We start from the raw sequence: 72,089 nt of genomic DNA on the forward strand, positions 1-72,089 counted from the left end.
TGATGTAGTCGTACGTCTTCACGATCCGACCGATCCAAGTAGCGAAAGCACGGCACCTCCGAGTTCTGCACACGTTCGGCTCGGTGACGTCCTCGCCTTCTCGATCCAGCAAGAGGGGTGAAGTAGTAGATGAGTTCCGGCAGCACGACGGCGTGGTGACGGTGTTGGTGAAGAACAATCTCCGCAGGGCTTCGCCTAAGCACAATCAAAACTATGACCAAGGATAAACTAGAGGGGACGGGGTAGCCGGCACACAACTAGGTGTTTCCTGATGTGTCTTGGATGCTAGCCCTACCCCTCTATTTATATGTTGAGCCTTGGGGTCGAAACTTGGAGTAAAAGCCTCCACAAAGTCGGTTTCACCTGAAAGGCAAGAGTCCTTCTCGGACTCCAGGGCCAGACGCCAGGGTTGCCGGTGTCTGGACCCAGACGCCAGGGACCCTGGCGTCTGGCCCCTGGACTCCGCAAAAATTCCTTTTGCGCTTTCCATAAACCTTGTGGGCTTTCCCCTTTGGCCCAAATAAAGTGTTCTCGTACCCAAACATTTCGAGAAACATCCGGAACCCCTTCCGGTGAATTCTGGAACCCTTCTGGTGACCAATCACTATTATCCCATATATCAAACTTTATCTCCGGACCATTCTGGAGTTCCTCATCATGTCCGTGATCTCATCCCGGACTCCGAACAACATTCGGTCACCAACATACATAACTCATATAGTACTATATCGTCAACGAACATTAAGCGTGCGGACCCTACAGGTTCGAGAACTATGTAGACATGACCGAGACACCTCTCTGGTCAATAACCAATAGCGGGACCTGGATGCCCATATTGGCTCCTACATATTCTACGAAGATCTTTATCGGTCAGACCGCATAACAACATAGGTTGTTCCCTTTGTCATCGGTATGTTACTTGCCCGAGATTCGATCGTCGGTATCTTAATACCTAGTTTAATCTCGTTACCGGCAAGTCTCTTTACTCGTTCTGTAATACATCATCCCACAACTAACTCATTAGTTACAATGCTTGCAAGGCTTATAGTGATGTGCATTACCGAGTGGGCCCAGAGATACCTCTCCGACAATCGGAGTGACAAATCCTAATCTCGAAATACGCCAACCCAACAAGTACCTTCGGAGACACCTGTAGAGCACCTTTATAATCACCCAGTTACGTTGTGACGTTTGGTAGCTCACAAAGTGTTCCTCCGGTAAATGGGAGTTGCATAATATCATAGTCATAGGAACATGTATAAGTCATGAAGAAAGCAATAGCAGAATACTAAACGATTGTGTGCTAAGCTAACAGAATGGGCCAAGTCAATCACATCATTATCCTAATGATGTGATCCTGTTAATCAAATGACAACTCATGTCTATGGCTAGGAAACATAACCATCTTTGATTAACAAGCTAGTCTAGTAGAGGCATACTAGTGACACTCTGTTTGTCTATGTATTCACACATGTATTATGTTTCCGGTTAAGACAATTCTAGCATGAATAATAAACATTTATCATGAAATAAGGAAATAAATAATAACTTTATTATTGCCTCTAGGGCATATTTCCTTCAGTCTCCCACTTGCACTAGACTCAATAATCTAGTTCACATCGCCATGTGATTTAACATCAATAGTTCACATCATCATGTGATTAACACCCATAGTTCACATCATCATGTGACCAACACCCAAAGGGTTTACTAGAGTCAATAAGGAAATAAATAATAACTTTATTATTGCCTCTAGGGCATATTTCCTTCACTCAACACATCGTCCGCTATCCAGGATGCATCTAGAGTATTAAGTTCGTAAGAACAGAGTAATGCTTTAAGTAAGATGACATGATGTATAGGGATAAACTCATGTAATATGATATAAACCCCATCTTTTTATCCTCGATGGCAACAATACAATACGTGTCGTTTCCCTTTCTGTCACTGGGATCGAGCACCGCAAGATTGAACCCAAAGCTAAGCACTTCTCCCATTGCAAGAAAGATCAATCTAGTAGGCCAAACCAAACTGATAATTCGAAGAGACTTGCAAAGATAAACCAATCATACATAAAAGAATTCAGAGAAGAATCAAATATTATTCATAGATAAACTTGATCATAAACCCACAATTCATCGAATCTCGACAAACACACCGCAAAAGAAGATTACATCGAATAGATCTCCAAGAAGATCGAGGAGAACTTTGTATTGAGATCCAAAGAGATAAGAAGCCAACTAGCTAATAACTATGGACCCGAAGGTCTGAAATAAACTACTCACACATCACCGGAGAGGCCATGGAGTTGATGTAGAGGCCCTCCGTGATCAATGCCCCCTCCGACGGAGCTCCGGAAAAGGCCCCAAGATGAGATCTCTCGGGTACAGAAGGTTGCGGCGGTGGAATTATGTTTTCGTGGTGCTCCTTGATGTTTGGGGGGTACGTGGATACATATAGGAGGAAGAAGTACGTCGGTGGAGCAACGAGGGGCCCACGAGGGTGGAGGGCGCGCCCAGGGGGTAGGCGCGCCCCCTGCCTCGTGGCCTCCTCGATTGTTTCTTGACGCCCACTCCAAGTCTCCTGGATCACGTTTGTTGAGAAAATCACGTTCCCGAAGGTTTCATTCCGTTTGGACTTTGTTTGATATTCCTTTTCTGCGAAACACTGAAATAGGCAAAAAACAACAATTTGGGCTGGGCCTCCGGTTAATAGGTTAGTCCCAAAAATAATATAAAAGTGTAAAATAAAGCCCATTAACATCCAAAACAGATAATATAATAGCATGGAACAATCAAAAATTATAGATACGTTGGAGACGTATCATAGAACAAACAACAACACCGAAAAAATTGGTAAGATGTCCTTAGTTCAAACTTCGGTGGGCGGGTTGTATAGGCTTTCATTTGTTGATTACTTCACCGAGGCTTAGAAGAACATGAACATGCGAAATAAATACAATGATGTTAACATAGTAGTATCTATTGACATAGACAAACTTTGATGTAACTTTGATTTTAACAAGAGGTTTTTGCTTTCATTGTTTTGTTAGTTTTTTTATTTTTAATTGGGGAACTGCAATAGGGATGCCCCTATAGAGATATTGCTTTTTGAAATCGGATTGCTAAATGTTAGTCGATCGAGACTCAAGTCCCAGTCAATTCTATATTTGTGTGATCTTACATGTGGATCCCATGCAAACAATTTATTTTAGTTTCTTCTTTTTTATATATATTTTGTCACTTGATTGAGACTTGATTAAGTCTGAGATCTAGCCACCCTTTTCAAATAAAATGAATAGGACTATGATATTTGGCACATGTGTGCTATATAAGCAAAACTGGCACACCACTACTTCTTTCACTTTAAAGTACCACATGATCCCCTTCCTTCGACCCCACTTTCTCCCGAACGACCCTGCAGGCTCGCCCGAGAAACCTGCTTCTCCCGCACATCTCGCACGCCCACCCCCGAGAAAATTGCCACTTCTTCACGTCTACCACATGATAAAAGAAATATTGCGCATGTGGGATTCAAACCCACACCTTCTTGGCGCCAAAGTGCGCCACCACAACAACCTCACCCTTAGTACTTGTTTCTCAAACTAAAGAAACTAATCATTTTGATCCCCTTTTTACAATTGTGTTACTATAAAAGAAAGTACAGAAAATTACCATGATTTTCCCTCAGGACAAAGTTATGATGGTATTCGCATGCAAGTTATCAGGCCTGTGTTGCGTAAGTTACCGTGCCATTTACATAGAACTTACCAGGTAATATGTTTCAACAATTACACCCCTTTCAAAGTTACCACTGTGTTATAAGGTCTTCGATGTGTAAAATACTGTGGTACTTACACATAAGTTATCAGGGTATGTGTACATCAACCTCGTCCCTGGTCAAAGTTACCATGGGGGATTGTACATGAGTTACCGGGTCTACAGTTCGTATATTATCATGGTACTTACACCTAAAAACCTGGGTGTGTTTCGGTAACTTTTTCCATAGGTCAAAAATTACCATGATGTTTTTGCGTAACTTATCACGCCTATAGCGGGTCAAAGTGGGCCATTTTTCTGGGCCAACCCACGAGCACGTGTGCCTCCTCATGACGCTAAACATTATGTGGCTTTTCTGTGACACATCATGTGTTGTGTTCATCTAAGAGGCCCCGCGAGGCAAGTGCATGTTTTTAACAACTTGTTTTCCTTTGGTAAAAAGTTACCATCCTGTTTATATTGTAAGTTATTAGTTATGCGGTGCTTATATTATCATGTTATTCACACAAAAATTATCGGAAATGTTTTGAACAACTTTTCCCCGGGACAAAAGGTTATCATGGTGATTCTAGGTAACCTATCAAGCCCGCAGTGCTTAAAATATCATGCTATTTGCACAAAATTTATCAGGGGTATGTTTCAATAAAATCCCTCCCCCAGGTCAAAAACTTATCATGGTGTTTAGTTATCGCGGCGCATATGTTTTCATCCTATTTACACATGAAAATACCAGAGGAGGGAGGTATAGTACCATGCTATTTACACAGAAGATACCGGAGTATCTTAAAATAAATCTTCCCTATGGTCAAAGTTACCATGGTGTTTCTATCTCAGTTGTCAGATGTGTGTTGCGTATATTACCATCTATTTACACATAAATTATCTGGTATATTTTCACATTTTTCTTCCCCAATTGTTAAAGTTACCACGATGTTTGTATCTAAATTATCAGGTCTATGTCGTGAATGTTATCGTGCTATTTACAGAAATTACCGGGGGCCGGGGTTCAACAAATTTCTTCCCAATGATCAAAGTTACCACGATGCTTTCACCAAAGTTATCACGCCTTCAATGCTTATGACAATACTACTTACACATAATGTACCGCGTGGTATACAAAAGTTATCATGTTGGTGGTGCGTCATTTATCGTGATGGTGATGGAGAATTTACCACGGGAAAAGTTTATGTGCCAGGTTTGGTAGGTGAAACAAAAGCTTTTCAGTGCTAAAACATTGAAGGCAAAACATGTCAAAATAATTTTTTTCTTAGCTTGTTTAACAATGAGTGTCATAGGCGAGATGGTTAGCTCCCTTTGTTGCTTACTTGCAGACTAGAGATCAAATCTCAATTCAAGCATTATTTTTGCCCCTAAATCTGGAAGGCGCGGGAGGTGTGCGGGAAAGGAAGGACGAGATCACGAGGACATGCGAGAAAGGAAGAAACTGCCACAAAATAGTTATTTTTGAATTGATTAAATTGCTTACCATATATGTTACGTGGTCACTCGAAATAATTCTTTGCTTGTCCAAGGAGCAAATCCTGAAGGCCGTATCCCACCCAGGATTAGCAAAAGAGAACGCGCGTGCCGATTCCGCCTGACTTTTATGCTTATGGAAGGTTTGTAATTGCTTGAGACCGTGAAGATCTCAATCTGGAAACCTCGATATTACTAGTTTCATAAAAAAGATCTGAGCTTGTCGTCTCGAAAGAAAATAAAAGGACCTTACTAAAAAATAAAAAAAAATAAAAGGACCTGGCTGTTAACTGTACTAAAAGGGCAGGTCGCACTTGATGCCTTGCTTGCTGTAGCAGAAGATGCAAAGCGCCATGCAAGCACAGGCCATGGTGCTACTAGACGCCTCCATCGAGCTGAGCGATCTAACAAGCGCATGGAGTCCTCGCTCTGCACAGCATCGCGCGCCAGCGCCACGGTGACCGGAGCGGGTGCCGGCATGCGGCGCCGCCGCGCCCCGGCCCGTGCCGGCACGTCGGGACGATGGTGGCCTCACGCTCTGCGCGCCCAGGCGAGCGCGACAGAGCCGTTGCACCTGGCACCGGCGAAGGGACGACAGCCGGCGCTGCCCTGGACCGCGCTGAGGGTGGGCGCCGGCGTCGCGCTCGCGCTGGCCCTGGGCGGCGCCTCGTGGTCAGCGCGCGGCGGCGGCGGCGGCGCCGTCCTCGTGCAGCCTGCCATGGTGTACACGCTCAACGCCGTCACGGACGGAACGGAGCGGGGCGGCACCCCGGCGGCGGCGGTGAGGACGAGCGTGGGCGCGCTCTCGGACTCGCTGTTCCGGCGCGAGGACGCGCCCAGGGAGCACGCCACGCTCATGGACCTCGTCTTCGAGCAAGTCACCAAGGAGGTTCCCTCTCTCTCTCTGCTTCTGCAATACCATTGCTCTGTTCTTTAGAATGCATGATGACATGCCAATGAGTTGGAGCTTGTGTTGATGTCATGCGCAGCACATCGGCGACAGGGGGAAGCTGACGAGCCTGCTGCAGAAGGAGTGGGCGGCGTCGCGCGACTCGGAGAGAAAGCTCGACCTCGGCTTGCTGCTCGCCGATGTGCTCATCAATCAGGTGAGTTCGTCTCTTCCGTTCGTGTGCTCTGCTGCGTGCTGACACACTGTTTAATCGTCACGTAGAGAGAATGGCAGAGGGCCAAGGAAGTCTGCCAGCAGCTGACTGGCCGCTACCAACGCGACCCGAGGCCATATTTACATCTGGTAAATGCTTTCTTGCCACTGCTAGTGGGACTGTCTATTGTTCATCCGGATGAAAATCAATTGGCCTTCATCCATATTTTTCATCCAACTACAGGATGACAATTGTCCACCGTCCCTTGTCCTTTGTTTGTCCTTTAAAGTAGACTAACGGTTCCACACATGCATTTTTCCAACCTGAAGCGAATAGATAGATAGTCCCTTGTCCTCTGTTTGTCCTTTTAAGTAGACTAACGGGTCCACACATGCACTTTTCCAACCTACAAAAAATACATTGACAAGAAGAGGTAAAATTACAATGATATTATCATCAAGAAAACTGAGTGTAAAACCCACTAAAATACACACTAATTTCTACCATGCCCCACTAAGACTTACAGTGTAAGATTGCAATTGAAAAGACACTGTAAAATCCACTAAAATGACATTGTAAATCCACTAAAAAGACTGGCAATGAAAACAAATTGGCTTTCACTCATATTTTTCCGCCAGTTAGAGGATGACAAGTGTCCTTGTCCCGCTTCCCCTTATGTTCCTTTTTGTCTAGCTTTTAAATGGACCCGCATCAAGATGTTAATGGGTCCACACCCCAACTCTTTTCAACCCACACAGGCAAAGTAGCGAGAAAGGAGAAAAAGAATCCAACGTTATAAGGCAAAACTTTCCCATCTCTAATCTAAAACTAACCACACAGAATTAAAATGAAAATGACAAAAAACACTAAAATTACACTATAAATCAACTAAAATTACACTAAGATTCACACTATAAAATACCACTGTAAATCTACTAAAAACACCGTAAATCCAACTTGAATCCATTGTAAAATCTACTAAACTAAGCATTTCAGTTTAAATCCACTAAGAAAAACACTGAAAATCCGTATGAATTACAGTGTAAATCCAGTAGGAATTACACTGTAAATCCACCTAAAATTTCACTGTAATTCTACCTAGATTTACACTGTAAAATCGACCTAGAATTACAGTGTAAATATAGTAGGAATTACAGTGTAAATCCACATAGAATTACACTGTAATTCTACCTAGATTTACACTATAAATCGACCTAGAATTACAGTGTAAATATAGTAGGAATTACAGTGTAAATCCACCTAGAATTTCACTGTAAATGTACCTAGGATTACACTATAAGAATTACAGTTTTGAACAAGCCAACAACAATGAACACTAACCAACAGTAAGAAGTGCTAAAATTACTGTGTAAACTACTTTGTAAATTACTATGTAAACCCGCTACAAATTACTATGTAAGACCAATTAACATACAGTGGAGATATTTGGGACTAGGAGAAAGGCTTGAATTTGGACACAAGAAAGTGGACAAGGCAATACACATGAAGCAGATGAAAATGTCTTCATCAGGCAATTCTTCAGATTTGAGTTTATTGTGGAAGAAAGAAACTGGTGGGATGCTAGTCTCATTGAAATGGGACAAGATAAACTCACGCCCAGCATCAGCATCGGACACAATAGGCTCACCATCAATAGGAAGATATAAGATGTCATGGATGACATAATATTTGGAAATCGGATAAACTTCCTCCTAATCTGAATCTCTGAAGCAAGAACATCAAATTTGGATGCTAACCATTTGACAAACCTAAGAGGCACCTCTGTCTTCACAAATTTGAGAAGGCAATCTGCCCTGTAACTCTGTAGAACACTTACTTGGCTAGGAGACAAGCCACCAATAATAATGGAGGGCAACTTGCCAGAGTATCTAGTGAATGTATTTGCTACAGGAAAATCAGAAGACCTCTTGCACTTCTACAACACAACAAAGAAACACAAAAAAAGAAAGAATCAAGATAAATTACACTAAAATAAACAAAAGAAAAATACATCTAGCAACAACAACTAGAACTAGACGGAACTAGGTTCTTGTGCATCAATAGCCATTCCACAAAAAAATAGATATGATGAAGATTACAAAAGGAGTTATCTGAAACTTATATCCATATCTATCATAGAGAAGTTGCATGCAAAAAAAAGGAAATATCAACAACAAAAAATAAAATATCACATTGCGAGCTCCAGCATTTGTAATCTTCCGTTTTAAGCAATTCACTTTCTGCAAAAACATAAAAAGAGGAATTATCCATTAACTAAAAACATGCATTAACTGATACAAAAAAGCATTAACAGAAGAAACTGGTACAAAAGCATTAACTACAGCACCACACTTACATGAGACACGTAGAACTCATACAAAGCTTTCTCCAAATCAGGATCATCCATTTGACCTTTGTGCAGTTAACAAATGAAACAAATGAATGAACTAAAAACCCGGAACAAATAAGTTACCAAGCAAGAAATAAAATAAATAAAAATTAAATTAGAAATATAACCTCCAAAGCTTGAAAAGGATCATCCTCGGCAAAATCATTGGGGACAAAAGGATCCCCATCTGAATCATCGCAATCTTCAACACAAGCAGCAGAAGTACCCTTACCAAAAGCCTTCATGAGTCTCCCCATACTTTAATCTATAACCTAAATATGTACAAACACAAAGAAAATGACAAAAAGTCTGGGATGAAATGGCAGAAGGGATAAAACATAACTAAAATATAAAGAAGAAATGCATTGATAGCATTTACAGTCTACATCTCTTTTATTTCACTACATAACCCACTGAGAATTGCAGTGAAGAAATCCCCTGCGAATTACAGTGGAAACCAACTAAGAAAAATACACTGTATTCACCAACTAAGAAAAATACACTGGAATTCCGATGAAGATTACAGGTGTAAATCCAAATATAATTACAGTCTAATTCCTCTAAGAAAATACACTGGAATCAGATGCATCACAAGAACTTACAAACTAGCGATGCATCACAAGAACAATCACAATTCCTCTGCTATCAATAACAGTGTAAATTACACTAAATTTTTACACTATAAAATCAGCTATCAATTACACTGTAAATTCACTGACAAATACACTGTAAATCCAAAAAGCAATTCCACTATAAAAATTAAAGTGAATTACACTGTAATTCCACTAGCGTATACAGTGCAAATCCATGGCAATTACACTGTAAATCAGCTATCAAATTACACTGTACATCACTCACAAATACACTGTAATTCCACTAACAAATACAGTGCAACCCCACTGACAAAAAATACACTACAATTAGGACATATACACTGTTATTCCACTAGCAAATACAGTGCAGATCCACTGACAAAATACACTGAAATTACATTGTAAAATAACCGGGGATTACACTACAAATTGCTTTAGATTTACACTACAAATATTCTATCTATGCACTAGAAAATTACACTGGAAATCCACTACGGATTACAATGAAAATCAAGTATAAATTACACTGAAAATCACTCTAAAAAACAATGGGGATTGCACCGTAAATCACTGTAAATCCAAAATAGGAACTACAGAGTAAACCACATACTCACTAAACGATACCAGTGAAGAGAAATAGTCTTGGGATTAAAGGCCCGGGAACAGAATACATCCGTTAGAATTGACTGAATACATCAGACTACTACGTACAACTAAGCAAGCCAGCCTCACATGAACAACTCGAATGCCAACAACCAATCAATTACAGATCAGCAGATCAAACTGACGCACATCCCAGCTACCGCAGCTACCGTGCTTAGCAGATCAATCAAACACATCCCAGAAACGGCGCAACCTAAACAAATCTACACGGAAAAAAGCTGCAGGGGATGGATACAATCATCAGATCTGACAGACAAAACCAACTCCCAACCTAACAGATCACACGAACAACAAAAAGGGAGGGGGGGAGGCGAATCCGACAAACAAAATCGCCAGCAGCGGAAATGGGGACGGGTCAGTGAGGGGCCGAGAGATGCTGCAGATCCCGATGGCAGGAACAGAAGGGAGGCGAAGGAAGCGAGGCAACACGACGGAGAGCACGGACGAGCCACCACCAAGACACTGGATCGAGCGGCGAGGCGGAGCTCCAAATCGCCATGGCTATCTCTTTTTTTTAGAGAAAAGGCAAGAGCCCGACTTTATAAATAAAGCCACCAGGCAGAGTTACACCAGCAGAACCAACACCCAGAACAAGTTTAACGGCCAGGGAACATAAGTAGCATTACAAGGCCTCCAGCCTAACATGGCATGCAGGCCAGCAAATCACCAAAAACATCGGCAGTGAAATTAGAAAGCTGCCCTTGAAGTACGCCGAAGAAGGGAAGACGCCGTAGATTTCATTTTGGATGACATGTCGTCAAAAGCCTGAAGGTCCCCTTCCTTAGTCAATAATCTCCACTGCTGTAAAAAGACATTGGCTTTAAATAAGCAGCTGACAGGGTTAGCCGGAAAAATGCATTCAATCGTGAACTTGTGCCTAATAATCCACAGCGACCACCCGATCGCAGCCCAGCCCACTAGGAAGACCCTCTTGGACTGCCCTGATAAGGAGTTAGTATATTGCCTCAGGTCCTCAAAGGAGTAGGGAGTCCAGTTAACATGAAGCCAAAGTCTGATGCAACACCACATGAATTTGGCTAAAGAGCAGTGGAAGAAAATATGATCAGTGTTCTCAAGTGCCCCACAAAGCACGCACCTATCAGTGCCCGGCCCGTTCCTCTTCTTAATTTGATTGGCCGCCGGCAGCTTACGGCGAACAACTTGCCAGAGAAAGATTTTAATCTTAGGGGGGATTTGGGCAGACCAAATATCCTTAAACTTCAATGAGCGGCCACCAGAGATAAGCTTAGAATAAGCCGATTTAACAGAGAAGCGCCCCGAAGATGAGAGGGGCCAAACCACATAATCCTCTTCCTCCGAGAGCAGGGGGAAGCCAGCAGTAAGGCGCTACCAGTCTTCCAACTCTTCAGGGGAAAGAGATCGCCGGAAATCTAAAACCCAACCCTGAACCGAGAGCTCAAAGATAGAGATCTCAGGATCAGCATAATAAGAAAACAAGGCCGGGAAGGCAGCCGCAAGCGTGGTGTCCCCGACCCACCAGTCTAACCAAAAACGAGTGGACTTACCATTCCTAACAACAAATTTGACAAGGGACCGAAAAATCGGCCGAACTTTAACCAGTTGACGCCAAAATTGAGACCCGCCAGAAGCAGAGGCGAACATAGGGCTCGAGGAAGGGAAATATTTAGCTTTAAGAATCGAGAGCCAGAATGGGCGCTCCTCAAGTGTCATTATCTTCCACCACTATTTAATCAAAAGACAATTGTTCATGACTCTCGTATTAATAATGCCAAGAGCCCCCTTGTCCTTAGGATGGCAAATGATTTTCCATCTGACCAATCTATATTTGCGTTTATTGTCCGCGGAGTTCCAGTAAAATGCACCCCTATGCTTGTCAAAACCAGAGTGAATCCCGTTGGACAGAAGGTAGAAACCCATCAGGTACATCGGGAGGGATGAGAGGCATGAGTTGGTAAGGGCAACCTTGCCCACCTGCGTGTTATATCGTCCTCTCCAAGGGAGGACTCTATTGCCAACTTTAGCAACCACCGGTGCAAAATCTTTTGCCAAGAGCTTAAACGGGGAAATAGGAATTCCTAAATATTTGAGAGGATAAGACCCAAGGGAACAGTTCAGAAGGTGAGCCACCCGTTGCGCTTCCAAATCCGAAACCCCAGTCACAATGACCTCGCTCTTGGAAAAGTTAATTTTAAGACCCGAAAGAGCTTCGAAGCAAAGCAGAAGGAATTTCAAATTGATGAGACTGGTCTCATTGAGCTCTACCATAATGATGGTGTCATCCGCATACTGAAGATGAGTAATGCCATGAGGGATAAGGTGAGAGCTCACCGAGAGAATATGCCCAGCCAACGTGGCCCGAGAGAGGATACGAGATAAAGCATCAGCAACAAAATTGAAAAGCAGAGGGGACACCGGGTCCCCTTGTCTAAGTCCCCTACCATTAGCAAAAAAATCACTAGTTTGGCCATTCAAACGGTGCATCACCGGACCCTCAAAGCCCTTAGCCAATAGGACTTGCCGAAGAAAATTCCAACTCACCGAGTCGTAAGCCTTCTCAAAGTCAAGCTTAAGGACCACAGCCTTGGTCCCCTTAATCCGCAGATCATGGATTATCTCATGTAGGCACAGCACCCCATCCAAGATGAATCTCCCTTTAATGAAAGCAGATTGGATAGGGCTAATGACCCGATGAGCTATCGGGGACACCCTAGTGGCCATGCCCTTAGCTCGCATCTTAGCAAAGTTGTTAATTAAAGCAATGGGCCGAAATTGCGAAATCAAGTCAACACCTTTGATTTTAGGGATAAGGGTGAGAACCGCGTAACTGAGCCTCGAAATGTCAACGGTGCCCAGCCAAAATCCTTGGATGATTGCTTTAATAAGGCATTTTAACTGAGGCCAGAAATGCCGAAAGAAAGGAATGGAGAAGCCGTTATGGCCTGAAGCCGCATTAGAATTGGCGGTCCGAATAGTTTCGAATATTTCCTCTTTAGAGGGGGGAATAAGCAGGAGATCATTATCAACGCTCGACAACTGCTCAAGGGGAGGCCAGAAGCCCGGAGCAAGCGAAAAACCCATCTCAGGTTTAGCCGCTAACAAATTAGAGAAGAATTGGACCACATGACGAAGAATGACCGAAGGGTCCGAAACCCTAACACCATCAATCAGAAGGCTGTCAATTAGGCATCTACGACGTCTACCATTCGCAATGGCGAAGAAATAAGTTGTGGGCGCATCACCCTTAAGAGTCCAGTTAATCCTTCCTCTTTGTTTCCAATAAACTTCCTCCTGGCGGTGAATATCCAAGAGCGCCTTTTCTAGGCCATAGTGGAGCAGCCATTCGGCCTCAGAGAGACCAGAACTGTCCGCACGAATATCAAGATCGCCAATTTGGGCACCCAGCCTCGTTTTGTCACGCCTTAACTCAGCAAAATGATTCTTAGACCAACCTTTGAGGAATTTGCGCAGGCAGTAGGAAACATGATGCCAATCATCCATTGGGCCAAAAGAGCGACGAGGAGATGAAAGACATGCTGAGATCTTCCGGGTCAACATGGTGGGGAACCCCTCCACTAAGAGCCAAGACGCATCGAATTGAAACCTTTGGCAACCAATTGGACCGGACCCATCGTCAAGGATTAGGGGAGCATGATCAGATCCCACAATGGGCAGGGCACGTAGACAAACCCGAGGGAAAAGGGCATCCTAGCCAGGGCAGAGAAAAACCCTGTCAAGAACAGAGCGGATGGGGGAAGCTTGACGGTTAGTCCAAGTGAAGCGGGCCCCAACCCTAGGGACTTCACGAATGGTCGTATCCCTGATGAAAGCATTGAAGGCCTCAGCCAGAGCCCAAGAGAAATTAGCGGAGCTCTTATCAGAAGGGTATCTCAACAGGTTAAAATCACCCCCAATCAAGAGGGGGAGCTGGCAGGAGTCAATTTTATTATAAATCTCGTCCAAGAAATCGTACGAAAAGGAATGATCTACCGGGCCGTAAACCACCATGAACTCGAGAAGAGAATTGAGGGAACGATGGGAAACTACCGTACTAGCCCAGTACCTACCATGGTCAAAAGCTACAAAATCAAATATATCATTATTGGTGCCCAGAAGAAAGCCACCCGACTGACCAACAGAGGCCACAAAATTCCACCTGAATCTGTCTATCCCAGCAATAGACGAAAGTTCACTCGAGGAGAAGGAGGGTTTGAGGGTCTCAACAGGGCCAATAAAATCAACATTTTCAGACCGCACCAAATCGTTGGTCCCTGCGCCCCCTAGCGCAGAAACCTCTGATGTTCCAAAATAAGGCCTTCATCTGAAGGAAAGATTTTTGATTCTAAGACTCGACCTACACGGAGCCTTGCAGGGTTTAGCGCGTTTCCCAGCCCCACGTTTCTGAACCGGGGAGACCTGACACCTGTCAGCCTCCCCCACTACCCCCCCCCCGGCCACAACCAGAGGGGCGGACACACCAGCCCCAGCCTCCTTGGCTTTCGCAAAGTCAGCCTGAGCTAGCTCGTTAGCTCTAATCACATCAAGTAAGGAAGAAGGGGAACCCAAACTGGAGTCTAAACAAATCCCAACATCATATAATATCTTAAACAACTGCTCATCAGACTGAGAAGGTAAAACTAATCTAACAGGAGACGTAACCAAAGGAGGGGAAGGAGACGGAGTAGGGCCCGAACCTGGAGGAGGGAGATCCCGCGCCGCCGCACGCCGAGCCGCCCGGTCAGCCACACGCTCGCCGCTGTTGGAGACCCGACCACTCTTGCGAGTAGTAGAAGCAGGGGAACGAACAGGCACAGGGGGAGCCCGGCCAGGGGAAGCAGCCGCCGAGGACGGGCCCAAAGACGCACCCAAATCCACCTCCAGCCTGCGGCAAAGCCTAGCCTCGGACTGCCTGGAATCCCCAGACGCCCTGCTCATCGCAGAGAACTTCTTCACCGACGATTTCTTCCTCTTCTTGGACACCGACGGGCCAGCCGGGGGTAGATCTTCAATGCCAGATAGCGAAGGGGAGGTGGGGCGAGTGGGAAGATTAGAACACGCCGCCGAACGCGGGGTGCCCTTCGTCCCACCATAAGCCGCAGCCCCACCACCCAATCCTGGCAAGGAACCCTGGATCCCACCGCCCGCCGGAGCACAATCTTTCATCAGATCTTGTTCTTCAGGGGACATCCCATCCCACTCGGACTGGGTAAAGCGAGGATCTGTGCCATGCATCGAGTCATCATGGCCCCCAACACCATCCTTACTCTTGTCATCGTTGCCGGAGGCCGGGGGGGAGGGGAGGAGGAGGAGAAGCAGGGCCAGGAACACCCTCCACCCGGACCCGAAGCCGAAATCCACCCGCCGCCGGGAAAACGTCAACATAGCCACAAATGCAGATAGGGTCAACACACCAGACCCGAAGACGGACTGGTCCAAGAACAGACAGCGAGTCTTGATCAACCTCAATGGGTTTCCCTAGGAGCACTGCAAAGCCATCAGGAAGGCCGAAGTGCGCATGTTAGAAGGCACGTCATCCACAAGCATCCAAACATCAGAAAGAGAAGCAATGGCCTTTGATACATTGGAGGCGGCCTTGACCGATACCACAAGTTGATTCAGAGGGAGCGTGAAACTGGTACAGGAGGATATCATGAGGAGGCTCTCTTTAGAGGGAAATGTAGCAGCAAACTCAAAATCAGATAACTGGCGGATCTGCCAATCCCACCCGCCCTCGTCCCACAGTCGAAGTTCATCAAGAAGGGCCTGGGGGGAGATGCGCTTGTCCTGAACAGATATGACACCAACACTGGAAAGCGAGGGGTTGGGAGCAACTACAGGAACCTCCTTATCAAGGGCAAAGAAAGAACAGCCAGGGAGGCCGATCCCATAGTGAACGAAGGAAGGAGGTTTGACACGGCTATGACAGTCCACCGTGAGGTGTCCGTCCTCCCTACAGATGAGGCAAAACGGGGGATTTTCACAGCGGGACTGGAAATGGCCAGGACGATGACACGCAAAGCAAGTGAGGATAGGGTTGGAGACCTGGGAATGAGGGGGATTGCGGCCAGGGCCTCGAGGGGGAGGAGGAGGGAGAATACCATCACTAGGGAAACCAGCACCAGCACCGGCGCCATGCCCCGCAGCAGCGCCGAAAGGGCGGCGGGCCGGGGCCCCCGACGCACCACGGGGAATGAAGCGAGATGGTCCGCCACCAGGCGGCGCCCGCGGCGGCCCGCCACCCTGGGGGACAAGCGAGGGGGGAGACGAGGAAGGCCCCGAGGAGCCCGCCCGACTCCCCAGCGCCGCCTGCTCCCAAGGATCGACCGCAGCCACTGGAGCACCAGACACGGGAGGCGGAGGGAACGCCGGCCCAGATCCAGAAGCACGAGGGGACGCACCGGCCGCCTCCACCGAAGCCCCCGCACCCGGAGCGAGCGAGGCATGGAGCTTGGCACGGAGCGAAGCCTCATACTCCAGATCCGCGGCGGCGTCGCCAGAGCCGTCACGCCCCCGCTTGTGGCCGGAGACCGCCTCACTGGAGGACCCGCGGGAGCGGTCCATCGCGGCCACCGTCGCGAAGGGAAGGAGGAGGGGGCGTGGAGGAGTAGATCTGACGAAACAGCGGATAGGGAGACGGCGCCGGCGCAAGTCAGAGGAGGAGGCAGGAAACCCTAGAAAAGGGGGAACCGCATCCTTCCGAACCCAAATATAGCTAAAGCTAGCCAGGCCGAGCTCGCCAAGGGGGGCCGGGGGAGGAATGGGCTGAATCTGGGCCAACCTCGGCCCAGGAGCCAACGACAGGAGGGGGAAAATCAACAGAAGAAGCCAACGAGGGGACCGAAACAGGCCCACCCGGCCCAACAGCACCCAAAGGAGCCCGCGACCCAACCCGGGGCACCAGCGCCAGCCCCGACCCCAGATCTAGGGTTGGCACGGGCGGCGCCGCCGCCGAGGGAGCGGGGACCACAGCCTAAGACGAGCCGGGGAGGGCAGCCGCCGGAGGGGAAGACGCCGGCGACACCACCACTGCCACCCCAGGGCCCACTAGGGAATCATCCAAGGACCAGGAGGCAGCGCGCCGGCGACCACGTGCGATGCGGCACCAACCATCCACATCCACACCCAACCCGACTGACCGCCCCTACCACCCGGAGCAAATTTACGCCGGCGACCCACCGCCAGAGCAGCCGACGACCCACCCACCAGAGCCGGACGTGAAGGAGGGGGAAGAACCTCAGAATCCGAGCCGGAGTCATTCGAGTCGAGCGCCCAAAACCTGTTGGCCCGGGGCGCAGCCAGGACCGCAGCACTGGGGGGGAGCCGAGGAGAGGGAGGGGGTTGGACTCGCCGCCGGCGAGGAGCCCGGAGGAGACCTCGGGGAGGGAGAGGGAGAGGGGAACCGCACGAGACAGGGACGCCGACGAGGGAGGGCCGCGGGGCGGCGACGCCCCAGGAAAGGGGAGAGCGAGAGGAGAAGAGAACGCCATCCTCAATCCCACAGCAGTCGCCATGGCTATCTCTCTCTCGCTCGACTCTGTTCGGGGTTGCGTGTTTGAATTGAAATGACAAAGGGTCTGGGAGGAAGAGGGTGGCACAGACACGCGGGTGTTGCGATGGGAAAAATAACGGATCAACCACACGGGCCCGATAAGAGAAACGAGACAAATAACAGGTCAAACACACGAATCTCAGCGCACAAATCGCACGGCACAGAAAACGGATGAAAGCGAATTGTTTTCATCCAGATGTAAATTAGCAGATCCGCTGCTAATACATCCTGCCTAGCCTACATGTGATCAATTTCTCGTGTGCTCAACTCTGTGTTTGTGCAGGCTGTGGTGAACATGATGATGGCGGTGGAGACCATGCTATCCCCGGAGACGGCCACCGCCGACGACATTGAGAAGATGTCCAAGAATGCCATGGACGCCTGGAAAGAATTCAAGAACAAGTACGAGCTGGCCAAGGGAACAACGGAGTCCAGCACCTGACCACCTGATGCGTGCACTACTGACATTTCTTCTGAAGAATCTTTGTGTCTTGCTTGCCTGAAGCCTGAAGGCAAATGTTTGTGTTGAGTGCTGACCACTCTTGTGATGCATCTTTGTGCCTTGCCAGCGTAGTTGCGCGTGTAGTTGATTCAGTGTCCGTGAGTTCATGTAATCATGAAGTCTTATCTCTTTGTGTGCTTGTGTTTACCAAGTTTCCCCTCTGTCATATTGACCAACAGTGCAATCTTCAGACCCTACAGGAAGTATGAAATGCTACATATGCATATATTCTACACACTAGTCTGTGTGGTACTTTGTGTTACCAAAAGTTTCCCTGCTGTATATCTGCCCTTAATGGAAGCCCATCTTCAGAGCAAATGAATGGATGAAATGCTACATTTTCATAGACCTTGTTTTTATTCAGAAGGCTCCCCCCACATCTTCATGAGGTACCCCTCGCAGCTGCTCCCGGCGATGTCCCGCGATGACGCCATCCTGGAGACCCCTCCTCCGCCGCCGCCATTGTCGCGCTTCAGGTTGTGCCGGTACTCGACGCTGATGTGCTCCAGCACCTCCACCTCGAACATGTTGATGCTCACCCTGGGGCTCATCTGGTCCCGCACGTAGGCGAAGGCCAGCTGGTCCCGCGGGTTGAACGCCTCAAGCTCGTTGAAGAGCAGGCAGGAGAAGAGGTCGCTCGCCGAGCCGTGCCTCCTCATGATGATCGCCGTGTCCGGCACATCTGCGCGGCGTCAAACGAATCAGAATCGAATCAGAATGCGGGCACGCGAGCAATTCTTCTTGAGTGGATACCTGAAGGATATGGGAGCTTGCTCGGGGACCATGGCTGCAGGCCGTTGCCGCAGTAGGCCTCCATCTGCGCCCTGACGGCGTCCACGTCGCGCCACTTGCGCCACCGCGCCGTGGCGATCGCCTCCTCCATGGCGTGGAGGTTGAACGGGTGCCTGGAGACCGCCATGTCCACGCCCTTGCCGAGGAGGAGCGAGTGCACCAGCAGCAGCGGGTCCACCGTGAGCTGCATCTTGGCGTCCACCCACACGCTGAACCTGGCGTTCGGGAACAGCCGGTGCAGCAGGTGCTTCACCACGACGCCGTTCATGGCGGGGTCCTCGTAGGGGAGCTGCTCCTGCTGCAGCGTCACCACGCGCCATGCGCCGACGACCGCGCTGGCCGACGCGGCGTGCTCGTCTTTGAGGATGCCGTGGCTCGCCAGGACCCGGTGGGTACGGCCGTCGATGAACATGAAGAAGCACGCCGCCTTGACCGTATGGGAGCCGAGCCCCTTCGGCTGCCGGATCTTGTCGTGGTCGTTCAGGATCGCCGAGGCGACCACGACCCCTCGGCAGCCCTCCATGGCCAATCTGTCTGAAACCATCGACGTCAAAGAAGAGCATGGTAACAAGCAATTCTAAGCCCTTAAACCTTGTAACGCTTAACCAAGTTTAAAAAAATTATAGATGTTGAGGTTTCTATAAGCATTGTCAAAATCTACAATTTTTTGACTTGCCACAAAATCTCTATACACTGTACATTTTATCATAATATGGACCAAGTATGTTTTCAAGCAGTACAATCTGCCAAAGACTTTGTACAGTAGTGGAGTACTAACTTATAATATGCATTAAATATGTACTTTAGGTGTACAATTTTCCATTCACTAGCATCTTTACTGGGGTATCTTATGATTTAACAACATTTTATGAGAGAAGAGCCACATTTTGGTTATTGCTCTTTCCTCATTAATTAATATTTTGTCTAGTTGCATCTTTTTAGGTAAAAGTTGACGTGATTACACTAGAGCGAATTTCTTTTACATGCAAAATACGAAATGAGGACAAAAAACCCTCACCGGCTTGTGCGAGGGGGAATTCCTTGAAGAATCCACATGGGATTTCCACCGCGCTGTCCGTGTTATTGAAGAACGATCTTCGTTCCTCCATGGACAAATTCCCCGCAAACGAGTCCCTCCTGCCGTTCTGGTACCGCAACGCAGGGGATGCACGACGATGAGCCGCCGAGAGGTTGCGGCCGAGGCCATTGATCTCTTGCAGAACAGTGTTATAATCTGCTCGAAGAACGAAATTTGCGGGTCAGAAAGGCAGCGAACGATCGGGTCCTCTGAAAAGCGGCAATGATCTCCGCGGGCGACGGAGGCCGGGACCTGAGAAGACGGCCGGGTCGGAGCAGAGCGCGCGCGGGACGGGGAGGGCGTGCTTGTGCGCGCCGTAGCCGCGCGGGTACTCGAAGAGCGGCGTCGGCGGCGGAGGGGAGCGGCGGGCGGGGCGGAGGAGGAGGAGGCGGTGGAGGGACAGGCAGCGCGAGGGGTCGGAGAAGGAGACGTAGAGCGCGAGCGGGAGCGTGGTGAGGAGGTAGAGCAGCGAGAGGCAGAGCAGCTTGGACTGCAGCAGCGCGGGCCTCCGCACGCGCACCCACGCCATGCCGCCCGGGCGGATCGGCGGAGTGGCTGGCGTACGTACGTGCCCCCCGGTTTGTTTCCACTTTTGGAGCTGAGTGATCGGGTCACACGGGAAGAGGCGATCCGGCGTCCTCGTGCATGCCGCACGTCCGTTACGGAGTAAAAAACCACCTGCCGTGCCGTGGTCCTGCATGCCGCACGTCAGCAGCAAATAGGAAGGATCCGGCTTGCCCTGCTCCTTCCCCATGCTCAGCGCCAGTGTGATAGCCGGGGACATTCATAGGAAGCGTATCATCGGAACAATCTTCTCAAATGCGAACGAAAGCAACGGGCCGGCCGCCAAAATGGCAAACAGTTTGTTGCACCAAGAAAAGGCACTTTATTGCTCGCAAGTTTATACGCTACCATTATTCGTCGGCTTACATAGAAGCTTAAAAGACAAGACACTCTTATATATACGAGCTCACTGGTTTAGTCTAACAAGCGGCTAGCTTGCACAGTTACATGTCGGACGCGGCCATGGTGTCGAAGAGCATCCATATCTCGTTCACCCTGCCGCTGAACTCGAACGGCGAGTTGTACTGCGCCACGGTGTACTCGGACGCCGGGTCGGCCTTGCGGCCGTCGGACACGGGCGCGGCCCACCTGGTCCCCTGCAGGCTGGCCTCGAGCAGCGCGGCCTGCTTGCCGACGTCGGCGTCGGCTACGAAGCCGCCGAACCGGCGCACGGCCGCGTACCTCGCCCCGGCCCACCTCTGCACGCGCAGGCCCTCGGCCGGCGGCGGGTCCGCCTGGTTCTTGGCCGGCACGTAGAAGCTGACCACGAAGGAGGAGACGCAGAAGGGCCCGTCGCTGGGCGCCACCCGCGTCAGCACCGGCGCCGTCATCTCGATCGTCTCGTTGTACGCGTTCTTCCCCTGGATGTACTTGAAAAGCCTGGCCCATACAAACAAGCGAAGCCCGTTATTGCTCTCTCAGGCCCATTTGTTTAGGCCCACGTCAAGCCCAGGAAGATAGCTTCAGTCAGTGGCACTACTGCTTGGCAATGGCGAAGGGAGCGGCGTGCTTACTGGAGGAAGCCGGAGCGGGTGGCGTCGACGAGCGAGATGTCCTCGATGGGCGCGGTGGAGACCCACATCGCGTCCTTGTACCGCCGGATCTCGAACCCGTTGGCGCTGTCCACCACGTCGTACGCCGGGCACTCGATGCGCTCGCACGACGGCGGCACGGCGGCGCCCGCGCCGGCGGCGAGCAGGGCGGCCGCGGCGAGCAGGAGGAGCATGCCGCTCCGCCGCGCCATGGTTCTCGGTGGGGAGTGGAGTGGGGGATTGGGTTTGTGGGGCTCGGGTGCGTGCGTGCGTGCCTCTGGCGATTGATTGGGTGGTGGTGGGATAAATACGGCTCGGCTGCGGCTCAGGGTGGCCGCGGGCCGCGGCGGCCGTGCTTCCACGTCGACGGATTCGAGCACTTGGCCGTCATCGTTCGAGTCTTGAGGATCGAGACTGGCAAGCGGGGGAGAGGGGACACACGTAGACAGTAGAAGCATCGGTTGGTGGTTTCTGAGATGATTTTCGCTGTGATTTCTGAAGGTGTGATAATACTATCTTGGAATTTCTGTGAGATTTTAGAACGCTCGAGACCCTGTACTGAATTATATTATGAACGTACATGCTCTTTCCCTTAAGCCAACTACTCTTACTGAATTGTTTTACTGCTAGTGCGACGAACATACATACTAAGAGCTTCTGCAATATCATAGGCTCTTACTTCACATACGGAAAAAGACTCTCGTCACGCTTTATATATAAAGCAACACGATAGAACCGATACAAGATGAGGAAAATCTTTACAAAGCGGATTAAAGATAAAACAAGAATACAAGAGCATCTACACCCCACCAAGAAACACCGAGGCTACTACCTAGAAGAGACACCACGCCTCCATGAGAAACCATCGGATATCGATGCAACACACACACCAAGAAGTCGCCGGATATGGCCCCCTCCCATCTCGCTCCGATCCGTGGAGCGCCGAACCTGCCTGCAAACAACGAGGATCGAGCGCAATGGCAACGACGCCACGTGTAAAAGATAGGACACCGTCGGGGCCACCCCTAGTTAGAGCCCAAGGAGCGTTGAGTTAGGATCCGAGCTCGCCGGCTGATGACGATGATACGTGACCAAAGGGTACTTGAGCTCCACGACGACGCCCCGAGAGGGTGTCAGCGTTCTGGGAATGGGGGTACCCAGACTTGCCTGCCTGCGTCCCACTGCGTGGCTTCATCAACGGCCTTGTACGACCCAGCTTAAACGTCAACAACTCAAGACCTCCGCGTGGGGCGGCCTCCCCAGGCTGGCTCACGAGGAGCGGAGATATCTATGCAAGCCACACCTCGCGAGGTTCAGATGACGTGAGCCATGATGACCAAGGCCAGGCGGGCGCCAGCGGGCGTAGCGTATCAGTTTCCTCTTTGGTGCTAAGGAGGCAAGCATGGGCACGGAGCCCCGAGGAATCAAGCAAAGGTTTTCATTCCGGTGCAACAAGACCAAGACCGCCAGGACGGCAGGACGGAGGTCATCACCGAGCCCACCGTGGCGTCATCACTAGTGACTTTTGTAGGCGAAGACCACTTTTGTCAAGATAGCATGTACTAGTTGTCTCCCTTTAAATTTGGCCGTTTTGGGATCCCTTCTCGCCTTCATTTGGGAAGAGGACAAATGCCACTATTGTAAGTGCATCTAGTGCCACCCCTAGTTGGTTTTGGAGTATTGACGACAAATCTGGTTGAGGGACTAATGTGTTTGTGAGAATTGCAGGATAACATAGGTAGTAGTCCCTCATTGATTCGGTTTACGTACCGGAGATGACCCCTAAAAATGTGTGAAGACATTGAAGATAATGGTGCTATGTGAAGATATTCACATTGAAGACTATGACATGAGAAGACATCGCATGAAGTCTTTGGAGCGCGAAGACATAGTTGTTTCATAGTTTCATTTTCTTCCTTGTTGAGTCATAGGAACCACCGTACTGTTAAGTGGGGTCCAAGTGAACAAAGTCAGAATGACTAAAGTGATGCTCAACCAAATCCTAAGTCTTCGAGCGAAGACAGTGAGAGCAAATCTTATCCAGAGCTGGATGAGTCTGCTTTACTTGTAGCCCAAGTCAAGCTGCCGCGTGTGTTTGAAATCTGACTGTTGGAACACGTGTCAGTTCCTTAGTGACTCAGGATCATTTCGGACAAATCAGGTCGGGTTGCCTAGTGGCTATAAATAGCCCACCCCTACACCATAAATTGGTGACTGCTCAGAGTTAGTGCACGGCTTTTGTCGTTTGAGAGCAACCCACCTCGAAGCCTTTGAGAGAGAAATCCTTGAAAGGACAAAGCCCTAAACACATAGAGCCAAAGAGTGTTAGGCATCATCAAAGTCTTTCTGTTTGTGTGATCTGAAGACTTGTTACACTTGAGGACTGTGAATCCTCCAGCCGGTTAGGCGTCGCGTTCTGAGCATCCAAGAGTCATTGTGGATCGCTGGTGAACGAAGTCTGTGAAGGTTTGGAAGTCTACCTTGAAGACTTACCTGAGTGATTGGGCGAGGACTGGGTGTCCTTAGCTCAAAGGGAATAAGGTGAAGACACGGTCTTTTGAGTTGAATCTCAGCCTCCCTAACCAGACGTACAGTTGTCACAACAACTGGAACTGGTCCAACAAATCCTTTGTCTTCACCAAGCAACTGGTTATATCTCTTCCTTCTCTTTGCTTACAGTTTGTCTTCATGAAGTCATTGGCTGCTTGCATCATCTATTTGATTTCACCGTGTAACTACTTGTTCTGATTGGCTTTATACTATCTTCCATCCTGATCCATACTGCCTAGCTGCTAATAGTCTTCGTGCTTTCACTTCATTGAATACTTGACTATGTCTGACCTAGTGTAGTCTACCTTCTGCTGCATGTTAATAGGTTCATTTCTATCGTTTGTCTTCAAAACTTTCATGTTTTGAAGACTTTCATAAAAATCGCCTATTCACCCTTCTCTAGTCGATAACTAGCACTTTCAATTGGTATCAGAGCAGGGTACTCCCTTGTTCTGTGTGATTCGGTTTAACCACCTGAAGTTTTAGCTATGTCGACTGCAGGGATAATCAAAGTCTCCGTTGCGTGCCCTGTCTTCGATGGCACTGATTACCCCTACTGGAAGAATAAGATGCGCATGCATCTTGAAGCCATTGATGTTGATCTATGGTATGTCGTCAAGAATGGCGTTCCCAAGGCTGGTAAAGGCGTCACCACAGCTGATGTCAAGAAGTTCATTCAACTGGATTCTACTTCCAAGAACATCATCTGTGGTCATCTGACCAAAGGACAGTATGGCTGTGTGAGTGCTCTGGAAACGTCGAAGCTAGTCTGGGACTGGCTCTCCAAGGTCAACGAAGGTGTCTCAACCCAGAGAGATCAAAGGATCAATGTCCTTCGCAACCTCGTCAACCGCTTCAAGAGAAACGACAATGAGAATGTCCACCTCACATTTGATCATCTCACTGACATCACAAATGAGCTTCATGCTCTCGGCGCCACTGAGATCACCAAGCATGAAATCATCAAGACACTCCTGAGATCACTTGACAGCTCGTTTGACACCCTAGCCCCGATGATTCAAGAACGCCCCGACTTCAAGACACTCGATCCGTCTGACATACTTGAGAGGCTCAACACACATGAGTTTCAGCTATCTGAGAAAAGAGATATCTATTGTCCCAACTATGGCCGAACTCGCGCTTTGAAGGCAAAAGCTGCTTCCTCATCTGAAGAAGAATCTGACTGCAGTTCTGATGATCCTGAAGACATTGGAAAGGAGCTTGCTATGCTTGTGAAGAAGTTTCAGAAATTCACCAAGAAGAAAGGCTTCAGAAAGTCTTCACGATCCAGCTCAAGAAATGATGAAGCTTCTACTCATGACCACAAGAAGAGAACATGCCACAAGTGCAAGAAACCTGGTCACTACATCTCTGAGTGTCCGCAGTGGGACAATGAAAACAAGAAGAAGAAGAAGAAGAAGAAGAAGAAGAAGAAGAAGAAGAAGAAGAAGAAGAAGAAGAAGAAGAAGAGCAAGGAATATGATTATGATGACAAGAAGACGAAGAAATCCTCAAAGTCTTCTTCCAAGTCTTCATCAAAGTCTTCATCACACAAGAGGAGCTCATCTGGCAAGGCTCATGGTTTTGTTGGAAAGGAGATGGATTCAGAGGAGGAGTCTACTTCTGAGGAGGCGGAGGTGGAGTCTGAGGAGGAGTCCGACTCTGGCGTTGCAAGTCTAGCTCTAGCTACAGCCTATGTTGCCAAGTCCATCTTCAACACTGAAGACAATGGCTCCGTCACCTACGCTGATGCTAAGGACAAGGACGACTCCGCTCCCACCTACTGCTTCATGGCACGTGGTGCCAAGGTAAACTCACGCGATGCTTACTTTCAAACATCAAGTGAAGATGACTGATTGTGAATCCAAACCCAGCTACAAAACACTTGCTAAAATTGCAACTGAACAACAGAAAGCTATGGAACATATTCAAAAACTGTTAGACAAAAGCGATGACCTGTTGGACGTGGAAATGACCCGATCTAAGTCCTTAATTGAAGACATAAAAAATCTTCATGTTAAGTATGAGGAACTTGAAAGTCGTCATGAAACACTCTCAACAACTCATGAAAAGCTTTCATATGATTATCTTCAAAGGAAGAAGACAAACCCCAGACCAAAGGCTTCATATGGTCCAAAGGCTTCATACAGACACATGACTCACCTAAGTCACCCTAACACCAATGTTTTGCAGGGAAACCATACTCAGGCCTATGAATATGAGCATGTTTCATCAAACCGCCATGCTCATAAGACCAAGAACTACTCTGCCTATTCATATGAGTACTATTCGCCTTCTGCAAGGCTATTTGCTAGGGCTCCAAAGCCGAAGTTCTCAGATGCTGCACTTAGACTCATTGCTTCGAAGCCACCCCTGAAGATGTGGGTGGTTTAGAAGACTTAACTCTCTTTTGCAGGGAAAGGTCTCCAACCTGAAATCAAATGCGTCAGATGCTATTGCTGGGGACCTAGAACATCTTGTGGGGCACAAGATAAAATGCCCAAATGATCTTATTATGTATTTTGTTCCTGAGTCGCTTGACATGCATCCTACCAGTTCTAACCTGGGTCTGAGCTTTCATAATCCACTTGCTCGTCAAATGTTTATGCTTCACAATACTCTTCGTGAAGCCTATCCCCCTAACTGCTCTGTAGGGTATGACACCAGCTGCTTCAGAATGGTTTATTGATAGTGGATGCACTAATCATATGACTGGTGATCGAAGTCTTCTCATGGACTCCACCTTATGTCCATCTGACAAGACTCACATCACATTTGCTGACACTGGTAAAAGCAAGGTATTGGGTCTACGTAGAGTTGCAATCTCAAAGGATCAGCACATGGATAAAGTGATGCTTGTTGAATCCCTTGGTTTCAACTTAATGTCTGTCTCAATGCTTTTGCGATTTGAACATGATTGTGATATTTGGAAAATATCGTTGCCTTGTTCTAATGGAATCTGACAAGTCTCTAGTCTTTGAAGGGTATTGGAAAGATGATTGGTACATGGTAGATTTCTCAGCAGGACCACAACTTGCCGTATGTCTTCTTGCAAAAGCTTCAGAGTGCTGGCTCTGGCATCGGAGGCTAGGGCATGCTGGCATGAGGAACTTGCATACTCTCACAAAGAAGAAGCACGTCATAGGCATCGAGGGCGTCAAGTTCAAGAAGGATCACTTATGCGGTGCCTGTGAAGCTGGAAAGATGACGAGGGCCAAGCATCCCTCGAAGACAATTATGACTACAACTCAACCCTTCGAACTGCTACACATGGACCTATTCGGTCCTACTCACTACTCTACTCTCACTACTACTGCTTGTCTCTATGGCTTCGTCATTGTTGATGATTATTCAAGATATACATGGGTGCATATAATTCTCTACAAGACTGAAGTGTGGGATGTCTTTAGACGCTTCACCAACCATGCCATGAACAACTATGGCGTCAAGATCAAGCATATCAGAAGTGACAATGGCACATAATTCAAGAACACCAGCCTCGACACTTATCTTGATACATTGGGCATCACTCATGAGTTCTCAGCTCCAGACATGTCGCGGCAGAATGGCATTGTGGAGCGCAAGAACAGAACACTCATTGAGATGGCTAGGACGATGCTTGATGAGTACAAGACTCCAAGAAAGTTCTGGCCTGAAGCTATTGATACTGCATGCCATGTCATCAACCATGTTTATCTTCACAAGCTTCTAGAGAAGACATCATATGAGCTACTGACTGGTAAGAAGCCAAATGTAAGTTACTTCAGAGTATTTGGTGCCAGATGCTGGATCAAGGATCCACATCACACTTCAAATTTTTCACCGAAAGCACATGAAGGTTTTATGCTTGGTTACGGAAAGGATTCACACTCCTACAGAGTCTTCAACCTCTTTCACTATAAAGTGGTTGAAACGATGTGCGGTTCGATGAGACTAACGGCTCGCAAAGAGAGCACCTGCCAAATGTGCTAGATGAAGTTCCACCTAGGGAATCCATCAAGCTTATGGGTACTAGAGAAATCATACCTTCAGAGGCACAGGCTGAAGAGGAACTTATCATTTCTGCACCAAATCAACCTGAAGACTCTGCTCAGCCTGAAGCCAATGCTGAAGATGAAGACAATGATCAGCAAGAGAAAAGTCTTCGTCTAGTTCATCCTCGTGTTGCAAATGAAGTACAGATTGAGAAGATAATTGATGACATCAATGCACCTGGTCCACTCACTCGTTCAAGAGCAACACATCTAGCAAATTTCTGTGGGCACTTTGCATTTGTCTCAATATCTGAACCCAAGAAAGTTGCTGAAGCCTTCATGGAACCTGAGTGGATTCAAGCTATGCAAGAAGAGCTTCAACAGTTCGAGTTGAACAATGTGTGGGAATTGGTCAAGCGTCCTGATCCTCGTAAACACAATATCATAGGCACTAAATGGATATATCGCAACAAGCAAGATGAGCATGGTCAAGTTGTCAGAAACAAGGCTCGTCTCGTTGCTCAAGGATACACTCAAGTTGAAGGGATCGACTTCGATGAAACATTTGCTCCCGTGGCTAGGCTTGAAGCCATTCGCATACTGCTAGCCTACGCAAATCATCATAACATCCTTCTGTATCAAATGGATGTGAAGAGTGCCTTTCTCAATGGCAAGATTTAAGAAGAAGTGTATGTTGCACAACCACCTGGCTTTGAAGATCCAAAACATCCTGACATGGTTTACAAGCTCAACAAGGCACTGTATGGCCTCAAACAAGCCCCTCGTGCTTGGTATGACACACTCAAAGACTTCCTGAAGAGCAAAGGCTTCAAACCTGGTTCCCTGGATCCCACACTCTTCATGAAGACATATGATGGTGAACTGCTTGTGTGCCATATATATGTGGATGACATTATCTTCGGCTGCACTAATCAAAAATACAGTGATGAGTTTGGACACATGATGCAAGAGCAATATCAAATGTCCATGATGGGTGAGCTGAAGTTCTTCCTTGGTCTTCAAATACGTCAGCAAAGCAACAACATCTTCATATCTCAAGAGAAATACCTCAAAGACTGCCTGAAGAAGTTTGGAATGCAAGACTGCAAAGGTTACACGACGCCAATGTCAACCAAGAATCATCTGGGTCCTGATGCCAATGGTAAAGAGTTTGATCAAAAGGTATACCTCTCCATGATTGGTTCTTTACTTTACTTATGTGCATCTAGGCCAGATATAATGCTTAGTGTTTGCATGTGTACCTGATTCCAAGTGGAACCAAAGGAATCGCATCACTTAGTTGTGAAGCGAATTCTTCGATATTTGGCTTACACCCCAACACTAGGATTATGGTATCCAAAGGGCTCAGAGTTTGATCTAGTTGGATTCTCGGATGCTGATTATGACGGTGACAAGGTGGATCGCAAGTCTACATCAGGCACATGTCACTTTCTGGGACAATCACTTGTTTGTTGGTCTTCAAAGAAGCAGAACTGTGTATCTCTCTCCACTGCTGAATCTGAATACATTGCTGCTGGATCTTGCTGCGCTTAGCTTCTATGGATGAAGCAAACACTCAAAGACTTTGGCATCCATCTGAAGCAAGTACCACTCTACTGCAACAATCAAAGCGCCATCAAGATTGCCAACAACCCAGTTCAGCACTCAAAGACAAAGCCCATTGAAATTCATCATCACTTTCTCAGAGATCATGTCATGAAGGAAGATATTGATATCATTCACGTCAACACTGAAGAGCAACTGGTAGATATCTTCACAAAGCCCTTGGATGAGAAAAGGTTTTGCAAGTTGCGGTGTGAGCTAAATATCTTGGAATCCTCAAATGTCCTGTGATTAGGCACACATCCTAACACTTATGCATGTTGATGACTTAGATGTGCAACACACGAAGTAACGTATATCTTCAATTAATGAAGACTTACACTCTAAGTGGGAATACATTAATGCGGAATTTGACTTCGGAGCGCCACGATAATTGTGCGCCGTGTCTGGGTCTAATACTTCCTATACGATGGGTAACACCACCACCAAACTTTTGTTTGGAGTGTTTTCTGTTGGTGTTACATTTGCAAAGTCTTCGCATTTGGTTTGTCTTCAATATTGACATGACTCCATGTTTATCTTCACAATGTTGATTTGGTCATATTCTGATACTTACATATGTTAGTGTTCTGTCCTCTACAACATTCACTTATAGCTATGTCTTCTCGTTTGAATCTTTTTAACTAAGTGAATGTGATCGGACCCTAACCTCTCTATGCTCCCTTCTCAAATCTATCTATCCAAATCATATGCATTCTATTGAAACTGTCGAATGTCTTCTCTGCGTCCTTGTCAGTAGAAGATACAGAGACAAACATTAAATCTGTTTTAAATGCTCAATCCTTATTTCCTGAAACCCAGAGAAGCGGGAACGACCACCCGATAATCCAGGCGTGCATGGGAACATGTAACAGCTTCCAATGTGTTGCATGTTCACCATGTGTCCCTCAGATGTGAACCGCCAGGGGCACCTGCGTAGTAACGCTGTGACGTCCCTGTCCTTATAAATACACACCACACCCCAGTCATTATCTCTTCTTCCACCTCTCCTTCTCGCACAAACCCTAGCACCACCGCTAGCTCTCGACGCCGCCGGTGATGAAGCGCTTAGCTGCCGCGACCTCACCGATGCCGTCCTCACGCCGACCGCGGACATCGTCTTCTCCGCCGTCACCATAGGTGTCCTCCGTCGCCAAGTTAGGGCACGGAAGATCGAACTGCTCTGCCTCATCTTCTACTCCGTCTAGCAGTTCTTCGTGTGGTAAATAAAACATCCTTTTTACTGTCCTTTTGATCCGGTAGATTCATCCCTTTCAACCACAAGTGGTTTCTGTCCCTATAAATTTGGATCTATCCTGTTCTGCATGTTATCATCCCTTTCAACCACAAGTGGTTTCTGTCCCTACAAATTTGGATCTATCCTGTTCTGCATCTCATAACATGCCTACTATATTCACTTATGCTTCACGCACAGTTAGATTCCTCACTTGTACTTATTCTTGGATTCGTACAAATCTAGAACCAACTCTCATCATATAAGTGAATGTCTTCGCGCTATGAGGTCAATGTCTTCTAAACTGATTTATCTTCAAAATCTTCTGAGAATGCATATGACCTCTTCCCCTTCCCTCGCATCTCTAATGCTGTCACATGTACATGTCCGTGGGAGAATCCCTTGGTTCTCATAGTCTGCATTCATTTGCAGAATTCTTACAGCATCACATCAATTCTCCCGAAGCCAGTTCCTGTCTGACCAGCAGACGGAAGCCTTTGCAAGTTCTGAAGCCATTCAGTCTGAACTTCATGGCAACAGAGAAGTCAGTCAGGAAGGGCGGCAGGCAGCTCCGTGGGAACACAACTAAGGACCTGCCACCAGATCTCTATGAGCTATACAAGTCAGATCCTGAAGAGACCTATGGTGAACACAAGAACCGAATCCAATGGATTCAAAGACATTGGGCAGAGGAATGGTTCAAGTACAAATTTGTCACTGACGAATATGCTGAAAAGAATGCCATCAAGAGCCCCTGGGGAGATATTATATACAAAGGTCTTCATCCCAAGTCCAAGTTCGAAGCCATTTCTCAAGGCTTCTACCCTTGCATGGTCCGTGGACCTCAGCCTGCTAATGCCGACCCATCCTCTCTGTTATGGTGTCGTGAAGACAATCTCTTTAAGCACAACTTCTAGTTTGCCAAGGAGTCTGCAAAGAAGAACAAGAAGGACCTTGGTCTAGACTTTAACCCGGGTCCATCTGCTCCTCGTGCCGATGGCACTCGTGATGCCGAACCCAATATCATCGGGCCTTTCTACAACCTCGACGGTCTCCTCACTCACATTGCTGTTCAGGGGGCCGCCATGGAGCACTCTGCAGATGACGCTGATTCTGATGAAGTGCCTGCTCCTCCCAAGCCTCAGAAGCAGAAGAAACCAAAGGCTTCAAAGCCCTCCACTGCACCAAAAGCTTCGCATGCGAAGCCTCTGGCCACTGCACCTCCTGAAGTCAGTGTGCAGTCGGAAGATCTCTCTCGCATCTCCAAGACTGAGAAGAAGAAGAAGCCCATCCAGATTTCCGGTCAAGCACTGACCCCGGTTGCCGTTCTGAGGAACGAGAATGAAGCCATTGATCTGTCAAGTGACAACGATCTTGGCGATGACGCTCTTGAGCTACTGATAAAGAGCAAGGAAGAGGCAGAGATCTTCAATGATCTAGCCCTGTTTGATGTGGATATCTTAAATAACTTCATTGATGAATGGTTTGAAAACCCCAACATCAACCTCGATGACCTTGAGCTTCCAATTGGCATCAGTGTCTCTTTCCACAGTGCCATTGCTACTGAGCTAGCTCTGGCTTAGAAGATTGTTGAACTGAAGAACAAGATTGATTATGAGAAGGCTCAGTTCAAGAAGAATATGGCTAACCTCAGTGTGGCTGATGTTCAAAGCTTCAAGTAGACGCTGCATGAGCTCAAGGAGCAGTTTCACCAGAAACGCCAGGAAGCAAAAGGTTCAAGAGAGAGAATGAAGTATTTTGCGGAGAAAAGTGTTCAAGCTCACAATGAAGCTGAAAAGCGCAATGGCATCGACCCCAGAATGGCTGCAAAGAAGAAGAAGGAGCCTGCTATGGCCCAAGCTGAAGCATCAAGGCAGGAAGAACCTCACATTGTCTTCCCCGCCAGCATGACAGGCTCGAAGCCTAAGGTCCCCACAACTGCTTCAGAACTGAAGAAGACAAGGGCAGCTGAAGCCGAAGCCCGAAAGCCCAAGACCAAGAACACCACTGACGATGCTCCACCGACCAAGAAAAGGAAGACAAAGAAGAAAGATTGGGCTGCTCCCACAGAGCCCATGGTCGTCGAGCCAATCTCAGTTGCTCGCCCTGCGTCATAACACCGTGAGCATCAGTTGATAGTTCATGAGCCTGCTTCCACAGAGGCTCCTGAAGCTGAAGACATTCCAACTGTCGACCCCACTACAGCTGAAGACATTGGTCCCCAAGACAATGTAGAAGATGATGAAGTCCTTCCTCAGATCGAGCACAACATGGCATCATCGCCTGTTCTCACGAACAACGAGCTCATCAGCATTGGTCGTCCTTTGACGCCAATTGCTCAGGATGATTCATGGGTTGATCGCCCTCAAGACTCCCCCCGTCAGGAATCCCCAAGTACTCCCCCACCTCAAGTCACCACTCTGGTGCTTGAAGATGATGACTTTGCGGTCCAGCCGACTCCCTCTCCAAAGGCGCCGCCCGCACTCCGTAGGCTTCACAAAGGACCAAGGCCACAAGTCACTCTGTCGAGCGTTCCAAAAGGAGAAGAGCAACATAACTCAGTGGCACGACAAGTGTTCCCTGAAGCCACTCCAACTGTGAACGTCTCTGAGTCTGAAGCAAAAGCTGCCGAAGACATTCCGGCTGTATCAGCCGATGAACAAGAAAAACAAAGAGAAAAAGAAGAATGTTTTGCTACACCCCCGTCCAACCCTGAAGTTGTTCTTGAGGAGAACGAGTCTGTGCCCGACCCTCCAGCTACTCAAGTGGAGGTTGAAAACACTGAGGCGGCCACCCACAACACTACTGAAGCCAATGGCATTGTCATGGCCGAAGCTAATGTGGCGCCTAAAACTAATGTGGTGCCAGAAGTGAATGCACCTGAAGCCAATGTTTCACCTGAAGCAAATCCGCAGCTCGAAGACAATGCATCTGCTCATGTACCACCTCCCATGCCACACACCATTGAGCAAGCATTCTATTAAGGTCAACTTACCACCATCCGCTGGCCCATTCTGATTCCTCCACCTGCTGTCGGTCCATAATTTGACTATCATGTAGAGCACATGCCTCAGGTCTAGAAGTTGAAGCCAAGGCTGCCAAGGTTTCCAGGTACTGCAACTTCACCAGGATCATTCAATGTGAATGGCTTCATATCACACAACACCTTCTTTGATAGCGCCAAGAACCCATATTCCAAGCCAAGAATATCATTTGATAGGTTCTGGAGTTATCAGCAGCGCAGTTACTATTCCTGCATACTATACAATCAGGGGCGCATTTTTCCTCATATGCGTCTAGACTGCAAAGCCATGGCTGGCCTGCCCTGCCTAGAAGAAGCCCTTGACTGCTTCAGAGATGCTGGCCTTCTACAGTTTGTGACCGATAAAGAGCATTGGAATGAAGAGTTTCTGCTGCAATTCTATGCAACTCTCCACATTCGCGGCTACAACAATGATCCGAAGACTTGGATCCTTGAGTGGATGACAGGCGATGTACACCATGAAGCCAAAGCCTAAGACATCATTGAGCTTACTGCGCTACCCACTCCTGGTGAACACTATGAACCATGTTGTCAGCTTCACCGCAATGCCTTGGAGAGCATCTTCCAGAAGCCAGAGCCAAACATGAGCCAAATGCTGAGCATGATGAAGCCACTGCCACAAGACGCTGAATATCCTAAGGAGTTCTTTGTTGAAGACCTAGAGTATCTGCTCCACACTATTTATCATATTATCAGGCGAACTCTCTGGCCTATAAAAGGACATTCTTCTGCAGCAAAGCTTGAAGGAGCAATGAAAACATTGGTTTTCTATATCTTCAATGGCATCAGCTTCAATGCTTAAGACTTCTTCATCAGTCAATTGGCTGCATCTGGCTCTGATTTGTTTGGTCTGAAGTTTTATGCTTCATGGGTAATGCTCCTCATCAAGCTTCACTCCGCTATCAACTATCAACCTTCTGCGCGCAATCATATTATATTCTTGCCAGAGGTTGATCTGTCTGTCGAAGCCATATACCCAGAGCCTGCCAAGGAGCCAATTTATCTTCACAACGTCAATCTCAAAGTTTCACCCAACCCATTGAAGGAGTTCAGACCATCACTCATGTTTATCCTTTGGTTGGCAATCCTTGTGCACCTCACCATGCCCATACTGAAGCCACTGAAAGAACTATTGCTCAAAGGCCTCGGAAGCGATCTCGTGTTCTCAATGACCGAGAGCTTCTCATCGCCTTGCATCAAAAATAGGATAAGCATCATGACTGGCTCAAGCGTCAAATGCAAAGCCTCTTAGTGGATGTCATTCGCATTCGCAACCTTGCCACCAAGAATGCCTTTATCACTCATGAAACCTATCGGAGGTCGTGGAAGAGCTTGACATTGCTCACTGCTGAAGCTGATCTTCAAGACGATGGATTCACGGAGAGATTCAAGTTTGACTCAACTCCTCCAAGGAATGCTCACTTGCGTCGGACTCCCTCACTCGAAGACTCTGACTACTCATCCTCAGTGGCAACTCTCAATGCCAGAGTCATTGATGAACAAGATGATGCTACTTCACCACCTCCAACTTCGGCGCGTATCGACACTGCACCAAGTTCTTCTGCACCACCAAACCTCAACGACGACCCTGCTGCTTCGCCTACTCCTCATGGGAACGAGTAGAAAGCTCTATGTCTTCAAACCTTTTTGGTCATTACTGACAAAAGGGGGAGAATCATATGAGTTGATAGTCTTCAAGCGGGTCCATATGGGTGGTTGCTATACTTTTGCTACATTTGCCAAGTGCTTACAACTCTTGCTTTTGATACATTTGGTTCTTTGAGTTGTAACACTTAAACTTGATGGTCGTCTGCTACCTTTTCTGTTAACTATTTTATGCGATAATAAATTCCACATGTGCGGCGATAAATTCCGCACGAAGTCATTTTGCAGACATCCATTTTTCATTATGCATGTCATTATCTTTGTTATATCTCTACATGCATGATGAATTGTCTTCATAAGTTGAAGAGGATCTCCACAAGTACAACCTGCCATGTGCATTTGCATTCGAAAGCAAAATACTTATATGCACATCTTCAGGGGGAGCCTCTTGCTACTTACGAAGACAATCCCTTAATCCTTTACAATTTCACATACTTTTATCCCCGCTGAAAACTTCAACCAGTTTGTCATCAATCACCAAAAAGGGGGAGATTGTAAGTGCATCTAGTGCCACCCCTAGTTGGTTTTGGAGTATTGACGACAAATCTGGTTGAGGGACTAATGTGTTTGTGAGAATTGCAGGATAACATAGGTAGTAGTCCCTCATTGATTCGGTTTACGTACCGGAGATGACCCCTAAAAATGTGTGAAGACATTGAAGATAATGGTGCTATGTGAAGATATTCACATTGAAGACTATGACATGAGAAGACATCGCATGAAGTCTTTGGAGCGCGAAGACATAGTTGTTTCGTAGTTTCATTTTCTTCTTTGTTGAGTCATAGGAACCACCGTACTGTTAAGTGGGGTCCAAGTGAACAAAGTCAAAATGACTAAAGTGATGCTCAACCAAATCCTAAGTCTTCGAGCAAAGACAATGAGAGCAAATCTTATCCAGAGCTGGATGAGTCTGCTTTACTTGTAACCCAAGTCAAGCTGCCGCGTGTGTTTGATATCTGACCGTTGGAACACGTGTCAGTTCCTTAGTGACCCAGGGTCATTTTGGACAAATCAGGTCAGGTTGCCCAGTGTCTATAAATAGCCCACCCCTACACCATAAATTGGTGGCTTCTCAGAGTTAGTGCACGGCTTTTGTCGTTTCAGAGCAACCCACCTCGAAGCCTTTGAGAGGGAAATCCTTGCGAGGACAAAGCCCTAAACACCCAGAGCCAAAGAGTGTTAGGCATCACTGAAGTCTTTCTGTTTGTGTGATCTGAAGACTTGTTACACTTGAGGACTGTGAATCCTCTAGCCGGTTAGGCATCGCGTTCTGAGCATCCAAGAGTCATTGTGGATCGCCGGTGAACGAAGTCTGTGAAGGTTTGAAAGTCTACCTTGAAGACTTACCTGAGTGATTGGGCGAGGACTGGGTGTCCTTAGCTCAAAGGGAATAAGGTGAAGACATGGTCTTCTGAGTTGAATCTCAGCCTCCCTAACCAGACGTACAGTTGTCACAGGAACTGGAACTAGTCCAACAAATCCTTTGTCTTCACCAAGCAACTGGTTCTATCTCTTCCTTCTCTTTGCTTACAGTTTGTCTTCGTGAAGTCATTGCCTGCTTGCATCATCTGTTAGACTTCACTGTGTGACTACTTGTTCTGATTGGTTTTATACTATCTTCCATCCTGATCCATACTGCCTAGCTGCTAATAGTCTTCGTGCTTTCACTTCATCGAATACTTGACTATGTCTGACCTAGTGTAGTCTACCTTCCGCTGCATGTTAATAGGTTCATTTCTATCGTTTGTCTTCGAAACTTTCATGTTTTGAAGACTTTCATAAAAATTGCCTATTCACCCCCCTCTAGTCGATAACTAGCACTTTCAACTATAAATAGGACCTAGCCACCACCATTGAGGGGACGAAGGATTCAGATCATACTCACACCCACCAGCTCACCGTGCACAAGAACACCTCTCCTCCTAAGGTCATTCTCCACTGTACTAGTTCATCCTCAGCCCCTCAAGGCCAATCCACCACAAAGCAGGAGTAGGGTTTTACACCGCAAGGTGGCCTGAACCTGGGCAAACTACTATGTCTCTTGTCCATTCGGTTTGTCGAGCTAGGCCGTGATTAGCAAGCAGGCAGACTGGGGAGGACGAGTTCTTCGCACGCACCCCAGAGTTCGAACCTCTCAAGGGTCTGCGGAACCCAAAACCCGACATTTGGCGCGCCAGGTAGGGGTGCATCAGAGATCCGCCACCTTGTCTACTGCACTCTGTTGTTTGGTTCTCATGGCGGACGCTTCTCCATTGACTGGATCAACACACGCTCTCGGAGGAGCCGAGGGCCTCCGAGCCTTCACCCTCGGCCTGCGGTGGGTGTAGTGGCCACCCAAGTTCAGGCCATACATGTCGCACTGATACGATGGTGCGGCGGACCCGACAGGCTTTCTCCAAGCATACGAGGAGGCTATTTGGGCGGCCGGAGGCGACGACAAGGTCATGGCGAACTGGCTCCCCATGGCCCCGGCAGGCGCACCGCATGCCTGGCTTCTCAACTTGCCAGGGTCTTCTATGGCATCCTGGGAGGAGCCGCGCAGCCTCTTCATCATGCACTTCGCGGCACCAGCACCGCACGTCGTCGCAGCCCTCCTCGGTGGCTCGCAGGCACCGCCCGCGTACCGCCATGTCAAGAAGTTGTTCCGCCAGGTGGGTGCCGCCCACGTGCAGCAGGAAGCTCCTCCGGGATGGGCGGCGCCCAAGGACGACCTCACCTTCGACTTGAGAAATCACCCCGTGACCATCGCGGGTGACGGCGCGCTCCCGATGCTTTGCACCCCCATCATCTACAACGTGGCGGTTACCAAGACCCTCATCGATGGCGGAGCTGGCCTCAATGTGCTCTCTGTGGAAGCTTTCGGCTTGCTTCATGTGCCACATGGCCGGCTCCGCCCCACCAAGCCTTTCTCCAGGGTCATGGACGGCTCCACCTGTCGCTTTGGGAAAATCTGCCTCCCTGTCACCTTCGGCACCCGCGAAAACTACCGCAGTGAGCTCATCGACTTCAACATCGCCCGCATTGGCCTCCCTTACAACACCATCCTCGGGTACCCGGCCTTGGCTCAGTTCATGGTAGCGACCCACCCCGCCTACAATCTCATAAAGATGACGGGGAGCAACGGCTGAGGGAGTCCTGGATTATGGGGTGCTCGGGGATCCGGCCTATCTACCATGGGCCAGACTGATGGGCCGTGAAGATACAAGATAGAAGGCCTTCCCCCGTGTCTGGATGGGACTCGCCTTTGCGTGGATGGCAAGCTTGTCATCCAAATGTGAAGTTTCCTTTCTCTGTAAACCGACTCTGTACAACCCTAGGCCCCTCCAATGTCTATATAAACCGGAGGGTTTGGTCCGTAGAGGCTAAGACAAATCATATAGGCTAGACATCTAGGGTTTAGCAATTATGATCTCAAGGTAGATCAACTCTTGTAACCCCTATACTCATCAAAGTCAATCTCCATTAAGAGGGCCTTAACCTGGGTAAACATCGTGTCCCCTGCCTCCTGTTACCTTCGATCCTCAGACGCACAGTTCGGGACCCCCCTACCCAAGATCTGCCGGTTTTGACACCGACATTGGTGCTTTCATTGAGAGTTCCACTGTGTTGTCAACAGAAGGCTCGATGGCTCGTTCGATCATATACAATGATGCCGTCTCCGGGGAAGCTTACCTCCCTGGACAGATTTTTGTATTCGGTGGCTTTGTTCTACGTGCCAACTCGATTGGCCACCTCGAATAAATCGACAGATGCGCCCTGGTCATCAGATCAGTTTTGGGAACCTAAATTATGTCGCTGATATCCGAAGAGACCTGTTCTTCGAAGGGTTTGCGGCCCCAACCACTGCACTGGCCTCAGATCCGGAGCAAACCATCAGGTCTGAAGATGGGAGTTTGGAGCCCACCGGACTCTCTGCCACGAACCACACTATTGAGGATCCGGAGGCGATTGTGTCCATGGTGAATTCGGGATTAGACTGGGTTCCCCCTATCATTGAAAGGCCGGACTCGCCCCCGGATTATGAACCAGAACTCTCGAAGTCCGTGCCATGCAAGCATGGCCAGGAGGCCTTCGCACCGGCCAGCCCCATGGACCCTCGTTTCCCTGTACAAACCTCTCTATTAAATGAGGCTCTAGACTTAATGCAATCCCTTGCCATCACAGAGGAATCACTTCCAAACTACACCCAGCCTGGACTGGGGTCTGAGAGCGAGGAATTTTACGTCCCACCCACTACCCACTTCATAGCCACTGTCGAAGATTTAAACGACATGCTGGACTATGCCTCCGAAGATATCAACGGCATGGACGACGATGCCGGAGACGAACAAGGTCAAGACCCGCCAATTGCTGGACGTTGGACGGCCACCTCCACATAGGACGTGTACATGGTGGACACACCCAAAGAGGATGACGATGCAGACAGGAAAGATCCGGTAGAGGGCAAACCTGATGACGCACCACCGAAGCGTCGACGCCAGCGACGCCGCTCAAAATCGCGTCATAGCAAAGACAGTAATACCGGCACTGGGGACTATAACACTCCGGAGGGTGCCGAAGAGCCTGAAGCCCCCGTCGAGCCCACATCCGAACAAGACAATGTGGAGGAGGGGCAAGCCAAGCCTGATGATCCAGTCGGGAACGGGGACTCGGAAGACAGTAATTATTTACCGCTCTCTAAGGACGATGTGAGCCTCGACGACGAAGACTTCATCATGCCAGAGGAACCACTCGAGTAGGAGCGCTTTAAGCGCCAACTAATCGCTACTGCGAGAAGCCTAAAAAAGCAACAACAGCGACTCCAAGCCGAACAGGATACACTCAACAACAGGATGACCCAAGTCCTAGCCGCCGAAGAGTATGGCCTTCAACGCCCAGCAAAGAGTTATCCGAAGCGTCGACTACTACCACAATTTGGCGATGAGGCCCTCAAGCCCATACCGTCAAGACATGATCGTGCTGATGAACCAGACCGACCACCACGCAGGCGAGATAAAGCGGCCACCTACGCCGAACAACAACCCGCACCACCTCATAGAGGCCAAACAAGATCAATCTATGGATCAAGGGGGCGTGCCCCAACGTGAGAAGACGACCGTCAGGCTTGGACCGACAGGCATAACCTCACCAGGGCCAAAAACTGCATACGGGCTGCATCCAAACTGCTTCGTGACATTGCCCGATACAGAGGCGCCGCACACCCCTTATGCTTCACCGATGATGTAATGGAGCACCAGTTCCCAGAAGGGTTTGAACCTGTGAACATTGAATCATACGATGGCACGACGGATCCCGCAGTATGGATCGAAGATTTTCTTCTCCACATTCACATGACTCGCGGTAACGATCTTCATGCCATCAAGTACCTCCCCCTAAAACTCAAGGGACCAACACAACACTGGTTAAACAACCTCCTAGAAAACTCTATTGGTAGCCGGGAAGATTTGGAAGTTGCCTTTAGAGACAACTTCCAAGGTACCTATGTTCGGCCTCCAGACGCCGATGACCTTAGTCACATAGTCCAGCAACCCGGAGAGTCAGCCCGGAAGCTCTGGACTAGGTTCTTAATTAAAAGAACCAAATTGTAGACTGTCCGGACGCTAAAGCCCCCGCGTCCTTTAAACACAGCATCTGGGATGAGTGGCTCGCCCAACACCTCGGCCAAGAAAAACCGAAGTCCATGGCAGCTCTCACCGCACTTATGACCCGCTTTTGCGCGGGAGAAGATAGCTGGCTAGCTCGTAGAAGCAATAGCACTAGCGACTCCGGCACCTTCGAAGCCAGAGATGGCAATGGTAGGCCACAGCGCAATAAACACAAGCGTCAAAACAACAATGGAGATACCGAAGACACGTCGGTCAACGCCGGATTCAGTGGCTCTAAACTCGCTCAACGGAAGAAGCTTAAAGGAAACAAAGATGGTCCATCTAGTCTGGACCGAATACCAGATCGGCCTTGCCAGATCCATGGCACTCCTGACAAGCCTGCCAATCATACCAACATAAATTGTTGGGTCTTTAAACAGGCCGGTAAGCTAAACACCGAACATAAAGGGAAGGGGCCGCCCAGTGAGGACGACGATGAAGAGCCTCGCCCAATGAACACGGGGGGGGGGGGGGGAATTTCCCCCTGAGGTGAAAATAGTGAACATGATCTATGTCACTCATATCCCCAAACGGGAGCGCAAGCGCGCACTAAGGGACGTCTATGCCATAGAGCTAGTCGCCCCAAAATTTAACCCATGGTCAGCCTGTCCGATCACTTTTGATCGCAGAGACCATCCGACCAGTATCCTTCATGGAGGTTCGGCAGCATTGGTCCTCGACCCAATCATCGACGGATTCCATCTTACGCGAGTCCTTATGGACAGCGGTAGCAGCATTAACCTGCTTTATCAGGACACTGTCCGCAAAATGGGTATTGATCCATCAAGAATCAAACCCACTAAAACCACCTTTAAAGGAGTGATACCCGGTGTCGAGGCCTGTTGCGCAGGGTCCATGACACTGGAAGTAGTCTTCGGTTCACCGGATAATTTTCGTAGTGAAGACTTGATCTTCAACATCGTCCCCTTCCGCAATGGCTATCATGCACTGCTCGGACGAACCTCTTTCGCCCGTTTCAATGCAGTCCTGCACTACGCTTATCTAAAGCTCAAGATGCCTGGACCACGTGGCGTTATAACAGTCAATGGAAACATGGAGCGCTCTCTCCGTACCGAGGAGCATAAAGTGTAGGGTGGCCTTATCAAGCTGAATACTACATCGGCAGTCATGCCACCGGACACCGTTAAACGAGTCCGGCCTAACCTGCATAATGGCAGTCCGGCTCGTCCAGAGCTAGATTAAAAATTCGGCCTTTGTCCAAGCCCCAAATTGATAGCGGCATACATACCACACATACATAACTATGCACTAAAGATACCATGGGCAAGGATGGAGGCACACCACAACTAAAGTACACAATACGTCTCGACCTTATCTGGACCCTCACATTCTCCCCCTTTTCTTCTTATTTTTATTTTTCAGGTTCCTCACAACCCACATCACTTTTCGATGGTACCAAGGGCCCTCTTCTAGGCCCATCATGTGCACTCGATCATTGATCCTCTCAAAGGATCATACACCAAGGTGAAAAGCAGCGCAGACATGCGGCAGAGTATCCAAAGGATCTTCAAGATCATTTTTTCCTTTTTAGGACTTGTATACAACTTTCCCTTGTGTTCGCCATGTAAAATAGCCTCGATGCTTACCGCATCCTCTGTAAAAATATGTTTTGACGTATCAATCAAACTATAATGGAAACAGTTTCGCCCAACCCTGTTCGGTATTGGCTTACTTCCTAAATCTGTATTCCCTCTTTGTGTCAGATTGTCATATACACCTTGGCATGATTTACATCGCCAGGGGATCTAGTCAGTCGCATATATTATTTTCTCAAAAAAAGAAGACAAGTGTGAACACTTATATAGTATACTTCGGCGTCCCGAATATGGCATTATATGCATTGGCTCAGAATCATGTCTTTGGTCAATAGTTGGGTTGCCCGGCTCCTGTGGTTACCACCTTACGTTCCGCTTGTTCGGCTAAGGTAGTAAAGGGAGAACTATTGCGATTGTGTTTCTGGTTCGTTCGGTCAAAGTCCTCAGTAGAGAAAGCCGAAAACTGACTGTCATGGTATGGCGAGAGCTGGTCGGCTATTCGGCAACTTAATACAAATCTTTTGCGATTTTTTCCGTATTATACGAAGGACTGACTTCGGTTCGGTCACGCGCCTAAGGCATCCCAGTTCGGACAGCCTCATGCGCACCAGGGGCTAGTTTTTAGCCCCATAGTCAAACTCCTATGGCTAAGTGAAAGTGCTAAAGCCGCATAGTCTGATTGCCTAGTTCATTACGTAAGTCACCTCCTTTACGGACCAAGACGTTGGGTCAAGAGTGATTACACGTTATTATGAACACCCCCGTAGCATCTACGTGGGGGCTGAAACCGACGACTGGCAAACTTTCAAGAATAATTAAATACGACCGCATAAGAGGTATCTAGTTTGGATAACAGCATAATTACATTACAAAGCCTTAGTTTATAACACAAGGCCGGGGCAGTTCGGATACATTCACTCGAACATAATATCCTTCGAGAATTGACCCTCTATCAAACGGGCACCCTCGAGGACATCTTCAAAATAGTGCTTCGACTTGCGGTGGTCCTTGCCTTCGAGCGGACCTCCGACTGCCACGACGGCGGACTTCATCCTCGCCCAGTGCATCTTGACACGGGCAAAGGCCATCTGCGCACCTTCTATGCACGCTGAGCGCTTCAGAGCCGCTTGACCAGGCCGAAGTAGGTGCTCGGAATGGGTCCGGCTGGCCATAACCGGACTATGAGGTCCTTCATGGCCAAACCAGACATCCGATGCAGCTCCGCCAGCTGCATCATCTGGTTGTTTAGCAGCGCTGGCCGCTCCGGCGCCAAATACTGCGACTAGAAGAGCTTCTCCGTCGTGTTCCCTTCTTGGGCCTGGAAATGCTGTGTGGTGGCGGTAGCACTCCGTGGGAGATCCGCAAAGGCATCTGGAGTACTCCATGGTTGATTTAGCAAAACATACCTCTGACCGCCAAATATACTCTGTAAAAGAAAAGGATTACTAGCCGCTATTTGTTCGGCTTGCTTGATCTCCTTACGAGCTGCCCGGGACTCGGTCCGTGCCTCCTTGGCCTCTTGTAGAGCCTTGGCGAGTTCGGTTGACTGGGCCTTATTCTGCTCCTCCAAGGACTCGCACTTGTCATCGGCGTCCTTGAGCTCTCACTCCACCTCGGTCACCCTCTCCTCATACTGGCGGCGGGCGACCTCTTTGGCCTTTAAATCCACAGTCGCTTTGTCTGCGGCCGCTTTGCTTGCCTTCACCTCCTCCTAGGCTTCGGCAAGGGCGCTTTTGCGGGTCTCGACCTCGGCCGCGCTGCCTGCAATCATACACATAGGAGCACATGAGCCTAAACTCTGAGTTTGCATTACAATTTAGGCTTGTAAGGGGTCTTTTAAAAGCATACCTTGGGCCTCATCGAACCGCTTGTTAATTCGGTCAATCTCATCATCAGCCAGCTTCAGTTTGCGCTGGAGTTCGGCAACTTCAGTGTCCTTGGCTGAAGCCGCTAGCAGTGAAGCTTGTTTACTAAAATAGATAAGTATGTTAACTCTGGCGAATATTTGATCCTCTATCCGGCCTCTTTTTCAAAAAGCCAAGCAGAGTCTCAGGGGCTACTATCTATACACAAGCATATTTTTTGCACATGCAAAAGTTGCTAAGAATATTACATCACATACCTCAAAGCCTATTAACACGCTCGTGAAAGCTTCGTTCAGCCCGCTCTTGGCAGACTGAACTTTTTCAACCACCATACCCATTAGGGAACGATGCTCCTCCACGATGGAAGCATGTTGAAGTGCCTCCCTCAATGTGTCCGGCACCTCCGGATTGATGGAGGTCGCTGGTGGAGTCGGCACTCCCCTCCCTTAAAAGGGGCTGCTCGCTCAATTCTGGAGCCGTGTGGGTCTCCGGAGTTGTATTCGGCTAGGGGTCGGACTGGTCTAGGCCCTCGTCATTTGTTTCAATGGGGGTTGTGCCCCCCATGTTTTCGGCAGCCGAGGCATTACCCTCTGGTGTCGTTTCAGCGGCCTTCCGCACCTCTCCCTGGTCTGGAGAAGTCCTTTGGGACAACACCTCAATGTCATCCGCTGCATGTGGCGGAGAGGCTTGCGGAGGCGTTTCGCTCTCCATCATCTCCGACGCCAAGGAGTTCCCCGAAAATGATGATTGTTGGGGGAGATCACGGGCCGGACTAAAATACATAAATGATATGTTATACTACAATTTGTAAATGGCCAGATATATGTATAATATCTATGAATACTTATGATTCGGCCAGGGGCTTCGGCCCGGGGCGCCACTCGGGGATGGCTTCGGCGTCCGATTCCGAATCGTCCGGAAGAGAAAATTTCCCCTTCTTGGATGCCTCCGCCTCTAGGTCCACGGAAGCCCCCCATCTTCTTCTTCCCCCCTTTAGGGGATAATTGCTCTCCACCTCTCCCTCTTCATCTTCATCCCCCTCGTGGGAGGAGAGAGCTTTGGTATCCCCGGATGCAGCGTCCAAAGTACCTTTTGGGCGAAGGCCGCCTTTGGCCCCCTTACCCTTCTTCTCCGGCGCCTGGTATGGCGCCAGGACCATGATACGTCTCCAACGTATCTACCATTCCTAACGCTTTTCCTCTTGTTTTGGACTCTAATTTGCATGATTTGAATGAAACTAACCCTGAGCTGATGTTGTTTTCAGCAGAACTACCATGGTGTTGTTTTTGTGCAGAAATAAAAGTTCTCGGAATGGAACGAAACTTTGCGAGGATGTTTTATATCAATAATAAGAATTTCTGGAGCCAAGACCTGCCGGAGACGGGCACCTAGGTGGGCACAACCCACCAGGGTGCGCCCCCTCTCCTGGCACGCCCAGGTGGGTTGTCCCCACCTGGTGGCCCCGCAGACCCTGAAACCGATGCTATAAAATCCTATTTTAGTAGAAAAAATCAGAGAGAAAGAATTATCACGATCCACGGGACGGAGCCGCCGCTGATAACCCACAAGTATAGGGGATTGCAACAGTTTTCGAGGGTAGAGTATTCAACCCAAATTTATTGATTCGACACAAGGGGAGCCAAAGAATATTCTCAAGTATTAGCAGCTAAGTTGTCAATTCAACCACACCTGGAAACTTAATATATGCAGCAAAGTATTTAGTAGCAAAGTAATATGATAGTAGTGGTAACGGTAGCAAAAGGTAACAGTAGTAAAAGTGATGTTTTTGGTATTTTGTAGTGATGATAGCAATAGCAACGGGAAAGTAAATAAGCGAAGAACAATATATGGAAAGCTCGTAGGCAATGGATCGGTGATGGAGAATTATGCCGGATGCGGTTCATCATGTAACAGTCATAACCTAGGGTGACACAGAACTAGCTCCGGTTCATCAATGTAATGTAGGCATGTATTCCGAATATAGTCATACGTGCTTATGGAAAAGAACTCGCATGACATCTTTTGTCCTACCCTCCTGTGGCAGCGGGGTCCTTACGGAAACTAAGGGATATTAAGGCCTCCTTTTAATAGAGTACCGGAACTGTTGTGGAATTATCACGACAGATGTCCTAGAGCAAGGACTTAGTCATAGGGCCATCACACTAGGAAGCTTAAAGGGGTTAATCGGGACAAAGGACACGAGAGAGTTTTTATACTAGTTCGGCCCCTTACGATGAAGGTAAAAGCCTACGTCTAGTTGGGATTGGTATTGCTGACGTTTCGATCTCCAAGAGGCTCAACTCGCCGGCTTGGTTATCGACTTGGTTGTCTTTTTTGCCCTAAGTCACCACCGGGTCGTCCCCTTATATACATGGGTTGACGCCTGGTGGTCTACAGAGTCCCGACCGGCTCATAATCGTGTCCGGCTCGGTAACCTTCTTTACATGACTTTCTTTACAAGTCTTTCCTTACATATGGCAGTTCATAATATCAGGCCTTAAACCGCCTTCAGGCCCTTGGGCCTTCTACAATATTTAATAAACAACAATCTTAGATGTTTACTGGGCTTCTTGCGTAACCCGCCATTGGGGCTGACCCAGCCCCTCCTGGGCGGGTCTCAACTGATAATAATATCCCCAATATTAGGCCCCAGGTTGACTTTGAACTTTGTTCTTTGTCAATCTTCCATACTTAGCCAAAAATCCATCTTCTTATCTTTACTGAAATTTTCTTGTAACCCGCCGTGACGTCATCTCTTGAAAATGCAAAGAACTTTCATGACGTCATCCTCCAACAGATCTTTTATCTTTAATGTTTCCCGAGAATCGAGGCACCTGTATAGTTGTATAACCATTTATTCGGTTCTCCCTTGATTTTCACGCCCGTCTGTTCGCATTTTTCCTTATAAATAGGCTCATCCAGCCTTCCTCATTATTCTCTCTCTTTCTATCTTCTTCCTCTCGCGACCCTGCTATAGCTCGAGCTTTGCCGCCGCCGCCGTGCCTCATCTCCGTCATCGACTCTGGCCGCTGCATCGACCTGAACCAATCCAGAGAAACCGCGGCGACCTCCGCAGCAGACCTGCAACCGTAAGCTTTCTTTCCTTCGTGTTCTCAGATCTTCATTAGGGTTTCCAAGCTCCTGCGTGTTCTTCGTAGTTCATCATAATTCTTTCATAGTTCTTCCATTGCCTCCTCTTTCTGATCCAAAAGAGATGTATGTTCATGTAGTAGCTGTTTGGTGTCTCCTTTTGATACTAGCAGACTCCTTTTTCTGGTACAAGAGCTATGTTTAGATATGCTGAACTCATATAGACTGTATTTTTAGGTCTAGAATTTTTTTCATTTTGAACATCCATTTGATCTGAAATAATATCAATCACTTTGGGAAACTTGTTTGTCCCAACACTTAGCCGAATCCACTTTCTGAAAGAATCTATAATCATGGCGGTTTACCACACCGGCTCTCTTTTCCTTATATGTCATTAGCCCTTAGTTAAACCGCCATTACTTGTTTTATAACTGACCATAGGCTGAACCGGCATGTTGTTATTTATTTTTCAGTTCTCTGCACATCATGCCGTCAAAGACACCCACCGTCTGTAACTGGGTCCCTTCGTCCATAACTGAGGAACGGTTAAAAGAGTTCTTCATCATTGGGTTTCTGCCTTCGAAGAATGTCATGTCTTATTGTGCTCCTGACCCGGAGGAAGAACGCCCCAATCCAAAAGACGGAGAAGTGATTGTCTTCACTGTCCACATGAACCGTGGCTTCTCACCGCCCGGCTCAAAATTCTTTAGAGAGGTCCTTCATTTTTTGAAACTCCACCCTCAGGACCTTGGACCCAATTCCATTTCCAATATTTGCAACTTCCAAGTACTCTGTGAGGTGTATCTTCAGCAAGAGCCCACCATAGAGCTGTTTAGGGAGTACTTTTATCTAAACCGGCAGAACGAATGCACCAATGGTCCTAGCTTAGAACTTGGAGGCATCTCAATTCAGCGCCGCCAGGGTGCTGTTTTCCCTCTTATCGTCTTACCAAGTCACCCAAAGGACGGGAACCAAACTTGGTTTTATTGTCAGGATATTTTTCCAGCAAACGAGAAGCCTCTGCCGGGTTACCGCCCCGGTCGTCTTGACTCCAAGTTCACCCTTCCGGATAAGCTCACCGTTGATGAACGCAAGAGGCTACTTCCCTCCATCAGAAGAATAAATGCTTTGTTGGGCAATGGTTTAACCGGAGTAGATCTGACCCGCTGCTGGATCTCATGGCGGGCTATTCCATTAGGCTGTCGATCCAAACTGATGTTTGAATATGACGGAAGCCCGGACAACTCTCTTCGTCACAGCTCAGTTGAACTCACCGAAGAAGACATTGTTTCAATGTCAACCTTTTTGGTAAATGGGAAATATGAAGATTGCAGTATCATTGGGTTAAATCCCATCTGCAAGCTTAACCCGGTGCCAGAAGTAAGTACATTCTGATCTCTTTTTCTTTGTGTTTTGCCCAGCTATTATTATTTTAATACTGATCTTTCTTCGTGTCTTTGCAGGCCAATTCTGACTTTTGGAAGGTGAAATATGACCACGAAGCTGCCAAGAAGGCGAAAGCCGCCGCCATGAACACCAAGAAGACGACCCGGAAATCAAAAAAGAAGAAGAAAACCGCTATTGAAGATTTAATGAAGCTTGATGACACGTCTGACTCGGAGGTAGCCCTTGATTCCCTTGTCCAATTTTTTATCAATCTTATTGACACTGATCCTTACCAGGATGACAATGGGGCCAGTCAGGCCGGGGAAGCAGAGGTAACTATCAGTTCCTCCGACTCAGAGCCCTTACCAAGACACAAAGTTCGACGAGTGATCCGTAAAGTAAGGTTTTCTAACCCCTTAGCTCACTTGGATCCCAACTTTCATTTGAAAAGGCAGCAACACGAAAGCCGCCATGAAGCTGAGATTGAAGATGAACCGGCTGTCGACCTTCAACAGACCCCTCGGAAACGCCCGAACGAGGTTTACTCTTACTGTCCTTAACTTGTTTTAATGAATCCGTCTCATTGTATTCCTTTTAACTCCTTTCTTTTACCTTTTCAAGAGGTGTCTCGTTCTTCAGGCGACTCATCACAAACACAATTTCCGGCTTTCAAGACTGCTCCTGGGTAATCAGAAATTATCTTTTATTCCGGGTTGATCAATTGTATCTTGATGCTGACTGTCCTGTAATATATTTTTTTCATTAGCGGCCAGGCTAAATCCAAGAAGGCGAAGGTAACAAAACCGGCAGAAGACCCGCTAGTACTAGCATCTGGGCCGGCTAGGCCGCCTTCTCCATTAACTGCCGCCCCAGAAGACCCGCCTATTATCAATGAAACAAATCCTTCGGAGCCGTCCCTTGACAAAGCCACTATGAATCCTTCCACAGTTGGACCGTCAAGCTCAACTGACCCGCCGTCTCCACGTGTTCAAGATGTTCAAATTACTGGGAGCCGCTTTGTTGAGCCGGGGAACCCAACGGTGTTGGCTTGGTGCACAGCTAAGCAAGAAGCATTAGAGAGGTAGAAGGTTTGCTTTGATGTTGCCAACTACGACCGTCTTAATGCCAGTGATATCTTATCCGACTATCTCAGTCATGTACACTCCAGTCATGAGTCTGAGATCGAGATGGTCAAGCAGCTTCAGTTGAAATATGAGCTACGTGTTTCCGATTTACCAATATTCCTTCTGCCCCCAAGTCTGCAGATTATGAGAGAAACGGAATAACCTATAGACTTAAAATTTAGGCCGAGACCTTTACCTCCGAATCTTTGCCTGATATTGATAGAACAAGACTTCACCCATAGTCCCCAAGGACCGGTTTATTTTGATCATTAATGAATCGGTACTTCAGAATATAAAACCGTCTGCAAAGTACTTAACATTCCAGTTTATCCTTGATAAACTTGCTGAACTGCGTACATTAGCCCCCAAGTGCCAATTGTTGTTACTTTGTAAAGGACTTGGCACTTCCAATATGTTGGTAGAGTCGTAAAAATTTGATTTGGCATACATTAGCCCCCAAGTACCAAGTGGTTTATTCGTAAAGTACTTGGGACTTGAATCTTGAATTTGGATACTGGACTTTAAAACCAAGTCTTGACTTATCTGAATGTTTCACAGAATGCATTGTCTGAACTAAACTCTCAACTGACTGACGCAAAGACCCGGCTAGCGAGTCAGGAATCAGAAATCAAGTCTTCCACCTCCAAGCTGCAAATAAGCCTTTCTGAAACGGAGAATTTGAAGACCAACTTTGCTGCCAAAGAGAAAACTTGGGAAGATGAGAAAACACTTCTAACCCGGCGAGCTGAGACAGCCGAAACGGCTCTGAAAGAGATGTCAACCGAGCTGAACGGTTTAAAGGGCCGGGTGTCTCAGATGGTCGCTGCTATCTTCGGTAAGCTGCCTTGTTTTGACCTTTCGTGTATTTTATGCCAAACTGGAGTATAATCCGCCAACTGACTCTGTTAAAAATATATGCAGGCCCACGAAGTAAGAATCTAAGCCAAGATCCATTCATTAAACTGAAAGCACTATACACTCTGGTTGAACAACTATATATCGGTGCACAACGGGCTCTGGCTGCCATATCTCCTGTTAATCAAGGACCCAACCGGCTCAGTGATGTCCTGAAGAAGCTGTCCATCCTTCCTGTCCGGTTCCAAGAAGTAAAACGCTCCTGTGTGCGAGCCGGAGCTTTGACTGCTCTAAGCCGCTCCAAGGCTTGGGTGCCAGACCTAGACCCGACGGACGTAGCAAGGGGCTATCCTACCGTGAAGGAGGACGGGTCTCCTTTTAGTCAGGATGACTTCATAGCCTGTGTCCGCGAAGTCCAGCCCCAGGCAACTAGTCTTGTAGATGACACCAATGTTGACAAGTACCAACCGGGTTTTGATAGTGAAAATAAGAAGATGACCGCTCCTTCATACAAAGTAGCAGATCTGATCCCACCTGTGAGAGAAGATACCTTTGCCCCGGAAATTGACCCGGTCGGCCTGATTGATGACGAAGCCAAATTTGTCGCCATGAACGGCTTTGATTGGTCAAAATCCAACTTTCAGCAAACAGAAGGTGGTGAACCGGCGAGAGAGGGACGATGATCATCTTCCTAGGCATATAAAGCCTTGTAATAACTTTAGTTAAAACACTGCATGTTTGCTTATGCCGTCGTGCATAAAATACTTCTTATGTGAATCTGTGTTTCAGATGTCAATGAATGCATCGTTTAATGTTTGTCTCTGCAAGGGTTGAACTCTGTTCCTGTGAATAAGAGGAAATGACTGGCAAGGCGGTTTAGAACCAACTAGGATTAAACACCTAATGTACAACCCATAAATTTACCTCAATAAGAAAAACAAAGATAAATGCAAATAAAGGATAAATGTTTAATACTAACTCTTGAGTTAACGATCCAGGTAAGCGCATATAAGTAAAAACCATACCTTATCCTTGTTGATCCTTAAATCGCCGGTTTAAATAACCCGGGTGATGAATTGATAATTCAATATGTATGAAAAGTTAATACTCCTTGAATACTCAATGATCATCATATCTTAGTAGCTCGTACCTTTGGATCTTTGAACCCCCGGCTTCGATAACCCGGACGGCTGTGTTGTCCAATAATTGAGCCAACAAAGAAAACCAGGCTATCTTATTTGTAATATTGAAACAACAAAAACTTCAAAGGCAAGAAACAGATAATAAACATAATTTTAACTCTGTATTAAAAAGTTGGGGGTTTCTGGTTCAAATACGATCAGTAAACCAGGCCAAAGGGGTTAAGCTAAGGTTCGAATACGACCATATAGCCCCCAGTGGCTTTGGCGTTGCACCGATCAAGAGGGTACCAGCAGCTATGTTCTCTTTGGTTCGAATACGACCTATGTTTGAACAGGAAGCCCCCAAATGACCTTGAGAGGTTTTTAACGACCCTGATTCAAATATGATCCAAGTCGGACTCAAAAAGGGTTAAGCTATGATTCAGATACGATCAAGAAGCCCCCAAGTGAGTTTGGCCTTGAGCCGATCAAGAGGGTTACGACAACTATGTTCTCTTTGGTTCGAATACGACCTATGTTTGAACAGGAAGCCCCCAAGTGACCTTGAGATTTGCAGCTAGATTCGAATACGATCATAAGCCGGACTAAAAAAGGTTAAACTTGATTCAAATATGATTAGCTCCTTAATAGCCATTTGTGAATAAAAAATAATAAAGATGCATAGTCTTTGAAAAGAAAAGAGACCGATGGTCTTACTTTATTGCTTATCATCGTATATACAATGTGAACGTATGTACATGATGAGAGCCGGTAGCTCAGGTGTAGTACGTCCGAAGTTGAGCAATATTCCACGGCCGGCGGGTATCCTCTTCCGACTTACGTGAGTCTGCATGCTCTCGAACGTCAATGAGGTAGTAGGAACCATTTTTTAAATTTTTACTGACCACAAAGGGTCCTTCCCAAGGTGGGGATAACTTGTGTGCATCTGAAAGATCTTGGATGAGCCGAAGCACCAAGTCGCCTTCCTGAAAAGTCCCGGACTTAACCCGGCGGCTGTGATAACAACGCATGTCCTGCTGATAAATAGCTGACCGTGCTGCTGCTAAGTCTCTTTCTTCATCCAACAAGTCAAGCGCATCCTGTCTGGCTTTTTCATTATTAGCCTCAACATAAGCCGCCACACGGGGCGAGTCATGACGGATGTCGCTGGGCAATACTGCTTCTGCTCCATAAACCATGAAGAAGGGTGTGTAACCCGTAGATCTGTTGGGTGTAGTATTGAAGCTCCATAACACTGAAGGCAACTCCTCTACCCAACAACCCGACGTTCGCTGTAAAGGAACCATAAGCCGGGGTTTTAGCCCTTTCAGAATTTCCTGATTGGCTCCCTTAGCTTGACCATTGGATTGAGGATGAGCTACAGAAGAAACATCAAGCCGGATGTGCTCTTGCTGACAAAATTCTTCCATAGCCCCTTGGGATAGATTAGTGCCATTGTCTGTGATAATACTGTGTGGAAAACCGATACGGAAGATTACTTTTTTCATGAACTGAACCGCCGTGGCTGCATCACACTTACTCACAGGCTCCGCCTCAACCCATTTGGTGAACTTATCAACAACCACCAAGATATGTGTCTTTTTATCTTTAGACCTTTTGAAAGGTCCCACCATGTCAAGCCCCCAGACTGCAAATGGCCAAGTGATTGGAATCATCTGGAGCTCTTGAGCCGGCACATGCACTCGTCGTGCAAATTTTTGACATCCATCGCATCTACTGACCAGATCTTCTGCATCACGTGAGCCGTCAACCAGTAAAAACCGTGACGAAATGCCTTGGCCACTAAATTTTTTGACCCGGTGTGATGACCACAATCGCCTTCATGGATCTCACGAAGGATTTCTTGACCTTCTTCGGGGGAAACACACCGTTGAAACGCTCTGGAAACACTGGATGAAATAACCCTCCATCCGAAATCGTCATGGACTTAGATCGCCGGGTTATCTGCCGAACCAGAGTCTCATTTGCTGGCAACTCTCCCTGGGTCATGTAAGCCAAGAATGGCACCGTCCAATCTGGGATGACATGGAGAGCCGCCACCAACTGTGCCTCTGGGTCAGGAACAACTAAATCTTCTTCTGTGGGCAACTTGACAGAGGGGTTATGCAGCACATCTAAAAAGGTGTTGGGTGGTACTGGCTTACGCTGAGACCCCAGCCGGCTTAAAGCATCAGTTGCTTCGTTCTTTCGATGGTCAATGTGTTCCACCTGATAACCTTTAAAATATCCTGCAACAACATCAACCTCTCGGTGATAAGCCGCCATGAGAGGGTCTTTGGAATCCCACTTGCCAGATACTTGCTGAGCCACTAGAGTCACCAAGACATCTGACCCGGCTCAAGCTCATCTCCTTTGCCACTCGAAGACCATGGAGCAACGCTTCATATTCTGCTGCGTTGTTAGTGCATGGAAACATCAATGGTAACACATAACAAAATTTATCACCTCGTGGGGAAGTTAACACAACTCCATCCCCCGAGCCTTCCAATTGCCTGGATCCATCAAAATGAATAGTCCAATATGTGTTGTCCGACTTCTCTTCTGGCATCTGCATCTCTGTCCAGTCATTGATAAAGTCAACCAGGGCTTGAGACTTAATTGCAGTGCGTGGAACATACTTCAGCCCATGAGACCCCAGCTCAATTGCCCACTTGGCAACTCACCCCGTGGCTTCTCTGTTTTGAATAATATCTCCTAAAGGAGCAGAGCTAACCACAGTGATTGGATGTCCCTGAAAGTAATGCTTAAGCTTCCGGCTTGCCATGAACACCCCATAAACAAGCTTCTGCCAATGTGGATATCGTTTCTTAAATTCAATGAGCACATCACTGAAATAATAAACCGGCCGCTGAACCGGATGTTCTTTGCCAGCCTCCTTGTGCTCTACCACCATAGCCACACTAACAGCCCGTGAATTGGCAGCCACGTATAACAATAGCGGCTCTTTCTCAATTGGAGTAGCTAGGACCGGCGGCTCAGCCAGCTGTGCCTTCAAACCCTCAAAAGCAGCATTTGCAGCATCGCTCCAAACAAAAGCATCTGTTTTCTTCATCAACTGATCCAGAGGCATAGCTTTTCCCCTAACCGGCTTATGAACCGGCTCAAAGCAGCCAAATGACCCGCCAGTCGCTGAACATCATTGACGCAGGTTGGTTTAGCCAGAGATGTGATTGCTTTGATTTTCTCCGGATTAGCTACAATACCTCGGTTAGACACCAGAAAAGCCAAGAGCTTACCAGATGGCACTCCAAATACACACTTGGCCGGGTTAAGCATCATCTTGTAAACCCGAAGATTATCAAAAGTTTCCTTCAGGTCTGTGACCAAGGTTTCCTCTTCCCTGGATTTCACCACTATATCATCCACATAGGCATGAACATTGCGCCCAATTTGATTGTGAAGACAATTTCGCACACACCGCTGGTAAGTCGCCTGGCACTCTTAAGCCCAAAATGCATAGACACATAGCAGAAAGCCCCAAAAGGAGTTATAAAAGCTGTCTTCTCTTGATCCTTGACTGCCATCTTAATCTGATGATAACTGGAGTAAGCATCTAAGAAACTCAACCGTGCGCAACCCGCCGTAGCATCAATGATTTGATCAATATGGGGAAGAGCAAAAGGATCAGCCGGACAAGCCTTGTTCAAATCCGTGTAATCCACACACATGCGCCAGGTGCCATTCTTTTTTAGTACAAGCACCAGGTTAGCTAACCATTCTGGGTGAAAAACCTCCACAATGAACCCGGCTGCCAAGAGCCGGGCCACCTCTTCTCCGATGGCCTTGCACCTTTCTTCATTGAACCACTGGAGAAACTGTCTGACAGGCTTAAACTTTGGATTGATATTATGAGTGTGCTCAGTGAGTTCCCTCGGGACACCCGGCATGTCTGAAGGCTTCCATGCAAAGATGTCCCGGTTCTCACGGATGAACTCGATGAGCGCGCTTTCCTATTTCGGATCCAAGTTTGCGCTGATGATGAACTGCTTGGATGAGTCTCCACGTACAAAGTCAACCATCTTAGTGTCATCAGCTGATTTGAATTTCAATTCCAGCTCATGCTCTGTTGTTGGTTTCTTTAATGACGTCATGTCCGCCGGGTCAACATGATCCTTGTAGAATTTTAACTCCTCTGTTGCACAAACATATTCAGCATAGGCAGCATGTAACACCCCGGATATGATTTACCCAATATGTAATCCAACTCTTGCCGTTTCCGGCGTTAAGTTATTTTATTTTCTCGGGTTCAGGTTTTTGTCTTTGTGTGTTGTTGTTGTTTTCATGCATCTCATATCATGTCATCATGTGCATTGCATTTGCATACGTGTTCATCTCATGCATCCGAGCATTTTCCCCGTTGTCCGTTTTGCATTCCGGCGCTCCGTTCTCCTCCGGTGGTCATTTCTATCTTTCTTTCGTGTGTGGGGATTAAACATTTCCGAATTGGACCGAGACTTGCCAAGCGGCCTTGGTTTACTACCGGTAGACCGCCTGTCAAGTTTCGTACCATTTGGACTTCGTTTGATACTCCAACGGTTAACCGAGGGACCGAAAAGGCCTCATGTGTGTTGCAGACCAACACCCCTCCTTTTTGGCCCAAAACCCACCAAAACCCTCTCCATCATCTAGAGCGTTCGATCACGATCGCGTGGCCGAAAACCGCACCTCATTTGGACACTCCTAGCTCCCTCTACCTCTATATAAAGGCCCCTCCGAAATTCTTGTTCTCCTTCCCCCGAAACCCTAGTCTTCGTCTTCCTCCGCGCGCCGGACAACGTCCGCCGGCGCCGGACGTGTCCGACCCAGCCGCCGCCGCCATGTGGCGCTCACCGATTCGCCGCCGCCACCGCGCCCACTTCACCCGCCGCCGGCCCGGGGCAGCCCAGGCGGGGCCCTCCAAGCCCATCGGTCGGGCCGCGCCGCCCGCAAGCCGCCTCTCGCCTTCCTCCGCCGAGCGCCGCCCCGCTCTCCCCGCCACCTCATCGGCGCTGGCCACCGCGCCGCCCATCCGGCGCCACCGCACCTCTCCACCGGCGCTGCCCCGCGCTGCTCACTGACCCGCCGCCGCCTCGACCTCGCCTCCCCTCGCCCGGATCCGGTCCCGGCGAGCTCCTCCGGCCGCTAGACGCTCCGGCCACCGCGCCCCCGTCGCCGGTGAACAGTTCTCTGGTGATCTCCTCGAAGTCCACGCCGGCCGTTCCGGATCCAGATCTGGGATTTGTCTCGGTTGACCTTTTGCCCGAAACCCTAATCATTTTGCTATTTTCATCATGTTGTATCTCCACATCCGTAGCTCCATTTTGGGCGTATAGCATATCAAAATGTTCGTCTCAGAGAGCACATCATTTCATATCATCGCATCATTTTCATTTGAGTTCATCTTGATGCCCGAAATGCTGTTGGAAGAATGTTATTTGAGATAATTGTCAGATCTGCTGCTCCAATTAGATATTTGTCATTTTTGCCATGATTATTGTGTGCATGATATGCCCCTGAGCTGTACATGTGTTTTGTTATATGTTTTGTCATCTTTCCAGTGGTGCCATCCATGTATTTTTGTGATGTGTGTGGTGGCTAGCACAAGCTTGCAAAGTGGTGCATTCGTTAATGCTGATTTCAGGGACTTAGCATTTCCACCAAGTCCTTGATCTGTTTATTTCAATATGCCATATGTTCTTGTTGTTTCCTAGTAATCCGTGCCTCTTTTGAGGATGACCAGTAAGGATGTTTTGTTAATCTTGTAGTGCTCTATCCATCCATGTCTTTTTTTGCAATTATGGAGCACCCTAGCTTGAGTCAATCGAGCTCTACTTTTGTCATTCCGTGAATCTGGGAAGATTATCTACTTGTTAGCGATTTTGCCGATGAGGTTGTAGTTGATCCGTGCATGCCATGTTATTGTTCTTGCCATGACTAGCTTGTATAATGTGTATTCTTGATGGGTGTATGCTTAGATTGTCATGACATGCTCTGTAGTGAGTGCATCGAGCTCGTAAACATGCCTACTTGATATCTGGTTTGCATGCTCCAATTTTTCACTAAGTCTGTGGTCTGATTATGTTTTTGCCATGTTCACATGCTTACAAATGTATTTTCTGATCCCTTTTGGCTCAAGGTCACTAAGGGACGTTTGTTAAGCTCTTTGAGTAGCTCCATGCCATGCTTTACTTTGCCATGTTCAGGCCCTGTAGCATATAGCTTTCATGCTCCAAATTGTGCTACCTGATCTGAAATTCCAGACAAGTGTTAATTTCACCAAGTCTGAGATCTGTTTACCAAATGCATTTTTGCCATGCTTGTTTGAACCTGTTAATGAATGAATTGGCCGTAGCTTAGTGTTCCTCTTTTGTTAAGCATCATGAATGGATTACTGCCATGTATTTTGTTGCCATGTTTGAGTGCGTTAGCATGTTCATCTTGTTGCATTTAGATGGCTACTTGCTGTATATCGCAGAACGTTGTCATATTTGAATTGCTTGCCATTTCCAAACCGTGACTCCGATTCCGGCGTTCTTTATATCGTTTTCAAGCGATTTCATCTCACCTTTCCAGTGGCACATTTGGATTTCCAAGTTGAGGCCAGGTTCATTCATCTCTTGTCAAATCTTGCATATGCATCCCGCATCGCATCCCGCATAGCATACCATGTTTGCATCATGTTGTTTGAGTTGTGCACGTGGTTGATTGCGTTCCTTTTGCTTGTTTGTCTTGTTTGGGTAGAGCCGGGAGACGAGTTCGCTAATGAGGAGCCCGTTGAGTTTGCTTTCGAGGATCCAGTCAACTTTGACAACTTTGCAGGCAAGATGATCATACCCTCGAAATCACTTCTATCTTTGCTTTGCTAGATGCTCGCTCTTTTGCTATGCCTATGCTACGATGCCTACCACTTGCTTATAATGCCTCCCAAATTGCCATGTCAAACTCTAACCCACCATGTCCTAGCAAACCGTTGATTGGCTATGTTACCGCTTTTGCTCAGCCCCTCTTATAGCGTTGCTAGTTGCAGGTGAAGATTGGAGATCGTTCCTTGTTGGAACATTATTTACTTGTTGGGATATCACTATATTATCTTGTTATATTAATGCATCTATATACTTGGTAAAGGGTGGAAGGCTCGGCCTCTCGCCTAGTGTTTTGTTCCATTCTTGCCGCCCTAGTTTCCGTCATATCGGTGTTATGTTCCCGGATTTTGCGTTCCTTACGCGGTTGGGTTATAATGGGAACCCCTTGATAGTTCGCCTTGAATAAAGCTTTTCCAACAATGCCCAACCTTGGTTTTACCACTTGCCACCTAGCCTCTTTTTCCCTTGGGTTTCCGGAGCCCAAGGGTTATCTTATTTAACCCCCCCGGGCCAGTGCTCCTCTGAGTGTTGGTCCACCTCGTCAGCCACTGGTGGCTACCAGGGGCAACTCTGGGCTGGCCTACCGGAAGTTTGGACAATCTGAGTGTGCCCTGAGAACGAGATATGTGCAGCTCCTATCGGGATTTGTCGGCACATTCGGGCGGTGTTGCTGGATTGGTTTTAACTTGTCGAAGTGTCTTGTAGAACCGGGATGCCGAGCCTGATCAGAATGTCTCGGGAGAAGGTCTATTCCTTCGTTGACCATGAGAGCTTGTCATGGGCTAAGTTGGGACTCCCCTGCAGGGATTGAACTTCCGGAAGCCGTGCCCGCGGTTATGGGCAAATGGGAATTTGTTAATGTCCAGTTGTAGATAACTTGAACCTTAACTTAATTAAAATGAATCAACTGTGTGAGTTACCGTGATGGTTTCTTTTCGGCGGAGTCCGGGAAGTGAACACGGTGTTGGAGTAATGCCTGCCGCAGGTTGTTCTCTAGTTATTCGTTCGCGCCTTGCCTTCTCTTCTCGCTCTCTTTTGCGAACAGGATAGCCACCATACATGCTAGTCGCTTGCCGCAACTCCACATATTTTACCTTGCCTTTCCTATAAGCTTAAATAGTCTTGATTGCGAGGGTGCGAGATTGCTGAGTCCCTATGGCTCACAGTTTACTTCCAAACCAGATGCAGGGCCAGACGACTCAGTTCCAGATGACGCGTTAGAGCTCAAGTGGGAGTTCGACGAGGACTCACGCCGTTACTATGTATCTTTCCCTGATGATCAGTAGTGGTGCCCAGTCGGGGTGATCGGGACCATGTCGCATGTTGGGTTGGTCTTTTATTTTGGCACCGTAGTCGGGCCATGAGTGATTGGTTGATGTAATGCTATTTATGTACTTTGTGTGACGTGGCGAGTGTAAGCCAACTATGTTACTTATCCTCTTATTATGTATTACATTGGATGTTGTGATGATTGCCTAACTTGCGACATCGCTTTCAATGCGGTTATGCCTCTAAGTCGTGCCTCGACACGTGGGAGATATAGTCGCATCGAGGGCGTTACACAACATCACCCTCTTCACATTCCAAGGCTATCTTCCGGCTCCCATGTACTGTAATGGTGCCTTTGTGACCCGGCATCTTGAGCTGCAAATATACGTAACACGGCCGAGCCATGAACTTGGTATAAGCCGGCCGTCCGAACAGAGCATGATATGGACTTTTGATTTTAACCACTTCAAAGGTTAATTTTTCTGCTCTGGAGTCATACTCATCCCCAAAGGCTACTTCCAGCTCAATCTTACCAACTGGGTATGCCGATTTGCCAGGTACCACACCATGAAAAACAGTGTTGGATTGTTTAAGATTTTTGTCCGTCAATCCCATGTGGCGGAACGTCTCATAGTAAAGGATGTTGATGCTGCTACCTCCATCCATGAGTACCTTAGTAAACTTATACCCACCAACCTGAGGTGCCACTACCAAAGCCAAGTGACCCGGATTATCAACCCGGGGCGGGTGATCCTCTCTGCTCCACACAACAGGCTGCTCCGACCAACGTAAATAACGTGGAATTGCCGGCTCAATGCCATTGACAGCCCTCTTGTGGAGCTTCCGGTCCCTCTTACATAAACTGGTAGTAAAGACATGATACTGTCCGCTACTCAACTGCTTCGGGTTACTCTGATAGCCGGATTGCTGCCGCTGATTCCCTTGGCCGTGTTGCTGATTATATCCTCCTTCGTGACAAGGATAACCCTGACCGTGAAAACCTCCTCCGCTTGAACCGGCGCCCGGGCCCTGAAAGCCGCCTCCACCTGAGCCACCACCTGGGCCGTGACCCCCATCAAATTCATTTGAATTTTTAAATTCCTTCATGATCGTGCAATCTTTCCACAAGTGGGTGGCTGGTTTCTCCCAGGTGCCGTGTTTTGGACAAGGTTCGTTCAACAACTGCTCAAGGGTGGGGCCTGACCCGCCTGATCGAGGGGGTTGTCTGCCCTTGCGCCGCTGATTACCACCCTGCGCATTGGTATTGGCAACAAATTCATCAGCCTTACGTTTATTACCTTCTTGGTTCATCGGGTTATGCTGGTGACCCTTGCCATTGCCGTTCTTCTTTCCCCTTGTTGCCTTTTCTTCATCAGACGCCGGGTCCTTGGTGGTATCAGAATCGACATACTTGACAAGAGCTGCCATCAACGTCCCCATGTCATTACAATCATGCTTAAGCCGCCCTAGCTTTTGTTTCAGCGGTTCAAAGCTGTAGTTTTTCTCCAACATCAAAACTACTGAGCCGGTATCCATCTTATCAGATGAATGCATTATCTCCTTGACCCAGCGCACCCAATGGGTTGTATATTCTCCATCCTCTTGCTTGCAATTGGTCAGGTCCACAATCGACATTGGCTTCTTACACGTGTCCTTAAAGTTCTGGATGAACCGTGCTTTCAACTCCGCCCAGGAGCTGATAGAATTGGGTGGCAATCCCTTCAACCAGGTCCGAGCCGTTCCATCCAACATCATAGTAAAATACTTGGCCATTGCAACATCACTAACCTCCAACAACTCCATAGCCATCTCATAACTCTCAATCCAAGCCCCCGACTCTAGGTCAGCCGTGTAATTAGGCACTTTACGAGGCCCCTTGAAATCCTTGGGTAACCGTTCATTGCGTATGGCTGGGACCAGGCAAGGCACACCTCCGGTTCTTGTGGCCACTCCTGCCTCAACCGAGGTTGCTGTATAAGCCGGAAAGGTTTGGTGAGCCGCCTGCTCTGCTGCTATCTAAGCCGCCCGTTCCGCCTCTTGACGAATTCTCTCCTGATCCGCCAAGTTAAGGGCTCTAGCCCGCACCGGCTCATGCCTATATGGATGGTTGTGGCGTTGAGCATTACTTGACATCTCTGCGGACTCCATGTGCCTATTATAACTTGGGCTCCGGCTTGGGCGAGGAGTTGAATGAATCCTGTCTCGACTGTAGGAGTATGCATCCTGCTGGGCCAAGGCTGTCTGAAGTAGCTCCCTTACCCTCCGGGTTTCAATCGCTGCTGGCGAGTCGCCTTCCATTGGGAGAGCCGCCAAACGAGCAAACGTTGCGATGAGATTTTCCATAGGGTTGGAGAAGTGACCTGGGGGTGTTGCCACATAACGAGGAGGAGCTGTATTCATGCGAGGTGGTCCCATGGTGTGTGGCCGAACTGGTGCGCCGGGCGTCATGACCTGGTTTGCATCCGGCGGGTTACTCCCCCCAGCTCCGGGTGTATGGAACAGGTTCCTCGGATCCAGCGTTAGAGGCAGACGTGACTGAGTTTTTTGATGCCTCCGCCTCATGACCTCGTTCGATGCATTAAGATCCACCAAGAGCCGGAAAGTTTCTGCTTGAAGCTGCTGGGCACGAGCATCCAGAGCTGCTCGTTCTGCTGCCATCCGGGTTTCCTCTGTGGCTAGATTTTCCTTTGCTTGCACCATCTCCTCCCGCACGCATGCCACTTCTGCATCATGCTGGGCTTTATCCGCCGGTTCTGCCACAGCGGTTAACAGAGCCGTCAGTTTATCCATGATGTCCATTAGAACCTGAGCCGGGGGCGCACAGGGTCTCCTGACTCGGCAGCTGCCGACCCGGTGGCTGCTGCTGTCGCTGCGGTGGAGTTCTGCCCGGGCTGCGTCCCTGCCATGAAGACTCCGACCCAATTCAACGGCTCAAGGGGGTCCGAAATACTGCTGCCATCGGAACAGCCCCCAAGCATGCCCTCTTGCAGTTGGTACAATGAGTCCGTCTCACCTGTTGATGATGCAGTATTAGAGCAGATGGCCGTCTCCCCGCCTTCCCTCGATCCTTCGGAGTATTCACCGCCATGGATGCAGCCTACGAAAGCATGCTTCACAACAGATTGAACACGGGCGGACCCGGCACACTGAGCCATTTTGATGAGGTCGGTGTGGACGTCCGGCTCAGGGCCTATCTCGCCGATCCGGCCGATGAAGACGTGAATTCCGCCGAAGGGGACCTGGTACCCGTACTCGATCGAGCCGACCTCGGGGCCCCAGCCTTCATCGTCGATGTAGAGTTTGCCGCGACGACTCTTGGTCATCCGGCCCACAGCGTATCCCTTGAGCACTTCGAAGTTGCCCTTCAAGAAGTCAAATCCACCATGCGCTGGCCCCACGATGGGCGCCAACTATCATGGAATTGTCATGGCAGATGTCCTAGAGCAAGGACTTAGTCGTAGGGCCATCGCACTAGGAAGCTTAAAGGGGTTAATCGGGACAAAGGACACGAGAGAGTTTTTATACTAGTTTGGCCCCTTATGATGAAGGTAAAAGCCTATGTCTAGTTGGGATTGGTATTGCTGACATTTCGATCTCCAAGAGGCTCAACTCGCCGGCTTGGTTATCAACTTGGTTGTTTTTTTTGCCCTAAGTCGCCACCGGGTCGTCCCCTTATATAAATGGGTTGACGCCTGGTGGCGTACAGAGTCCCGGCCGGCTCATAATCGTGTCCGGCTCGTTAACCTTCTTTACATGCCTTTCTTTACAAGTCTTTCCTTACATATGGCGGTTCATAATATCAGGCCTTAAACCGCCTTCAGGCCCTTGGGCCTTCTACAATATTTAATAAACAACAATCTTAGATGTTTACTGGGCTTCTTGCGTCACCCACCATTGGGGCTGACCCGGCCCCTCCTGGGCGGGTCTGTGATAATAATATCCCCAACAGGAACAAAGCATTAACACATAGTGAATACATGAACTCCTCAAACTATGGTCATCACCGGTAAGTATCCCAATTATTGTCACTTCGGGGTTAACGGATCATAACACATAATAGGTGACTATAGACTTGCAAGATAGGATCAAGAACACTCATATATTGATGAAAACATAATAGGTTCAGATCTGAAATCATGGCACTCGGGCCCTAGTGACAAGCATTAAGCATAGCAAAGTCATAGCAATATCAATCTCAGAACAAAGTGGATACTAGGGATCAAACCTTAACAAAACTAACTCAATTACATGATAGATCTCATCCAACTCATCACCGTCCAGCAAGCCTATGATGGAATTACTCACGCACGGCGGTGAGCATCATGAAATTGGTGATGGAGGATGGTTGATGATGACGATGGCGATGGATTCCCCTCTGCAGAGCCCCGAATGGACTCCAGATCAGCCCTCCCGAGAGGTTTTAGAACTTGGCGGCGGCTCCGTATCGTAAAATGCGATGAATTCTTCTCTCTGGGTTTTTTGTCCCCGAAAGACACTATATAGAGTTGGAGTTGGAGTCGGAGAGGCACCAGGGGGCCCACGAGGTAGGGGGGCGCGCCCTAGGGGGGCAGGCGCGCGCCCACCCTCGTGGATAGGTGGTGGGCCCACTGGCCTTCATCTTTTGCAGGTATTTTTTATATTTTCCAAAAAGTTGCTCCATGAAGTTTCAGGTCATTCCGAGAATGTTTGTTTCTGCACATAAATAACACCATGGTAATTCTGCTGAAAACAGCGTCAGTCCGGGTTAGTTCCATTCAAATCATGCAAGTTAGAGTCCAAAACAAGGGCAAAAGTGTTTGGAAAAGTAGATACGACGGAGACGTATCAACTCCCCCAAGCTTAAACCTTTGCTTGTCCTCAAGCAATTCAGTTGACAAACTGAAAGTGATAAAGAAAAACCTTTACAAACTCTGTTTGCTCTTGTTGTTGTAAATATGTAAAGCCAGCATTCAAGTTTTCAGCAAAGATTATAACTAACCACATTTGCAATAACGCTTAGGTCTCAAGTTTACTCATATCAATAGCATAATCAACTAGCGAGCAATAATAATAAATCTCGGATGACAACACTTTCTCAAAACAATCATAGTATGATATAACAACATGGTATCTCGCTAGCCCTTTCTGAGACCGCAAAACATAAATGCAGAGCACCTTTAAAGACCAAGGACTGACTAGACATTGTAATTCATGGTAAAAGAGATCCAGTCAAGTCATACTCAATGTAAACTAACAGTAATGAATGCAAATGACAGCGGTGCTCTCCAACTGGTGCTTTTTAATAAGAGGATGATGACTCATCATAAAAGTAAATAGATAGGCCCTTCGCAGAGGGAAGCAGGGATTTGTAGAGGTGCCAGAGCTCGATTTTGAAATAGAGGTGAATAATATTTTGAGCGGTATACTTTCATTGTCAACATAACAACCAAGAGATGGCAATATCTTCCATGCTACACACATTATAGGCGGTTCCCAAACAGAATGGTAAAGTTTATACTCCCCCTTCCACCAACAAGCATCAATCCATGGCTTGCTCGAAACAATGAGTGCCTCCAACTAACAAGAGTCCCATGGGGAGTTTTGTTTGCAATTATTTTGATTTAGTTTGCATAAAGCATGGGACTGGGCATCCCGGTGACCAGCCATTTATCTCGTGAGTGAGGAGCGGAGTCCACTCCTCTTGAAAATAACCCGCCTAACATGGATGATAGGGACAACCCTAGTTGATATATGAGCTATTCGAGCATACAAAATAGGATATTTATTTGAAGGTTTAGAGTTTGGCACATACAAATTTACTTGGAATGGTAGGTAGATACCGTATATAGGTAGGTATAGTGGACTCATGTGGAATAACTTTGGGGTTTAAGGGATTGGATGCACAAGCAGTATTCCCACTTAGTACAGATGAAGGCTAGCAAAAGACTGGGAAGCAACCAGCTAGAGAGCGACCACACTCATGAACATGCATTAAAATTAATCAACACCGAATGAAAGCATGAGTAGGATATAATCCACCATGAACATAAATATCATGAAGGATATGTGCATTTTGTTTCAACTACATGCGTGAACATGTGCCAAGTCAAGTCACTTAAATCATTCAGAGGAGGATACCACCCTATCATACCACATCATAACCATTTTAATAGCATGTTGGCATGCAAGGTAAACCATTATAACTCATAGCTAATCAAGCATGGCACACGAAACTATGATCTCTAGTTGTCATTGCAAACATGTTTATTCGTAATAGGCTGAATCAGGAACGATGAACTAATCATATTTACAAAAACAAAAGAGGTCGAGTTCATACTAGTTTTTCTCATCTCAGTCAGTCCATCATATATCGTCATAATTGCCTTTCACTTGCACGACCGAACAATGTGAATAATAATAACAGTGCACTTGCATTGGACTAAGCTGGAATCTGCAAGCATTCAATAAACAGGAGAAGACAAGACAATATGGGCTCTTTTGTTAGATCAACAATAATGCATACAAGAGCCACTTCAACAATTTAATTATGGTCTTCTCCTATCGACAACTAAAGGAAAGAAAAGAAATAAAACTATTTACACGGGAAAGCTCCCAATAAGTAAAAGAAGAACAAGAAATCTTTTTGGGTTTTCTTTTTAATTACTACTACAAGCATGGAAAGTAAAGTAATTAAAATCTACAACTAATTTTTTTGGTTTTTCTTAAGGTTTATTAAACACACAAGAAGAAAGCATAAAAATTAAATAAACTAGCATGGATGATACAAATGAAAAAGTATGAGTACCGACATCTAGCAATGAGTGTGTGAACATAAATGTAATGTCAGTGGGAAATACACACTCCCCCAAGCTTAGGCTTTTGGCCTAAGTTGGTCTATGGCCACGGCTGGCCTAGCGGATATCCATAATAATAGTTGGGGTCGTACTGTAATGAAGAAGAAGACTCTGATTTCCACTGGTTGGCAATCATCTCTGGATCCCACTGGTAATTAGACTGTCGTGAAGGATCAACTTGTGGTTCCGGTTCTGGCTCCATGGCTGGTGCAGGGTTCCGGTAGGCGTGAATATCCTTTAACGTAACAAGGTACTGGCCTGCAGATAAATCAAACAAAGAAGGAGCAGGCATGGTAATAGTCTCAAGATGATCTTTATCAAAGAACAATTTGTATTTAAGCTCTCCTTCCCTATTCTTAACAATGAAATCATGTGCCACCATACTTTTATAATCTAAATAAATACGAGGCAACACTTTTTATTCCTTCTCATAATGCCTAATAGGTATGTTAAAATGTGCAGCTAGGCGTGAAGCATAGATGCCTCCAAAGATGGGGCCCTTGGTATGGTTCAGACTTAACCGTTTAGCAATAATGCCGCCCATACTAATAGAGTTATCACCGTATAAACCATGGAGAAAAATAATAATATCAGGGACACTAAGGTTTCCATAGTTTCCACGACCAATTAAACAACGACTAGCAAATAATGAAAAATAGTGTAAAACAGGAAAATGTATGCTAGTGATTCGTGCATCGGAAACATTCCTTGTTTCCCCTACAGTGATAGTATCAATAAACCCATCCACATCCTCGCGATGTGGTTCCTCTGTCTTGCCCTCGAAAGGGACTAAACAGACCCAACAAAAATCATAAAGTGACATCTCCTTATGCTCCTCATATAAATGAAACTCCACCGTAGGTGGTGAGCTCCTAGAATGGAAATGAAAGTTTTGCACAAAGATATTTGTGAGTAAGAGATATTGATCGCGTTGGTCATGGAGGAAAGCTGTGAGGCCTGCATTCTTAGCCAATTAATAAAAATCTTCATAAATCCCGGACGCTCTCAAGAAATCATCGGAAGGCCATTCACACGCCGGAACCTCCGCGGTGTGAGGCATATTATACTTAGGCTTCGGTGCCTTTTCCTTCGAGCTTCGGCTCGATGAGCCCCTCAAAAGTCTCTTCATCATTTTCTGAAAAAATCTGAAATTTTTAGTAACTTCAAAATAAAAGTAAACCAAACTCAATAATATTGATAGCAACTGCTCCTACAAGTGCCTAGGGCCTATATCATGCATCAAAACTACTTTTGACCATATAAATTTGACATGCAAGCTCAAGAATAGGGTCACCTAAGCAGCAAAAATTTGCAATAAATAAAGCACTATAACAAAAACTAATTGGACCAATGGAGGAGTCACATACCAAGGAACAATCTCCCCAAGCAGTTTTGTGAGAGGTGCTTTGAGCAAGGAGATCGAAAGTGGAAGCAAGATGAGCTAGAACTCGTGCTTGAGCTGGATATTTGTGTTTGTGGGAGGAAGAAGGAGTGTGTGGGTGAAAGGATAAGTGGAGGAGGGCCACCATGGGCCCACGAGGCAGGGGCGCGCCCTCCACCCTCGTGGGCAGGTGGTTGACCCCCCTGCTGTGTTCTCAGTGCCAAATATTCTCAAATATCCCAGAAAAAAATCATATTTAAATTTCAGGGCATTTGGAGAACTTTTATTTTCGGGGTATTTTTATATTGCACGGATAATCAGATAACAGACAGAAAATACTTATTTTTATTTTATTTAATATAAATAACAGAAAGTAAAAGGAGGGTACAGAAGGTTGTGCCTTCTAGTTTCAACCATCTCATGATCATCAAAAGGAATCCACTAACAAGGTTGATCAAGTCTTGTTAACGAACTCATCCGAATAACATGGAACCGGAGAAATTTCGAATAACACTATGTTACCTCAACGGGGATATGCAAATCCCCAATAATAAGAATATCATATTTCTTCTTGACAGTAGGAAGAGGAAATTCAAAACCTCGAAATATAATCGATGGAATTTTTCCAATGGATTTGATACTATGAACTTGAGGTTGTTTCCTCGGAAAGTGTACCGTATGCTCATTACCATTAACATGAAAAGTGACATTGCCTTTAGTGCAATCAATAACAGCCCCTGCAGTATTCAAAAAGGGTCTTCCAAGAATAATAGAGATACTATCGTCCTTGGGAATATCAAGAATAACAACTCCGCTAAAATAGTAATGTTTGCAATTACAACAGGCACATCCTCACAAATACCGGCAGGTATAGCAGTTGATTTATCAGCCATTTGCAAAGATATTTCAGTAGGTGTCAACTTATTCAAATCAAGTCTACGATATAAAGAGAGAGGCATAACACTAACACCAGCTCCAAGATCACATAAAACAGTTTTAACATAGTTTCTTTTAATGGAGCATGGTATAGTTGGTACACCGGGATCTCCAAGTTTCTTTGGTATTCCACCCTTAAAGGTATAATTAGCAAGCATGGTGGAAATTTCAGCTTCCGGTATCTTTCTTTTATTTGTAACAATATCTTTCATATACTTAGCATAAGGATTCATTTTGAGCATATCAGTTAATCGCATATGCAAAAATATAGGTGTAATCATTTCAGCAAAGCGCTCAAAATCCTCATCATACTTTTTCTTGGATGGTTTGGGAGGAAAAGGCATGGGTTTCTGAACCCATGGCTCTCTTTCTTTACCATGTTTCCTAGCAACAAAGTCTTTCTTATCATAACGTTGATTCTTTGATTGTGGGTTATCAAGATCAACATCAGGTTCAATTTCTATATCATTATCATTACTAGGTTGAGCATCATCATGAACATTTTTATTAACATTATCACTAGTTTTAGGTTCATTACCAGATTGTGTTTCAGCATCAGAAATAGAAATATCATTTGGATTCTCAGGTGTTTCAACAACAGGTTCACTAGAAGCATGCAAACTCATATCATTTTTCTTTTTCTTCTTTTTAGAAGGACTAGGTGCATCTATATTATTTCTCTGAGAATCTTGCTCAATTCTCTTAGGATGGCCTTCAGGATACAAAGGTTCCTGAGTCATTCTATGTAACGCCGGGATAATCATGCTACAGTAATCCCACGCTAATCATGCCATGACACCTCGGTTACTGTTGCTATCCTCGCAATAATTCGGAACCGTTCGAAATTCAAATTCAAATTAATGGTAACAATAAAAGTTTTCAAAAATTAAAACTAAAATGTTCGGTGGTTGTCAAATATTACAAAGTTAATTATGGTGCAACAAACCCATTTTTATAAAATACCTAAAGGTTCTAAATTAAATAAAACAGAATAGGAAAAGAAATAAAAAAAATACAAAAGCAAAAGACAAAACAAAACTAAAAAAAAAAGGCCCCCTGGCCAACTGGGCCAGACGGCCCAGCTCACCGGCCAGGCCGGCCCACCTGGCCCAGCCGGCCTCCCCTTAACCCCCACCCCGATCGGAACCCTAGCCGGTCCGCCACTCCACGCTCCCCACTCGCCCCCCCACTCGCTCTCCCCCCCTCCTCCCCGATCCAGATCGGATCGGGGGAACGAACCCCATCGCCCCCCCTGCGCCCCACGCCGCCCGTAGCCGCCCCGTCGCCGGACCGTCCTCGTCCTCCTCCCGCCGGCGCCGCCCCCCTCTCCGTCGTCCTCCCCGACGCGCTCCATCGACCCCGACGCCGGACCGATCCGCCGCCGCCCGGAGCTCCACGCGCCTCCTCCCCGTCGCCCGGTCATCCCCGACTCCTCCTCGACCCCCACTGCCCCGGGCCCTACTCCCCGCAGTGAGCACCGCACCTCCCTCCTCTCTGTCTCCCCCGCGCTACCCCGCGCGCGCCCCCGCGAGCATTTGGCCGGCGCCCTCCTCCGCCCCAGCCGGCGTCGGGGACCAGTCGGGCTGCGCGTGCACCGTCACCATGGTGGCCTCGCCCCACTGCACCGCTCGAAGACCCCGCGCCCTGCCTAGTTCGCCGTGGCCATCGGCCTCCCCCGCTGCTCCCCCTCCCCTGAACCCACGACTGCCTCCCCGTGCCTTGTCCTCCTCGTTACGTGCCACCCTGGGCCCCCTACGCCCTGCTGCCGCTTGTGCGGTCGCCGGTGGCGCCCCGCCAGCCTCGACCCGCTCTGCGCCTCGCCGGCGCCCCCCTCGGGCGCCTTGTTGGGGGCCGGCCACCACGCCCGCGCCTGTTACCTGCAGCGCCCGTGCCCGCTAAGGGCCCCTATGGGCCACAGACATGTGGGGCCCCCGCCCCAGAACGGTTTTAAAAAAAGGAATTAAAAAAAAATATGTATAATAAAAATAAATATATAAATAATTAATTAATTAACAATTAATTAATTAATAATTAAAATAGTTAATGAATTAATTAAGTTAATTAATCATGTTTAATTAATCTAATTACGTAGATAGTTTAATTAAACCCTAACTAGACTAATCAGTCAATGACATGTGGGACCCACACGTCAGATTGACCCAGTCAACTCCCTGTTGACTGCTGACGTCATGCTGACGTCATGATGACGTCAGCGTGCACTATTCTGGATAATGTTGCATTAAAATAATTAAATAAATCCTGAAAATGATTTAAATCTTTTAAAATTAATAGAAAATAAACCGTAGCTCTGATGAAAATACTTTCTACATGAAAGTTGCTCAGAACGACGAGACGAATCCGGATACGCAGTCCGTTCGTCCACCACACCTCCCTAACCTATCGAACTCACAACTTTCCCCCTCCGGTCCATCTGTCCGAAAACGCAAAACATCGGGAATACTTTCCCGGATGTTTTCCCCATCACCGGTATCACCTACTACCGCGTTAGGGCACACCGAACACCGCGTATTGCCTTGATATATTTTGTGGTGCTTTGTTTGCTCCGTATTCATTATTTCTTCCCCCTCTTCTCTCCGGT

The 72,089-nt window shown here is 47.6% G+C and overlaps 3 protein-coding genes across 3 annotated transcripts; 1 reads left to right on the plus strand and 2 right to left on the minus strand.

Annotated features, from left to right (window-relative positions):
* Positions 1-5,632: 5,632 nt before the first annotated feature.
* On the plus strand, positions 5,633-18,315 carry LOC123060646 (uncharacterized). Its single transcript, XM_044483444.1, has 4 exons — positions 5,633-6,144; positions 6,245-6,361; positions 6,427-6,507; positions 17,815-18,315. Exons 1-4 carry the CDS (start codon positions 5,671-5,673, stop codon positions 17,971-17,973), a joined length of 831 nt encoding a protein of 276 aa, XP_044339379.1. The 5' UTR covers positions 5,633-5,670; the 3' UTR covers positions 17,974-18,315.
* LOC123060645 (probable hexosyltransferase MUCI70) lies at positions 18,177-20,500 on the minus strand. Its single transcript, XM_044483443.1, has 4 exons — positions 20,156-20,500; positions 19,844-20,059; positions 18,787-19,359; positions 18,177-18,715 (listed from the first exon to the last, which is right to left on the minus strand). Exons 1-4 carry the CDS (start codon positions 20,430-20,432, stop codon positions 18,390-18,392), a joined length of 1,392 nt encoding a protein of 463 aa, XP_044339378.1. The 5' UTR covers positions 20,433-20,500; the 3' UTR covers positions 18,177-18,389.
* Positions 20,501-20,765: 265 nt separating this feature from the next.
* On the minus strand, positions 20,766-22,046 carry LOC123060647 (heme-binding protein 2). Its single transcript, XM_044483446.1, has 2 exons — positions 21,481-22,046; positions 20,766-21,346 (listed from the first exon to the last, which is right to left on the minus strand). The coding sequence occupies exons 1-2, from the start codon at positions 21,954-21,956 to the stop codon at positions 20,911-20,913; spliced, it is 912 nt and encodes a 303-aa protein (XP_044339381.1). The 5' UTR covers positions 21,957-22,046; the 3' UTR covers positions 20,766-20,910.
* Between the last annotated feature and the right edge of the window lie 50,043 nt (positions 22,047-72,089).

Source organism: Triticum aestivum, chromosome 3A (assembly GCF_018294505.1).
Source record: "Triticum aestivum cultivar Chinese Spring chromosome 3A, IWGSC CS RefSeq v2.1, whole genome shotgun sequence".
Lineage (NCBI taxonomy): Eukaryota > Viridiplantae > Streptophyta > Magnoliopsida > Poales > Poaceae > Triticum > Triticum aestivum.

Excerpts from the sequence above, each read along its gene's own strand:
- LOC123060646 (XM_044483444.1), top strand. The coding sequence starts at position 5,671 with ATGGAGTCCTCGCTCTGCACAGCATCGCGCGCCAGCGCCACGGTGACC. Across the intron at positions 6,145-6,244 it reads TCGAGCAAGTCACCAAGGAG|CACATCGGCGACAGGGGGAA; the intron begins GTTCCCTCTCTC and ends TGTCATGCGCAG. Across the intron at positions 6,362-6,426 it reads CCGATGTGCTCATCAATCAG|AGAGAATGGCAGAGGGCCAA; the intron begins GTGAGTTCGTCT and ends ATCGTCACGTAG.
- LOC123060645 (XM_044483443.1), bottom strand. The coding sequence starts at position 20,432 with ATGGCGTGGGTGCGCGTGCGGAGGCCCGCGCTGCTGCAGTCCAAGCTG. Across the intron at positions 20,060-20,155 it reads CGACCCGGCCGTCTTCTCAG|ATTATAACACTGTTCTGCAA; the intron begins GTCCCGGCCTCC and ends TTCTTCGAGCAG. Across the intron at positions 18,716-18,786 it reads CAAGCTCCCATATCCTTCAG|ATGTGCCGGACACGGCGATC; the intron begins GTATCCACTCAA and ends GACGCCGCGCAG.
- LOC123060647 (XM_044483446.1), bottom strand. The coding sequence starts at position 21,956 with ATGCTTCTACTGTCTACGTGTGTCCCCTCTCCCCCGCTTGCCAGTCTC. Across the intron at positions 21,347-21,480 it reads ACCCGCTCCGGCTTCCTCCA|GCTTTTCAAGTACATCCAGG; the intron begins GTAAGCACGCCG and ends TGTATGGGCCAG.